The 60,895-nt window shown below is 45.6% G+C and overlaps 2 protein-coding genes across 2 annotated transcripts; both read right to left on the bottom strand.

The window, feature by feature from the left end:
* Positions 1-115: 115 nt before the first annotated feature.
* On the bottom strand, positions 116-1,164 carry LOC146189436 (histone H1.0-B-like). The gene has a single exon (XM_084604253.1). The coding sequence runs from the start codon at positions 1,050-1,052 to the stop codon at positions 450-452; it is 603 nt and encodes a 200-aa protein (XP_084460379.1). The 5' UTR covers positions 1,053-1,164; the 3' UTR covers positions 116-449.
* A 35,410-nt stretch (positions 1,165-36,574) lies between these two features.
* On the bottom strand, positions 36,575-58,142 carry LOC146189437 (E3 ubiquitin-protein ligase RING2-like). Its single transcript, XM_084604254.1, has 5 exons — positions 57,740-58,142; positions 50,841-51,035; positions 48,667-49,134; positions 39,633-39,813; positions 36,575-37,345 (listed from the first exon to the last, which is right to left on the bottom strand). The coding sequence occupies exons 1-5, from the start codon at positions 57,980-57,982 to the stop codon at positions 37,125-37,127; spliced, it is 1,308 nt and encodes a 435-aa protein (XP_084460380.1). The 5' UTR covers positions 57,983-58,142; the 3' UTR covers positions 36,575-37,124.
* Between the last annotated feature and the right edge of the window lie 2,753 nt (positions 58,143-60,895).

The raw sequence follows: 60,895 nt of genomic DNA on the forward strand, positions 1-60,895 counted from the left end.
GCGCGCCACGTAGCCAACTGCTAGTGCTCTAGCGCGGAACATGCACTACTTTCGAAAGCTGGCGGGGGCGCCGACAGCAGTTTCCCCAGACACCAACAAATACAGAATACAGACATGGCGAGGAACACGCTTTTATTATAAAAGAAACATATCTGCGATGCATGAAGATTGTGGCAGTATTTACAAGATAAAATAGCACTCATAATTTATCAAGTTCATGGAGTCTTCATGCATGGTGAAGATGAATATTTACAGATGCGTGTTCTCCGGGTGGCCGGCACCGGTTGTGACATGAGGATGAGTCTTCAATGAACATGAGGGGGTGACGTAGTTGGGAAGCGCCTTACGTGCAAGGCTTCTCGTAGCCGCACTGCGCTTGTGATGAGGGCGATGGATGGGAGGGACGATGAGAGCGCCATAGCCGCCGTTGAGATGAGTGGGCGGTCAGCTTACTTCTTCGCTACCGCCTTCTTGGGGGTAGCCTTCTTTGCGACCTTAGGCTTCTTTGGAGTCTTCACCTTCTTGGGAGACTTTGCCTTCTTCGCAACCTTAGGCTTGGCAGCGGCGGCCTTGGGCTTAGCTGCTTTCGCTGTCTTGGGCTTGGCGGCCTTCTTGGCGGGAGACTTCGCTGCCTTAGGCTTTGCCACCTTCTTCGGTTTTGCTGCTCCGGCCTTCTTGGGTCCACGCTTAGCGGGAGACTTCTTGGGGCCAGCTGCAACTTTGTCAGCGAGCCGGAAGGAACCGGACGCACCAGTCCCCTTGGAACGCTTCAGCAGACCAGACTGCACGGAACGTTTCAGCGCGATCTTGAGGTGAGTGTTGACCACCTTGCTGTCCTTGCCGACGTCGAAGTGGCTCATGATGTACTTGTGGATGGCCTGACGAGAAGAACCGCCACGCTCCTTCAGGGCCTCAATGGACTTCTTCACCATCTCTGTATACTTGGGGTGGTTGACTGGCTTCTTCGCCTTCTTGACACCACCTGCCGCGGACTTGCGACCCTTGGCCTTGGGCGTCGCTGGAGCTGCGGGCTTGACCTCGGCATCAGACATAACGGGAGCTGGAAGAGTATCCGTACCTGAACGGTAGGAGGGCGACAGGCACAGAGCAAGCGGAACGAAACACGTCCGAACACTACGGGAGCGAGAGAACGAATGAAAACTGGTGGGCGGAGCGGCCGCTTTTATAGGCAGCGCGCGGACGTCGCGGAAGACTACAACAATATCTCGTGCTGCCGAGCGCCGCAAATGCCGCCGCTCGAGTTTGAGATTGTGTTTGTTGCACCGAAAAAACAGTTGCTGGCGCTTCGCCCGCTCGTTCCATTGCTGAAAAACTTAAAGAGCCTTGTAGTAGGGCTATCTGACGAAGCTTGTGCAAAGTTTCACCGTGCTGGAACGCCGGAAACTTAGTAAATAAAGAGTTTTTCGACACGCCGGTGGCGGCGAGATTGTGCTAGTTCCTCAGTTCGGACCTCGATATTCGAGTCTAGTAGCGTCGGACCGGCCGAAAAGCATTGCACAATAAAATTCAATGATCCCTCTACAGGTTTTGTTTATTTGCCTTGTGTAATACAGCGAGAACGCAGCGTGAGGAGCGAGAGAAAATTGCCGGGGAAACACAAATTTGCTCCGAACCGCCATGTTGACTGCTTCGCTGGCCGTTGCCGACGTTCGCTTTTTTCGCGTTTTCGGCAAGTTTTCGGTCGTGTTGAGCCGCCACAACTGCAACGAAGCTCGGGGCAGGACCTTTTTAAATTTTGGTAGACATTTTTTGACATTTGAAGCCGGTTTGGACGAACGACAAGCAAAAATCGAGACCGGCCTCCCCGGAGCCATCTCCCAGGTTTGTGACGTAGTCCGTCGCATAGACGGCGATCGCCGTCGCGCGGGCCCGATTTTTCGGGACTTTTTACCCACACATTCGTAGACATTTCACTGAGATGTGATAAGAGAACTCGAGCAGCATCTCTTTTGCACTATATGGCAAAGTTTCGGCGCCTGAAGTGCCAATTCAACCAGGAAAACTTAGCTCGACGACTCGCATCCCATGGATTGCTACGGCGCAAAAATACCTGCGCTGAGTTTTGGCCACTTTTTGGCATTCAAAGTACCGTAGCTTTTAAGGGTGCAGAAAGTCTTGTAAAGCGCGTCCCACGCATATATTATCTCCAGGGGGTCCCCAAGGAGTGATTGCAGCAGAAAATGGTGCTCCCCGAAAGCTGCGCAGTAGTATTTGACAGTGTCGTTTCAGACCATAGTAAACAGCTGAGCGCCTTGAGCGCGCGGTTGGAGCGCGTTATTCTGCAGTCAGCGGACAAGGTTTGCACAGTGTATAAATTCTTTCATCAAGAGAATTCACTCTATATTCTGTAGGATTGTGCTCTAAATGCTGGAAATTTGTGCGTGAAATTTAAGCAGTATATTTAGCGAGGAGTGTCCACATTAGGCTGCTGGCATGTTAATTCTGCGGCTGTACGGTGGAATCAGCCTCAGTGTCCGCGAAATGCGCTTCATGTATAACTGTTTCGTCTGTCAAATGCTAAGACAATACACATTGACTTTTTTTTTTTTTTTTTTTTTTTGCATGTTTACCGGCCAGGCGCGCTCTGCTCCAAAAGTAGAAATATATTAGCTGTTATCGATACTTGGCAAATTTTTCGCAACTAGCCGATTTTTATTTTAGTTACTTACATTGAAACCTTTTCGGCACGCATATTATTATTGTATGTAATGAACACACTGTAATGTAATGTATGTAATGAACACAATGAACACACAGCGTATTTTAGACAATTTTTTTTTTTTAATATGGACGAGCATGAAAGTGGCATAGACGCATTAAATTTCTTTTTGTAAAGGAATTTACGGAAACACTCGTTCTTTTTTCAAGGGAGATACAAATAGCAAAGAAACCTGTTGTATGCTATATTAGTTCAATAACTGCATGGGTTCGCTTTTCAGGCAATTTCTCTTTATTTCTCAATATAATACATATTGCACATGACGCACCAGTAGAAACTCTCTAAGGCGACTGGCCTGGTAAAGGTGATGGAAAAACTATATATCGCAACTGAGTGTATGGCCATATAAAAGAGTCGAGGGAGTTTATATTATATACCTATATGAGCAGTCACGTATTACTACCTACGCTTATATCACCTCCCTCACGAATTCTTTCTACCACGAAAAGGTGCTACCTATAAATTCATTGCCACAATTGAAGCAGCTGTCTTTGTGTCAGATGATTATCTATTCATCGGTTGCACGCTAAGTGCACTGCAATGGAACGTGAATGCTCCTTGTGAATTCTGCACCAATGATTTCACTCCCCTCATCCTATTGTTTTTCTCTTGTGTTTACATCTCGTCCCACCACATAATTCCTGGGTCTGTGACTGGTACCGTAATTTGTGTAACTGCTATAATAATTACCAGCGTCACAGTTAATAAAACCGTGGATTCTGCACTCTCCGATTTATTAGTCCATAAAACGTATCGAACAAGGACTTGAAAAACGAACGCGTACTGCTAACGGCCTGATTCGTTCGTTAAAACGAAGATTTCGCTACATTTGTCCAAACGCATGTAGTATATCAACGCAGCGGTCCTGAAAAAAAAAGAAAAAAAAAGAAAAGAAAAGAAAAAATAACAATAATAAACTATACGTCTGTCACAACACCGACTAGGTTTTTTTTTTTTTTTTTTTTTTTCTCCAATGCTCTTAAATTGACATATGCAAGCAAGTGGCGCTGGCATGCCATAAACACACACACAACGATGCAATGGCCACAGTGAGCATAAATCACAGCTTCGCGAAAACCGACTCGGCGCTGCCCGACGAACAAAATATATAGGAAAGCAGTCAATTTGGAAAAAGCACCCCGGTTGCTCAAAACGCACAGATAGCCTAGCAACGAGCGACCCGATGCGATCAGCTGTTCTCCAAGGCGGGTGAAAAGGGAGATCTCATGTTACACCTTTCGACGTTACATATGAAAGGCACTCGCGGTGCGCCCACCTTCCTCACGTTTCCCGTAACGCAGGACGTGAAAACGACAAGATACCACCTTTCTTTCAGTCTCCATAGCGCAATGGGACACTCGGAGACGAAAATGTGGCCAAAAACAACGAGATTCGCGCCGTAGTAAGGGGAAACCCGGCCAGCGAAATTTTCCCGCCTTTATCAAGGTATCGGAAGCCCGACAGCCGGCAAAAAACGTAGATAAATTATTCCTCAGATTCCCCGATCACATTAGAATGAAACTAATTTGGGTGAGTGTTGAAATAATCACTGAATGTGGCTAGGGAGAAACAGCGACCGGCGCTTGTGCGACGATACAACGCCACGAAACTGGGTGACGGTTCCGACGTAGCCGATGTCGATTTTTGCTCGTCGCTCGCCAGAACCGGCCTTAAACGCGACAAAAGTTACGTCAGAACGTTACGTGATGACATTCCTAAGTACAGTGCAGTTTCTGGGTGTAATATCCATACGTAAGTAGTCTAAAACACGAAAAATCAAGGGCTCGCCCGGCACGGCGAAGCTGTCAACATGGCGGGTCGGAGGAAGTTTTGTGTTTCCTCTGCCGTTTCGTTCCGCGCTTTGCGGTTCGCTCACGTTGCAAACCGCAAAACCGCCGCCCGGAACGTGTAGAAGGATAATTAGATCTCACTTCTAGACACTTGCCAGGCCGCCAGAAGCGCCGAGGCGAGAACTGCGAGGCTTGAACCGTGCGACCACCGCAATATTGCAAGCGGTGGACCGTCGGAGAAACGCGATTTTAAAAACTTTCCGGTCTTGCAGCTCGATGAAACTCGGCACAATGATAGTCCGATTCCCCCACTATGAGCTGCGTTGGTTTCTGATGCTTTGGAGACGTGCGCAGAACGCGCGAGCGACCAGTTTTGTAGAGAAACAAGCACAGACCAGCAACGAAGCGGCGGCATCAGCTGAGATCGGCGGCGCGGGCCTGCGTGGTCTTCTCGGCGGTCCGCGCGGTTTTCGTGCGCTAGCTCGGGAGGAGGAACACGAAGGAGCTGCTCGTGAGATTTTTTTTTTTTTTTTCTCCTCGTCTCCGTTTCTTCTCTCTTCGATTGAAATAAATGATACAATAGACAATGGCATCAATGGCAGGATTTGCATATACTTTGGCTGTTTTGTGTGACTTTGTAATTGGTGGGTACTTCGATTTATTTCGAGCTCTGCTGAACTAACCGAATGTCGAGTACAGTTAAAACAATTTGCGATTTTACACTCCCACTTTCAGAATCCGGGGGCTTATGGTTGATTTTATTTTTCAGTTCTTATCGTAAATCAGAAAATGACCGGTTCTTTACGCGCGGAAGCTGGGATGGAAGAATTGGGCCATATAAATTACACACTCTACGATCGACGTATCGAGGTCAGTTTTTGAATTATAGTTTATTGATATACGCTGCAGAACTCGGACAATGGGCGAATAAAAGCCTCGCTTCCCGATTAGAAATGCGGGATTTTAAACTGACAGCTCAACTTGCTAAATGTAAGTCTGTCTCAGCTACAGATTTGAACACCAACCCAAGGATTCGTCTCTAGCTCTGCGATAAACCTGTGCATATAGTGCCTCACTACTTAGTAATTTTTCTTGTTTGCTGTTAACTAATGTTTTTCTTTTTCGTTTAATATAACAGAAAAGTGTTGAGCTGTTGAATGAAGGGCATGTATTATAATTAAAATCAGCTGTTCAGACAGCTTTTCAGTAAAAAAAAAAAAAAAAGCGCGTTGAACACGGCTCTGATTCTCGGCTGCTCACATTATCGCGTTAAGTAAAAAAAGAAAAAGGTAATTTCGGTTTAACACAAAAGCGTTATTGCAGCGTTATATTTCGGCCGGCCCGAAGAACATTTCCTTACGAGAAGCAAAATTTATCCCAAAGGCACTTTCTCAATAAGGTGCCTAACATATGCAGCCTCTAATATAAACATATATCCATTATTAGCTGATGAGAAGGTTTTCGCAGACGATGTTCACAGGCAAGGCTTCCATGTATACAAAGAAGTGTACCTCATCTTTATTTTTTATTTTTCACTATTTTTTTCAACACACTTCCCCGACAACTTAAAACGAATCTACCTCAAATGAGAAACCAGGATTCTCGAGTCAGCATGACAATTAAGCTCAGTAATTCTGCGCAAGAAAGCACGAGAAATGCGATCATGAACGAAAGCATAATTGGTGTCTTGAAGTTAAATAAAGCTATTAGAACCATTGGTGCATTTCTCATGCTGACAGTCAACCGATAAAAAGCGGAAGCTAGGTCAAAACGAACGTCCCCGCGATCGGAGACGGCACAGTCGACATGAACGAATCTTATGCTTCCTCTGATGTTTTCTCCCGCCCGTCACACTAAGTTCTCGCGACCCCGGATTGAAAAAAACGGTGTTAATGTTTCAAGGGGTTATCACTCTTTATTTCACGGCAACTTATAACGCAATGTAGGCAGCGAGGAGCAAATTATAAAAATCTAAACGCGCGCTCGGCTCTATTTTCGAATTGCCGAACCGCAGAAAAACCACGTTTTCTTCAAATTCGCAGCCTCGTAGCGCAATAAAATTGTGTACAGGGATGCTCCAATGCATCTACTACAAACGTCACGTATTTCACACTCGTGGGACGCTCGAACGTAACGCAAAAGACAGCTCTCGTCACCTCAACAAACACAGCCCTGCGGCACCCGCCCAACCTCACGGGTGAAGCTTGCATTCCGCGGCGTTCTAGGCGGTCCGCGTGCCTGCCGCTTCGGGTGGGCGTGGTGGGGAGAAAATGGGGGCATTCAGTATGGAAACAATTTCATTTTATCAGTTTCAGCTTCTTGTCTCACTGTGGCTGCCTGTGAACATGCACCATGTTTGGAACGTAAACACAGCTTACGGCTACATGTTGTGGTGGACATTCACTGCCATGCACTGTATTTGCTGGGCTTTCATCTATATTAGCTGTGTCATCACATAGCTTGGCGGGTTTGCTGGATTCAAGCAGGTATGAAAATGCCTTGTAGTACATGCTATTGTGTTGATGTTAATTGCACAGGTCAGTGGCAAGTATTACTGAATGCAGCCAAACACAACAGGTTGGCAATGCTTTAAAGTAGGCATATTCCTTCTGTCATTTTTTACCTAGGAGAAGTTGCAAGTGAAGAGAGCCTTTATGCAAAACATTGCTTTGCACAGGGCACTAGTGTCGGCCACTATCAACCATGCATGCTGTCGAATTAAGTTTTTATTTTTTTCTCCACTGGCTCAACGGGCTTGCGCAAATATAGTTCAAGGTCGGTTTACCTCACTTTAGCATTCAGAACGAGAGGCAATTACAGCCAACATATTTCATGCTTGAATTATATAATTATATCAGTATATATACTGCATGGGGCCATATATGGTCCCTCTGCATTTAAGCACGTATCAACGTTCAACCTGCTTCTAAGATCATTTGAAAAGTTTTCTTGTTTTTTTTTTTTTTTTTTTTTTTTTTTTTTTTTCAGGTGGTTGAGCCGGTCCCCGTCGTTATCCTTGTCTTATTCAAACCTTTTTTTCAATTCGTTCCAGAGCTTACTTTACCCAAGCCCCGCAGTTACGAGTAGCAAGATAGACGTCTCTATCTTGCGCAAGCAGCTATTATAAACTTCCACGATAACGGTTGATATGGGCGCGTTAGGCTCGAGCCGCCGTTGTAGATATATACAGTGCACGCGTAATAGAAAGAAATGCTATATGCAAATGCAGCGGAGACGGACCACGCTGGAGTATGACCAGAATGGCAGAACCAAGTGTTGACGTCACGATCCGAACTCTGTGGATTGGTCACATAAAATGGATCGTGAATTGAACGTTTGCAATCAAAACAAAATATCTTCACCACACACAGCCACACTAGCAAGCGTTTTGTGGTCAAGAAAACACTAATTGGTCAAAGACTAGGCGAATATGTGGCGGAGACATGCACAAGTCCGACTTTCCAAATTCCCTATGCAGAAAGAAAACACAGACGTGTTCTGCATTTGTATGTTGACCGGTACCGTATTTTTTTTTTTAGAGCTGCTTTATAAGATTCAGGAAGTACTCTCGCGTTTGCAGGGTTCAAATTTACGCCATTGTGCAAGCTTGAAGTTTGAAACGTCCTAAAGCAACGAACTCTGCGAGCGACGAAAGCTTGCGCCGTACCCGGCTCGATTTCTGCACGCTAATCTCCAAAACCGCTGTAAAACATCGCAAAAGTTGTGCCGAAATGCGAAACGACATCATCAGGCGCTTCTGTACTGTGTGTGCGACGTCAATCCAGCTGAAAACCGCTAAAAACGAAAAAACAGTAACCGCTGACAGCGGCCTGCCAGGCTGCCAATATGGCGGCTCGGAGCAGGAGTGTGTGTTTCCCTGCCGATCTTCTACTGCCTCTCGCACCCGACTCACGTGGTCTTAGTTGAAATAGATGGTTGGAATGTTGCGAGGGATAAATGAACTTTCCTTTGAGATACGTTTTGGGCGTCTAGACGCGACGAGCCGCGAACGCCGAAGCCATAACCGCCGAATAGATGCGATCTGGAGTCTGCCAGCACTCACAAATTCGCACTTTTCGTTGACTTAGCGCCGCCGAATAGATGCGATCTGGAGTCTGCCAGCACTCACAAATTCGCACTTTTCGTTGACTTAGCGCTTTCGTCTGGTCATGAAACTGTTTACAGTGTTTGTCCAAAGTCTCTGCTACGCGATGCATAAGTTGTTTCACCCGCAAACCCAGAAAATGACGCACGGGCATCCGTTTTTCTAGCCCCGGAAACACAGCAAACCGCCGAAGCCGTTTGACGCGGCGCCCGGTACAGAGTGGCGGCGTGGGCTTCTCGGAGATCCGCGTGCTGCCTCCGCGAAGGCGCCGCTGGCCGCTGCCGTTTGGACGAAAGGCTGCTTTTTGCGAACTGAGACGGAAGAGGAGTGATCTACTCTCAGGACTATTGATTTCGAATGCATGTTTGTTTTTATTGTAAATACTTTTGTTGCCAAAATTATTGTTAAAGCTGCTTTCTTTATAATTTATTTTATCGCGGCATTAAATACAATTTTTTACTGACACTTAAGCGCGCCGCTAACTTCATTAGGTGTGCATATGAGGTTGGCAAGACCATGTAGCGTTGTTTGGTGTGATTTTCAACGCAATTTGACACCGGTTTATCAAAACACGATACAGCTACACTCGTCTAGCAAAAAAAAAAAAAAAGAAACAGTGCTTGCATTAGAGATTTGCTACACTGGTGCAGATGATGTAGGTAAAATATGGCCCTAGTGTTTCGCCGAGGTGATACTCGGTTTAGTGGGTTGTCCAGATTACTTGCGGCGTCAGTGTGGTTCACAGCAGATTTTTGCGATCCCTTTCATTCTTCATGCGTTTAATTAAATTCGAACGCGGTTATAATTACGCGGATGGGCCGAAACCGTAGAATATTATTAGGAGTGGATGGTGGAGTGTGGTTTTCCGTACGTCAGTGCCGACGGCTTCTCTCCAGGTCTGGACAGTCCCATGCGAAGTAACGCACATCACTGGCTACGTATCACCTGAGCTCGTCGTGGCAAACCTGAGCATGAGGTCATTTCGCATCGTTTACACCTCGGAATCGTTTACACCTATTACTGCCTGGTGTGTCGCAAAATATTTTGCATCGTGAAAATCAGATTGTTGATGGTCATTTACGGGAGACTTGGAATGCTTGCGCTCATGAACGGGGGGCATCAACTGCTGACCAACGGCTGACCATCGGTTTCTGGTCTGCAGCCGATCTGGCCTGTCAAGGGTTCTCGTCCGAGTGACGGCCGTAGGTGATAAAAATAAAGTGCGGCAATCGATGACGGATCGGACTCTAGTACGACCAGATTTTCAGAACAGTTTTCTGCCGATTGATCTTACTTAAAATGAATCTTACATTGAACGTCTCCAACAACATGAATCTTCGCCATACACAGTCACACTACAAAATTTTCAACGTTCAAGATAACACTAATTGGGCAAAGACAAGGCGAGGAATGGTGGAATTATGTCCGACATGTCGATTCGATATTTCATCGCCGAGAGTATCACAGATGCGTTCTCCATTTGTTCATGTTGCAGGTAAAGCCAGTACCGCATTTTTTTAGAGCGGCTTACTTGGATCCAGGAACTACTCGCGCTTAGAACGTTGATATTTAAGACACTATGTTTGTTTTAACTTCGGAAAGCAGTTTAAACCAAAGAGCGAATAAGAGGTGACAACAGCACAGTGCTGTGCCTGGCTCGATTTCTGCACGCCGCTCGCCGAAACCGCTTTCAAACGTCACAAAACCTGCACCGAAACATGAAACGACATCACCAGTCTCTCCTACGCTGTCTGCGGTACGTGAATCCACCCGCAAATCATTTAAAATGAAAAAGCAGCGAGTGGTGTGTCTCCTGACAGCGGCCTGCAAGGCTGCCAACATGGCTGCTCAAAGCTGCAATTCTGTGCTTTCATGCCCATCTTCTATCGTATCTCGCTCCCGATTTTCGTTATTGTAGTTGTAACCAATCGTTGTAATGTTGCGAGGGATCTTTGGACTTCACGTTTAGACACTTTCTGGAAGGCCAGACGCGGTGAGCCGCGAGCGCCGAAGCCAGAACCGCTGGATTGATGCGATCAGGAAGCTACCAGCGCGCACAAATTCTCACCTTTCGTTCACTTAATGCTTTCGTACCGTCACGAAACTGTGTACGATGTTTGTCCAAAGCCTCTGCTACGTGGTGCATTAATTGTTTCACCTGCAAACTGGGAAAGTGACGCACAGCCGTCCGGTTTTTCTGGCCCCGGAAACACAACAAACCGCCGAAGCCGTTGGACGCGGGCCCTCCGCAACGAGGTGGCGTGGCCTTCTCGGAGGTCCGCGCGCTCCGGGAAGGGATCGCCGCCAGGAATGTACCCGTTTAGTCGAAAAGCTGCTTTTTGCGAACTGAGCCGGAAAGGAAACAAAGAGTAGTTATTTTTTTTATTATAATATTTATCTGGGCGGGTAGGGTGCGCAGATGTAACGTACGTAAATGGCAACTGGCAATAAAATTTATTATGTTATTATTACTGCCTTTCGATGTGCAAATTTATTTACCACCACCGCATCAGTCGCCTGATGTATTTATTGAGATGCTGCTGGACTAATTTCATGGCAACCGAAATGACGGTGATTTCTTTCTACGCTGACAGGCGCCGTCAGCATGATCTAGCTTCAGTAGTAAATAAAATAGACCCGTAATAATCATTCGCTTCCATTAACGCTTTATTTCGCGAGGACCGCTTCATTCCAGAACTCCTTTCCCCCCGAACTATATCGGATTGGAACAAGTTTCCCAATAACTATATTCAGTCTTTGAACATGACTGAATCACATATTCTGAACAGCACATAGTTCCCATGTAATGTCTTTTTTTTTTTTTTATTGCTTGTAATTTGCACTTTCTTTCATAGCGTTTTCCTGCCAGTTTTGTTCACTTCACTATAACTACTGTATAAGTTCTGCATGCTCCATATTTTATCCCAAAGCAACGGATTTTTGCGTGTTTATAAATGATCGCTGTCAACTTATTTTTCTTGTATGCCCCTCCTGCTTGGGCTCAGGCCAGCAGTAATGAGTAAATAAATAATATAAAATAAAATAAATAGTATAAGCATAGGCTTGGCAAAGCCATGCAGTGTAGTTTGATGCGATACTCAGCTCAATCTGACACCGGTGTATCAATGAGATAGGTGCCAGAGCAGTGTTTCGGCGACATGAGGCTGGGTTTGCGCGCTGTATTAGTTTGCGCCGTCAGTGGGTTTCACAGCGGATCTCCTGCGATTGCTTTCCTTCTTTAGGAGTTCACTTCGCTTTCGGGAATTGTGCCTTCTCACATTAGTGCATGTGCAGGATAGCATTTTTTTTTTAGTAGTTTCTGAAAGAGTGGGTGGCTATCCTGAGTGTGTCATAAAATATTTCGCATCGCAGAAATCAGACTGTTCATGCTCATTTACTGGAGACTTGGATTTCTTGCGCTCATGTAGGATGGTAGGTATACACGTGTTAGAAAACTCGCAAATGAGAGAAAGTGTTAAAATGCACACTTGGATATACACAAAAAGAATATATTTGCTTAATTATTCCACTTACAGAGCTGAGAATTACGTCAACAAATTCGCACACATCGCACAACAAATTCGAACACTAGCACTCAAATGCACCAAGAACACAAAATTTACAAAATTCAGGGTAGAACGAGAGTAAGATGGTTACAACAGTATGAAAGAGCGCTGAACAGGGGTTGAACCGGGAGTCTCAGTTAGCAAGATGAGCCAACGTTTCGACGAGGATACTGCTCTTCGTCTGGACTTGGGAAGAGAAACACACAGAGAGAAGCACAGTTGCACCTCGCAAGAAATGCCGAGAACTCCTCGGTCCGCGCTTGGGTCGTCTTTGTAAATCGGACACCCGGCTGCATTCTTACACCGTGGGAGCACGCTACCAGACTCTCAAACAAAAGGGGCGCCCCCACTCTGGTCATTCAGTGGAATTTTATGGTCATAAAACGGAGATGAGTCCCCCACATAGACAGAAACGAAAAGAAGCAAAATAAAACGTCGGCTAACATACCTACACCGATCTTTTTTTTTTTTAATTTCTTTGACAATGTGTTGCTGCTAAAAAGTAGTAGTACTCCGAAAATATCAGCTTTTATTCGTCATGGGATACTCACACGCACGCGACGGGATGAGTTAGGATTAATTTACACACTTTGAAACCGTTTTAATTGCTTGTCTGTTTATTATTCGCTTCGAGATACTGAATAATACCAAAGCAGAAAGAGACCTACAACATGCCTGAAGCTGCAGGCCAGTGGTACGCCTCCCAGGGCGAAATGTAGGTGGGATTTACCTCTCCAAAACATTTTTGTTGCGAATATGGAAAATTGAACTCCGAAAGTTGCAGATGAATCCGCCTGTGCACCATGCTCTGCTCTATATTTCCCACGGTGTGGCTCCCTCTTATCGCCGAATTTACGGCAGTCTGAGAATATAAATGTTCGGATAACGGTAATGGATGTCTCATTGGGCATTTTTGTTTTCATTTTTGTTTCCAATGAGAGTTCGACATGCATTGGGCAAATACGTCCAAACAAAATAATGTGTCGTAGTTTCGCAAGATACATTTTAATTTCTTTCTAAAAAAAAATCGCATATCAAGAGGTGGAAAACGCCGTTTATGCCATATAACTTAAGCTTTTAGAAAGAATATATACCTAATTGTTTTTTGTTTGTCACAGATTTCTTAGGAAAAAATTGTAAACATTGCCCCAGGAGCGACGCGCTGCAAAAAAAGAAAAAGAAGGATCGATTTTTATCCCTGCATTTTGGCACGATGTAATGACGTTGCCACTGAAACTTTTTTTCTACATTATATATAATGCAGAAATATATGTAAAGCTCAATAGTAACCTTTTCTTTTTTTTTTTTTTTTTTTTTTTTTTGCAGCGCGTCGCTTCTGGGGAAACCTTTGAAAATACTTCCCTACGAAAACTACAGCAAGAAAAAAAAAACGCTTTATGTAGCCTTTCTAAGAGCAAAAGTTTGATAGATTGAATGAGTAAAGAATGATGTACTATGACAAACGTTTAATGCGTAAGCAGCTTACTTTACAATTTTTCGAAAAGGCAAAAACGGCGTTTTCCGCCTCTTGAGATAGACTTTTTTTTTTTTTTTTTTTTTTTTTTTTTTTTTTACGAGGAAACTACAGCGTATCTTGCAAAAGCTAAGGTCCATTCCTTTGTTTTTACACATTTGCGCATCAGATATCAACATTTAATTGAAAGCAAAAAAAAAATAATAATTCGACCGCGATTTTCGCTCTGATCTCATTAGTGCAAGTGATAATGCTCCCTTGTATTGATCAATGAATGGGCTTGCCGCGTTGAATGTGGCAGGCGGGAATAGAAATGAAGAAGCCAAAGAAAAGAACAGAACCTACAACGCATCGTACGCGCCATGAAACCCGACGCCCACGGCGATATGCGCGCCCAGCTGTTCCGCAGCGCAGGTCTAGGCGGTGACGCTGCGGAGTTTTTGTAGCGGAGTCTCTCCCCTTGCTGCATTCCAATTAAACCACCGGCAAGAACCGCCAGCTGTTTGCCTCCTTCCACATCAATTGTATACCTGTGAAGTGTATACGGGAGTCATTGTCGCTTCTTGGGGGTTCAAGGTCATCTTTATCATTCTGTCACAGTTGCATCAATGGACAACTACCACCATGTTGGCTTTTTGGCCCGCAGTGGTAATAAATGACTGCTACAGCTTATAATATAATAAGCTAGTTCTGATGTTGGAAATGAATTACTACGAAGCTGCGTATAACGAGCTGCAAAAAGAGATAGTGAAAAGGGTGGGCAGTATAAACCGGTCATATGTTGAAAACTTTACACGGCACAGGCTACAGTAATTAAGGAAACAGTCTATGTAAATACTGAAAGGCGCCTATAGGTGAAAGGAGACCCTTATATCACCTTCTATGCCCCTCCTCACCTCTTTGTTTAGAGGAAAAGAGCAGTGCGCATCAATTGTGGCTAGGCCCTAGGATAGCAAAAGCGATCGGAGTCTCCGCGGCCCTGTCACAAACCTGTTCTGACGGCGGTTTAACATCGGTAAGACACACACACACACACACACACACACACACACACACACACACACACACACACACACACACACACACACACACACACACACACACACACACACACACACACACACACACACACACACACACACACACACACGCACGCACGCACACGCACGCACGCACACGCACGCACGCACACGCACACACACACACACACACACACACACACACACACACACACACACACACACACACACACACACACACACACACACACACACACACACACACACACACACATCGAGATGGACTTCAATAATATATGAATTACCACCACCGCAACGCAGTTCCATCTGATGCAGATAACATATTGGTACGTGGCAAGGCGTGATACGTGGCAAGATATTGTGACATATATCTTAAACGCAGCCAAAGCTTAATAGCGCCTCTGCAATCGCCCCTTGTAATCAGGTTAGGAAGCGCTTACGGTGAATCGGAGCCAATTTGTGCTTCCCCGGCTCCCTGATATCGCCATTCACGTCTGATCTTCACCGTTTGAACTTGAATCGTTGCACGGAGTGCCTCTAAATACCTTTGGAGTTTGATATTTCGTGTGTTTAGTTGTTCAGCACACGCCCGATCTCGAGCGCAGAACCGTGAAAGGAAAGATAAATTCAAACCGACGTCGCCTCGCGCGCCTAGAGAGAGTATTTTCGCCCACTTCCGCGCTTTTCGTCTGCTAAAGAAGTTGGCCCCATTTTTGCCCAATGTTTCTGCTACTAGGCTAAGAAGTCTCGTCGCTCGCGCGACGCACGACCGACGTGCTTACGACGATTTCTTGAAACACAAGAAGCACAAACTTTGGAGCTGCGGTGTCGCCACTTCGGGGCCCGGCAGAGAACGGGATCGCGAGGCGCTCTAGGAGGTCCGCGCGCTGCGCTTCGTGACGTCTGCGCGTGGAATTTTCCTGTGCTCTTCTAGTTGGCGATGCGGAGCTTTTCAGGGAGAGCCTCCCTGTCCCGCGTGTTTCCACCAGAATTTCGGAGGGCATAAAATTTACTAGACGTGTTGATGAACGATGTGCTTGGACGAGTCGACCTCGTGTTTTAAGAGAAGTGTTTGCTGAATTATTTAGCACATACAGTGGAATTCATTTGACTTCTAGGTTGCATATGTGACGGCGGTCGTGTAGGTTCCAGGTCATGGTCGGCAAGCCATTTTGGTATGAGGAATAGCGCCTTTTGCTACCGGTACATGCATGGGTCACCCAATGCAGAATAAAGTATTATTGAAAGCATGCATGAACGAAGACGATTCCGGGATAGATTACGTCATAAATTGTAATGTGCATACATAACGGTAGTGTGGTACTTTCACCTGAGACCGTCGGCTGTCTATATGTTGCATATATGTTCTTAAGCAACAACGAATGTTTACAGGGGGGTAGCCGCTATTGCATTTCAACCTTCAGGAAGGGGACGTCTGCGTCACGGTGGTCTGCTTTCAACGCTGTATGTATCGCCTGGGTTAGATGTCGGCTCTCCTGAGCTCTATCATCCATAACTTCTGGGACCCCATGTCATTGACAGAGATGGATTGCACGGGCAAGTCCGGGGTTCTCGCGGAACTATGACGAACCATATTCCAGCTTCATCTTGCTCGGCTCCATGGCCGGCCTTGAGCGGGGGCAGCGCTCGTACTCGGCTCAGGTAGGGCTGTCCTGGATGATCACGCCATGTTTACATGAGTGCGGGCCAAGTCAGTGTCGGGTTGAACAGTGAACTCTGTTCTAGGCTGCAAAGTGGGTCAAATGAGTTAATCAAGCCCCTGCAGGCGATCTGTCTCTCTCCGACTGGTTCCAGGCTCCAGCACAGTGGCGCTAGCGGCGCGAAGGTGCCACATTCCAGACATGGGTTCTTTCTTTGCAACAGAGATGGCGCCACGAGTCTGTAGGTAGTAGCAGTAGAGGGACTCTAGCAGTAGGCGGCTGCTTTCGCGCGCTCGCTGCCGCTGCACACAGTACATAGTTGCTATGAGCGCGCCAGTGGACTGTTTGTAGGTTTCTTCCAGGTTCCGATCACCATTTCGCCTTTTGTCTGCTCGTTTGCGCACTTATGTCTTTTCACTTCCCGCGCTTTTTCTGGCTCGGTTGCAACTGGTGGCGTCCATTGCCGAGATGAATGCATGACAGCTGTTCTGCAATGGACGCGTGAGATTGCCTCGATAAGCACACGCGCGAGTGGTTGCTTATTCTGGCGTAAGTGGCATATTCTCAGGAACTGAAGTTCGGTCATTCCACGCCAACTGATTCAGGCTATGTGCTCGACCATTTTTGATTTCTTTTAAAAAAGCATGGCATATTGGGTTTACTGTGACAAACATTATCCAAACCTAAAAAGAAAAAAAAAGTTGTTTTCCACCGATGGCCGCCATTCTCAGTTTGCAAGCGGTAGCAAAGCCTAGTCAGAAAAAAAAAAAAATGTAGAAAAAGATTCTTATGACGCATAACTATCAGAATTATTGCCTACATATAAAATGCATTGCATTTTTAATATGCAAGAAATTGAATCAACTAGCTGCCTTATTTTTGTTTATATATAAACCATAGAAGAAGGTAAGAAGAGCTGATCTTTTGAAATATTTTATCAAATTCTATGTTCTCGTTGTAGAAAATTCAGCTATTTCTATAAGCTTTTCAGAAGACAAATTAAGATCGAAGCCTATTAAATATTCCAGAGATTAAACAACGTAAAATTGAGGTACTAGTAAAGTTAAGGTACATCAGCAAAAAATGTTTATATTTGAGAAAATGAGCATTTTGAGCCATGCTTCGCAGTCATATGTGCGTATTGAAGTTGTTCTAGTAGAATACGAAATATACTAATTAATTTGCACTGTACCATTCAATGCCATTTATTTCTGAAAGTTTGTCCAGGGTGAATTTTGAATAATTTTGCATGTTTGAGTTTTTGCAGGCAACCACGGCGTTGCTCCGTGATTGCTCTTCACCGCAACGCACTTTTCGCCGGAAACAGCACTCCTCTGCTTCAATATGATGACGCGTTAGGCCAGGGCACTGCTGCCAGCTTCGAAAACACAGGAATCTGCTAAAGCTAGGGCACGGATGCAAAAATATAAATGAAGCCGCAGCGCGACAGGAGGATTTATCCTATACGGTACCCCGCAAGGCAGCTTGTGATGCAGATCGACTGCTGCAGAGAGGGCGTGTGAGCAGTCGGAGTAAAAACCTGAGCGAAACAGTGCCGGACCTTTCAACAGCAAAACATAAGGAGCATCCACTTAGAGCACTGCACAACGGTGCTGTCTCCTCTTGAAGTCGGCTCCTGCAGCGTTTTAGTTCGAGCTCGGGCCGAAAGCGGCACCTGCATTTGATAGACATTGCTCTTCGCAGTTGGGGGTTGTAAACCATGTCTGCAGCAGTCCCCGATCTACGTCTCGTTACTTGGCGCGCGTTATCCGCATCCTCCTGCCACGCTGCAGCTACATTTTTTTCTTTTTTGTATTGGTGTCCTTTAGCAGAGTCCTGTGTTGTGCCGGATTTGTATTTATCGCATTATGCTTATATACATCTTGATATTTTCTGCTTTCATATTTCCCTTTATATATAACAAATTTTTATTCTTGAATAATCACAGTTTTATAATGGTAACATTATTTTGAAAGGTTATTTTAACGCTTTAAGTGTTACCTTTTTGAATTCTTGCGTACTCTGTATTGTTTCAGAAATTCCGCTACCATGCACAGACTGTGCAAATTTTAAAGGTGGGCTCGAAAGATGTCTTTCTTTTTTACTGTTTCCGCACTCAGAGAGAGAGAAAATTTTTAATGAGCATAATAATCAGTAAGAATTCGCAGGAGCTGGGTGGTCGGTGCCCCTAGTCCAGGGCTCCGCTGGCAGCAGCTGACTTGCGGACTAGCTGGATAATCCAGGCTTGCTGGTCCAGGTTGTCGCTGGTCAGGGCCGCCTCCCACTTGCTCGTGTGTCGGGCATGGCACTAGTAACGTTGGGTCAGGTTTGTCCTGGCATTCCCAAGAGATGTGATAGAGTGTGGGGTTTGCACCGCACCAAGGACAGTAACTCGTGTATTTTGTTGGGCTTATTTTATTTAAAATGTGAACGACATCGAATTCATGCATCAATTAATCTCACAAGTACAAAACAAAATAACATGGTTTGAACGAGGACATCATCGATGTAAGTCCGCATGGTAGGGCTTTCGAAACAAAGATTGAGAAGCACTGACACCAACCAAAAAATTATATTTAATCCAAAGTTTCGGGATCAACCCAGTCCCTCCTACAGGAGTGACTGAAATGCGAGCAAGCAGCAGCAGAGCGGCCTTCGCCTTCTCTGCTTTCCAGGAGTTCTATGGTCATCACCTTTTGAGCCGGATATACTCGTGTTTGACTCAGCATGGCGCTTCTTGAACGGATAATGCTCCAAGGCTTAAATGATCACCTCCTCAAAGGCGATGGTTGGCAGGTTCGCACTGCTTGACGAAGGGCCGGGCTGCGTACCTTCCGAATTAATCGAGAACAAAATTTTATCAGAGGCTGATGAGCCTCGTGGCTATTACGACAAGAGAGGCTGGACAGAATACCCTTTCGAGCTATATAGACCCAGCTTTGCTGTTCGTTGATTCTGCCGCGCACACAAACTCATTCAGAATGGCATCCCTTCTGTTGTACATCTACAGGAGGAGAAGATGCGTCAGCCTCCTTTGCGTCAGTCTCACCTCCGAATGGGTTCACTACTTCTGTGAGGAGAACAACGGAAACGCGGACACCGTCCGCGTTTTCAATTAACAAGAAAAAAAAAAGACTATTTTTTCTTGTTCATTTGTTGTGGCTGTCATCTCGCTCTTTTTGCTTGAAAATTACCTTGAACGTGCCCTCAACGAACTAGAAAATTATTAAGCCGAACTGACTAACACAAAACATATTAATCTACAACCATATGCCCATCAGAATGGAAAACGAGGACAAAAATAACGCAATATCCTTAACTAGCACTAAAGGCCAGTGACTATGGAACGCTGGACAAGAAAATGAAACGCTTCGAGGCACGAGTGCTGTGAACAGCATTTATATTTTTTTTATCAGTTTCCTTATATATAGGAGAGCCCCGCGGTAGTGAATCTTGCCATAGTTACACATGAAAGATGTTTTGTTTTTATTGCAAAAGCAATACTGCTCGTAGTTTGAGCCTTCAGCGTGGCCCGGCGGTGACCACCATTGACCTTTGACCTTTACACGACCACCGTAGACGACCCCAAGCTGGCAGGAGCTGCCAACTTGGGTCTCTCGTTCCACGTGGGACGGTTGTGTCAGAATCAGCCTGCCAGGACCCTGGCATTCACGTTACTCCTAGAGCCCAATAAGGCACGTTCATAAGGATTGGTTAAAGCGGGGCTTTATATTTGGGCTGAGGAAGAAGAAAAAGAGAAGAAGAACGCTCGGTCACCCGCAGCTAATGCTTTCGCTCAATATTTGGTTCAGCAGCGTTGAACCCTTGTAATGTTTTGCATTATTTTTCGGTTTCGCATATCGCCTAGCACTTTAAGAGCGTGTTCAACATCTGCGGACTTGATAGAGAGAATTATTTGTTTTTTTCTTCTCTTTTTTAGCCATGTTCTGTGCAGGTGTAAGAATTGAATCGTGTTTTGCACGACATATAAAGCTTCTCTTGGTGTTTCTCGATCCAGCACGGACTCGATGGCTCCTGGTATACGGTGCCAACAGTCTGCTACAGCGTGTTTACTATTTAACGGACCTTACACTCCTTATCACTCCTGCCTTATAAGGCGTTGCATGCGCAGGAAATCTCTTATCTTGAGCAGACAAGCGGAGGCGAGGGAGATAACACAGGCAATCAGTACAGCAAACATGCCACCTCCAATTGATCTTGAGAACATTGTACTGCGAACTTCCTGTGTATGGAGGGCCACGATCTAACCGCCGTCCTTATCGGCAGCCGTAAGCGGGAGCTGCTGAGCTACCGATCCACGAGATTTGGCATGTCGCTCGGGGGGAAATCGCAGACACAGCTTTCACTCTGAAAGGCGTTATCTGTATTGCACAGCAGCTTTAACTCGATAGCATTAAAGATTCAACAGAAAAATCCCCAGCGTTCACCAGAAAATCCGTGGTCGGCGCTGTGAGTGAAGAATCACCAGCATGGCACACACAGGGGGTAGCCGACAGCTAGCTGATGATGTCCGAGCACTAACTGGACGTAGGACTTCCTAACGTTATGTTTGGCAGGAGCTGTCAACTCGGGCTTCTCCCTTCATATGGGAGGGTGATATCAGAACCAGCCTGCCAGGGCTGTTGTATTCGCGTTATACTCCTAGACCACGCCGACACGTTTACACGGCTTGGTTGAATTGTGGTGCTTTATATATGTGGGCTGGTAGCCTACGCTCTCGCGGCATGCCCTTATCGGCGGAGCTTAAGTGTTCTCCATATGCATATTTTGTAGCGAGAGCTACACTGGCCGTATAGTATCGTACGGTGTAAGAATTCTTGCACCGTGTATAGTATTGCCATTTCTCCTTGTCTGTCCGAAGAAAAAACAAACAAACAGAATAGCTCTTTGGGCCAGTTGGTTCATACTAGCTCATAAAAAGAAGGAGAAGAAGAAGACGAAGGAGAAGAAGAAAAAGAAGAAGAAAAAGAAGAAGAAAAAGACCGATATAACTCGGTAGTTTTATTATCGTTCGGTGCCACCATGCTTGAGTACAGCCACAGGCCTGTTTTTAACGCCATTCAAAGCTTCTTAATAGAAACAAAACGTCTACCTTGCTAATATGCTTTGAAGTTTTAATCTGTACATATAAATCTTACTATTCTCCTACTGCGTGCGTTAGTATTTACTCTTTTTTATTTTGGTTTTTCACATTTACATTTCCTTCTCTATTCCCTAGCATTTATTTTTATTTATTTTTTGCGATGTAGTTATACATCTCAAAATCTGATATCTGTGCACCTCAATTTTTGGCCGATCCCCCTGTGTGGGTATGTGCCATCAAATTAGAGGAGAACAACAACAATAACAACTCGGTAGTTGGTGGAGGCGAACGACAACAGCTGGTAGGACAAAAGGTTCGTTCGAACGTTGTGACGGCGATGTGCCCCGGAGTTCGACGTGGAAACCATACCACTAGAAGTCTTATACACCCAAATGAGAATGGTCAACGAAGAGAGGCAGCGGTGCTCATACGTGAAGTGATTAATAAAGCTGAAACCATGGAGTAAACTACTATGTGCAAAAGCCATGTCTGTACTTTCAAGCCGAACCTAAGCGTAGCTATGCATATTGTTCTCGCTTAACTCCAGGTTTAACCACAAGCTAAACCACAGGTATTTTTTTTTTTTATCTGCGCTGTGCAGCAATACTTCTTGACATTCTTGACAGCCACCTCTCTCTCATCGCATTAAAATTTCTTCGTTGCTGTGTTCCAACGCCGCACCACTGCCACAAGACAATGCACAGGCGTAAAGAAGCCAACCTTTATTCCGTGTATATAATGCGTGACTGCGTAATGCCGATATCCGGCGGCCGACGTCTGCCTGTGGTGGCCGCCTGTGTAAAGCAGGGCTCCCTGAACCCCGCCCCTTTACAGCATTCACCAGCTGAGATCGAGGATGGAAGTTCAGCCTTGAAAATAAACAAACAAATAAATAAATAAATAAATAAATAAATAAATAAATAAATAAATAAATAAATAAATAAATAAATAAATAAATAAATAAATATCGATATTAAAATTTACTCAACTTTTGTTGTCGCACAAGTTTCCTGTTCAAGCTAAGCATAGAATGCTTGCATGTTTATTGTCCATGAAGCTCGGTGAATCACCAAAGATGTAGGAACATTTGCCATAACAATGAAAATGGATCAATAAAGTGCGCAATGTTATAAACACTGAACACATTTACTGATAAAGTATATATTACAAGAGGAAGAGAGAGACAACAAGAACATTATTGTTATGTGAAGACTCGTTATATTTGCAGTATATTGCAGTAATAATTGTTTTGTATCAGCAACATGAGAACACAGAGACAGGATATCCACTTGAATATAATGGAAAAAGTTTGGTTTATGAGGTCCAATGTCCCAAAGCGACTCAGGCTATGAGAGACGCCTCAGTAGAGGGATCCGGAAATTTTGACCGCCTGAGGGCACTAATGTCGCACACCATATGAGCGCGTTGCTTTTCGCCTCCATCGAAAAGCGCCCGCAGAGGCCGGGATATGATCCCGCCTCCTTGGGTTCAGTAGTTGAACGCCTTAACCACGGCGGCACAGTGGCGCGGCCAAGGTAATGAAAAACGCCACCAAACAAACAACATATTTAACATTAAATCGACCATCGGTGACTGGTCAGTAGATGATAAACACCATTTTCTTATTGGTTTTGTCATCTTTCGTTTTTTTATGTGCTACCACACTCTTTAAGTTGATTAAATTTTTGGCTTGGTTTTATGCGGTTTAACATCCCAAAGCGACTCGGGCTTTGATCGAAAGACGCCGTAGTGGAGGGCTCCGGATAATTTCGACCCCATGGAGTTCTTTAACGGTCATGAAATATTTGTGGCGCGTAATATGCAGTGATCCCCTACAGTCAACTAGCATGCAGCAGTGACAGTTCACCAGCAAATGCGCTTATAAGTACGCATGGCTAGCGTGCCGCCGCAAATGTTCTCATTAGACACCGTCCGGCTTGTTCCCTCGCCAACCACCTTCCAGTTGCGGATTCCTCCAGATGCCACCAGTCGCCTTCCACTCCATCTCGCTCCTCCCTCTCCTTCGTCGCCCCTAAAAGCGAAGAAAAGGCCTCCGTTTCTCCGCGTTGCAACCTGGCAGCCATCGTTAGCTGCCCTACGGATGGCGACGCTGACGACAGCGTGAAAAAGGGGACTGGACCACCCGCCGGTACTGCAACCTAGCTGACCAGTGAATGCGATGCCCTCATGTTTGCTGGAGAGCATTTGGTAAGCAATCGCAGATTATGACTAGCAGCTTACCGGTATCGCTCAAGAGGAAAGTATACAACAGTTGCATCTTACCTGTACCCACCTATGGGGCTGAAACGTGGAGGCTAACCAAAAGAGTTCTACTTAAGTTGAGGACAACTCAGAGGGCTATGGAACGAAAAATGGTAGGGGTAACATTAAGAGATAGAAAGCGTGCAGAGTGGGTCAGAGAAATAACTCAAGTTACTGACATTCTAGTGGAAATTAAGAAGAAGAAATGGGCATGGGCAGGACATGTAGTGCGAAGAGAGGATAACCGATGGTCGCTTAGGGTAACAAACTGGATTCCAAGGGAAGGAAAGCGTAGCAGGGGGCGGCAAAGTTAGGTGGTCGGATGAGGTTAACAAGTTCGCAGGGGTCAAGTGGATTCAGCTAGCACAGAACCGGGTTAATTGGAGAAATATGGGAGAAGCCTTCGCCCTGGAGTGGGTATAGTCAGGCTGCTGCTGCTGATGATGATGTTTGCTGTGTGCCAGTCCAATCATATGTATCCTACAGACCCTGCTTAGTGCTCAAGAAGAGCCGCTGTTTCTGCCGTTCACAGCAACAAGTGCGGTGCGTGGCGGCTGCTCGCGGCCCGTACATCATGCATGCGCGACCACCCAACGCCGAGCCGTCGCGGTACGCCTGGCTTGGGACCGGTCGAGTGAGCGCCGTATCCCGTACTCCGCCATGCTCGAACGCGCACATACAAGCTGAGGGATACGCGTGGTAATGGGTTCGTCGCGCGGTCCAGAGCGACAGCAGCGTTGTTCAGGTGCATGCGTGACGCCGCAGTTTTTCCTAAGAACCACCGTCGTGGCTGTCTTGCACAAGGAACCATGGGCTGGCTCACCGGTGACAGTGAACTCATCAGTGCAGGCGTAAATAAGGAGTAATAGCAGGCAGCCACTCCGCCTAGTTTAGTCTATGCGTGACTGCAAGGCATCATGCTTGTACTGCTGCTTCGTTTAGCATACGTTTGACACAGCGTGCCCTGCAGAAATGATGGCTCCGTCTGTCTCATAAGCGCGTGCTAAACACATACATATGTGGTAACCTTCACTGGCTTTATTAATTTCATGCTTCACAGCGTCCACGGTGTTCACATAACTTCCTCAGCTGCTCTGTGTCCAGGAGATTGGAGCCGGGATACAGGCTCTTCCTGTATCTTGGTGATAAGGCAGATGCCTTTCGGCTGCAGCGCATGGGTGTAGTTATAGCTGAGAGTGATGAAGGAAAAAAAAAGAAGAAAATCCACTTAAGTTATTTAGTAAATGTTTCACAAAAGGACAACGTAGGTACTCCACCACGAATTGTTTGAAGCTAGTTTCTAAAAAACAACAATATTTAATTATGAAATAAAGCTATTGAAGAAACTGCCTCAAGTATACGGGCTGCACAGCCTCCATCAATCCATAATTATATCTAACATCCCTGTCATAGGGATTCAGGATCATGCTCACAATAACAGGCAATTGTGCTCCTACACGCGTCTCCCGCCCTGTGCATAACTGTGCTCCTATGTCACTCCGCCAATTAGGGGGACAAGATGCACATAGGACAACAATTACGTATTGTAGTGGGCATATGCCCCTGAATGGGTCAGTGTTAGCTAGAAGTTACATCTGCCTTGTTATTTCTCACGCATCAATCAAATCCATGTGCGTACACATATATCCGCATCTGCGTGCCATATGTGCCAGCATGCCAGCTTATGTGACTCGTGAGCAGAGGTGGGTAACCTAATGAGGTTGGTCACCCCTGTATCAGGGTTCCCGAAACTTTACATGCTTCTTTCTTTAGTCTCCTTTGGAAGCTGTAGGGTGGACCTTTTTCTGAAGTCCCAGTCTTTTTTCCAGTAGGGCACCCCTCTTGCGGCCGCAGGCAAAGTACATTTGATGGGATAGGTTACAGAGAAATTGTGCGGAAATTTTTTCACAATAGGGAGTTTTAGAGCGGGGGACCCAACCGGTTAGGGGGATAGGGTAAGTGCGGGCGACAATGCGCACGCACGGAAGGCTGGGGTGAACAGGCGAGAGGTCCGATAATCACTCTGAGCATGCCCACTCGCGCCCCGCTATTATAGGGTCCCCCTATTATAAATATCTCGGCTGGAGCTGAGTGCAGGGCTGGTCTCGCCTAGCCTGGGCTGATACCCGTGAGTCACTTGTGAACACACCAAGATACACTCCTCCCTCCCCCTGTTAACCCATCACAACAGGAAGCTGGTTAATGTGGTCCTGTCTTCTCGCTTGAGGCGAGCTAGGGGAAGCGGGGACAATGCAAGCATGCATTCCAGAAGTGTAGAATATGATGGCACTGCACACAGTTATTGTGCAGTAGATCCTCCCATGGATGAAGTGAAGGACGTCGTTTCGTGGAAAAGCAGGTGCAGCGAGCTCCCCCCCCCCCCCCCCCCCCCCCCCCGCATTTTTTTTTCGAGTGGCATCCCGGAGAAGATGACCATTGAAGAGGCTTAGCGCATGCGCAGTAGGGCTAACTGAAAAAGGTCCGTTGCGCAGCACGTCAGCAAGCGTCCATTGTTGACCTCTTGCTGCAGGTGACAAAATGGCTGGTTTGATTTGTGGATATCCTGATGATGTTGGGCTGAAACTTCATGCGGTTGCCCACCTCTGCTCAGGAATACCGGCGGCAGCTTGCTGCAAGTTCAGTAAAGTGGAGAGCTGGACCAGTTGGTACATATTGGTAAGGATTAAAACCAGCGGAAAGACGCAGACAAAGAGAGAAGCACAAAACACAACGCTGGACTAACAACTGAGTTTGTTGCTAAAAAACTGACATTCATATATATCCTTCAGCGAAGATGAAGAACTGAACAAGGGTAAATGGGGTACGCCTCAGTTCGCAGATATGAGCCAACGTTTCGACAAGTGGACTTGTCTTCGTCTGGGCTTCACCAGCAAAGAAGCAACACATGCGCACGTGGCAAGAGAAATAATCAAAAAGACAATCACGGGGAAAATTACCTTAACAACACTCTATCGATGTGCGCTTTAAAGAGCTTAGAAACTGAAATTCTTTAGCGTACAAAGTAACAGAAGTTTCGCTAACACAAGTCTCATCATTCGTCGGAAAGTTCGTCGGAAAGTAGGGATCTTCATGCTCACGAAGTCGGGCATTTAAGCACCGATCTGTCTGTTCAACGTACATATTCCCGCATGATAATGGAAAACTAAAGCACACACTCCGGTACATCGGACGAAATTAGTCAATTTCAACTTAAAAACAATTTGTGTAAACCATTTTTCGAACACTTTTTCCTTCAGAAAATACCAGTGCTATCTTCGTGGCGTTGGAAATTTACGATTATATCAATTAATTATATCAATTATCAAATAATTATATCAAAGGTTAGAATCTTCTCTACCCTCCACAGATATTTTGAGATTTGGTGCCGTTGTAGTTGCCCGACTATACTGCTCAGAAACTAGACCTTGTGGCCTGGGAACTTCTGACTGCTCCTGTGCATTGCACCCACCCTCAGCACCTTCAAAATGCGTGTAATGCAGAGCGACAGGACGTACTGAGCCGAAATCAATATGCAGTTTCCCAGGTATGGCTGTTAGGGAGCCAAAGATTGGCTTCAAAGAAAAGCAGCGAATCGACCAAAGGATGTGTACGGATAGTGTATATGAATTCAAGACGCGCACTGGCCCTGCTCACAACGCCGGAGGACTCGCGGCACTTGTCCTTCTCCTCTTGTGGCGTGCAGGGCGGCCGAACTTATACTCTCTCCCAACTTGTTCGAAACGAAGAGCAGTGCACGAAAGTAGTTCTAGCATGCAGGATTTATTCGGAAGAATGAAATTCTGAGCTAGTTGGTGCATTGCAAAAAAAAAAAAAAAAAAAAAAGGAAAATCAGCGCCGCAACATGAGACAGAGGAAGAGAATCAGCGCTTGTCCGTTATTCTCTTCCTCTGTTTGTCTCAAGTCGCGGCTCTGTTTTTTTGATTTAGGATTTATTCGACAGCATAGAGGCCGCATTACAGTGAAGAGCCAGGGCGGTCTCACACGAACTTGACACCCCGTCATCTGTCAAGGTTGGTACGCGGAAAAGCCATGCTGCGACCCGTCACTGCCCACGCTTTGCAGGCCACAAAGCGAATAGAGGGAAATGTCCGTACTCCTTGTCTAAAGAAGAGAATGAAGGTACCGCAAGGTGGCTACCACGGTAATATGAGATACTCTAATCAGTTAATGGATCCATGTGGTGATGTACTTGCGTGGTAATGCGTGCCATGCGCCGTGGCGGCTCACAACGTGGTTCGTATGCTGGTTGGTTTGATTTATGGGGCTTCACGTCCCAAAGCGACTCAGGTTATGGGAGACGCCGTAGTGGAGGACTCCGGAAATTTCGGCCACCTGGGCTTCTTTAACGTGCACTGGCATCGCACAGCACAGGTTCGTATGCTGTTGTACTGTAAGAGTTTATAGTAATCAGATGTCTTCCAAGCTTTTCTGTGGCCAGGCGAACGCCAATTTGAGAACCTTATTCTACTGCTCTCGTCAATCGCGTGACTAAAATCAACAAATAGTAATTTAAGCGAACGATGTTAGCGCTCATGTTGGTAATTGTTAAACTTAGAGGGCGCAGTCTCCTTACGGCACTACTATACCACCGTGTACTATACTACAAGTTAGATATAACTATCATTGAATGCATGCGCATTCAAGCTTATATCTCGCGTTGAATGTTTGAAAGAGACTACTTCCTCGAAACGCGCATGCGCTAAGGTTCGAACCCTACCGAATGTGGTGCAGTAACGAAACGCATGTAAATTTACATACAAGCCAACTGAGGGGGCAAAAATCTTTCATAACAATACTTTACGCCCCGCCGGGGTGGCATAGTGGTTACGGCGCTCAACTACTGCTCCCAAGGACGCGGGATCGAATACCGGCCTCGGCGGCCGCTTTTCGATGGAGGCGAAAAGCAAGGCGCCCGTGTGCTGTGCGATGTCAGTGCACGTTAAAGAACCCCAGGTGGTCGAAATTTCCAGAGTCCTCCACTACGGCGTCTCTCATAGCCTGAGTCGCTTTGGGACGTTAAACCCCACAAACCAAACCAAACCAAACAATACTTTACATAGCATTCACTGCGGGTGGCACTGGTAATAATTGATTTTGGTCGCTATACGCTCTGCAGCGGAGGAAGATGCTCTGAATGTTCAAGGCATGTATGGAAGAGACGAACGCTTGCTTGTCACCCATCCTAGCTGTGCCCACTTCTTCACCCTGTTTCAAAAATGAAAGTCCCATTCTTCCATAGGACACCTGCTCCTTCTCGCAAGTCGGGGATGTGCCGCCTGCGTCAAAGAAGGCCCCCCTAAATGTGCAGCGCTTTGAATAGGGCTTCTTCTCCTAACCCACAAAAAGAGGGTGGGGATGAGGGAAGGGCAGCGCTTTCAACAAAGAAAAAAAGCTCTTCCCCAGCTATTTTTTTTCCCTTCCTATTTGTCGACGAGACCTTTTCTCACAGGAACGGGCCGAAGTTTCCAGGGTGCAGCTGCGTGTTCGCGGAGTAATGAATCCCTTTGCGGCTCCCGCTTCTCATCTCCCTCCCCAAGCCCCGATTTCATTCCTTCCTTTTACCGAACAAAAGCCGTGCGCAACAAGAAGACACAACAAGCTGGGCGCGCTGAGAGTACTTTGGGTCGAAAGAAAAGACAGAGCTAGAAGAAGAAACCCTGAGCTCGCCTTACATTCTTTCCTGTTTTGATATCCGCGCGTGATGTTTAGAAATCATTCTACAACGGCGACCAGACTGTATATAATCCCCCCCCCCCCCCTCCCATCGGAGCGCGCCCTTAACAATGCGGAATTCTTACACATGTATAAAACTCGTCATGCCCTGTTTCACAGCATCGTCCACCGTGGGCCCGTCCGGTTAGCGGGAAACTCTTACGACCCTTGCGTGGTAGTCCCCGTTCATCCCAGATATGGGTGCGCTTGCGTGAAGTTACGAGAAAAAATAAAGTGCAGCTTCGCAAGAGCAAAGCTACATACGTTGTCATACGTTGGGTGTTGAAAAACTAATACCTTTTATTATTATTTCTATCCGACGCTGTTGATTCAAGATTTACGAAATTCACAAATATTACAACTGCATATCTGAGATCTCGGTCGCCGCTTTTAATACCGGTGAACAACGGCATACGTGCCCGTTTTTGTATCGTATACTGCAGCTTTTAAATCGTCAGCGTCAGAGAGAGAGAGAGATAGAGAGAGAGAGAAATAACGTATCGGCGTTACTAGAAAATCTCGGTTGAGTGAGAGGGGTACTATAGTCATGAAGCTACACGCAATGATGTCGCTTAAAGAAAAAAGAAAGAAAAAAAATATACATAGGTGGTCAGCTGGTCATGTGACGTGACCGAGGGTGGAGGCGGACACGACGCCATCTGCGCTTGGTTCTGTGCAGACATAATCAAGGTTGGAGTGGAGCAGAACGTACGGCAGAACCAATGTTGCCCGTGTCTATCCAAATTCAATAAATGAACCGGACCTCTGTCAGATTAGAAAAATTATGCAGTTTCTACTGCCTGATCTGCTTTTACGTCCAAGTTTATGTCCAGGTATTTCATTATTACATCCCGCATATTCCTGAGCCTCCAAGTCTTTCTCTATGCGCGGTTCCGTTATACTGACTAACACCCAAAGAGGAAGGTATTACTGCAGGCTTGGGCATTTAATGATTTAACCAGGCAATGAAGGCTAAAATATGCAATTCTGTAAAATGAGAAGAAAAAGAGAACGAGAACCACCGCTACCCATCCGTCTGCTAGGCTGGCTTGACCGCACGACAGCCGGTACACCGAACTTGGGCTTTTTCGCATGGCGGGACACGCATTGAAAACAAGCACGCGACAGCCCTAGGCCACGTTCAAGCGGTTTCACAGCGCCTCAGATGCTCAAGGCTGCGATCCGACCGCGCTCCGCGCGCAAAAAATGACCTTGGGGCGCCATTCGGAGAAAGCCTCCTTGCAGATGCATGGCACTAGGTTCGATATATCGAACTTTCAGCTCAATGGGAGTTCGATATACGCGACCACAACTCCTATACTTTGGAATGTGATTGTCAAGGCGATTTTCTCAGAGTTCGATATAAGTAAGAACTGGATATATCTGGGCTCGATATATCGGCAAGATCGACTATATCGTCCTCACGCTGAGAAATTACGCTCTCAGCTGAGGATCGGAAGGCTAGTGGTTTGCTCACCGGTGGAGACTTTTTCTTTTTTTCTTTTTTTTTTTTTTTGTCAATTCGTGCGGTCATGTCCGTAGAAATGCTTTCGCCTTTAAAAAAAATGGGGAAGGGTTGGTGCGACCGTTCTTCTTGCTACCGTTGTTGCGCTGATCCTCTGTGGCTGTCTTTTGGCAGGTGGGGAGGGGGGAGGGGGGGGATTATCAAATTTTGTATGACTTCCCTATCTAATTGCGATCGCGTTAGCGTGCGTCAGAACGGAAGCGAAGTTTGTCATCAGTGACAGCAAAACTGTCATAGAAAATATTAGTAAGGGAACTGTCATAGAAAATATTAGCAAGGGAAGTATTTCGCCCTTAGCGTACAGAATCCTACGCGAGAGTGTTGTATAGAAAAATGAAGTTATTGAGTAAAACAGCGCTGTTTTACTCAATTCTTAAGCATGTACCAACCAGCCAGTATTTGCCCTCATCTGAAATTAAGTTAATTTGGGCTCCGGCGCACGAAGCCGTCCCCGGCAACGAAGCGCGGCACACGAGCTGAGATCTCTATCGCCGAGCCGCTACAGGGCCCCTACAGTACAAATATGGGGAGATCACGCAACACTATAGATTAGATCGTAGACCCGAAATTAACAGATAAGCAGTCGCGTGGAAGCGACTGAAAACATAAGTATCAGCACCTGGTCATGGCAAACCACATGTTCCTCGAAACCAGGAGCGATCGATAAATGCAATCTTTGTAGGGCGATCAGGGACCTTCGATCACATAATATGGGAATGCTCATACTCTCTCGGGGCGAACGCACAATATAAGCAGTAGAGACACCTGGGAGACCCTGCTGCGCAGCTCGGACCCTGAGCTCCAGCTCTTGCTTGTCCAACTGGCTGAAGAGGCTGCAGGGACCTAAGGCCTCCTAGCCTGCATTTGAGGTGGCGGCACCCGCCCTATGAACTGCATGTCGGGGGGGTGGGCAAATCGCCTTATCCGTTGGATATTGAAGTTTATTCTATCTGTCTATCTGCGGCTGTCGCGCGTGGCGAGCAGCGTAGAAACCCATTGGGGTTTCTATCTCGCCGCAACGCGAGAAGCAGCTGTGTAAAAATTCAATAGTTTTTCGTAAAACTTTAGCAGCTGTATGCAATGAATCCTTGCATCCCTCACATACCCAGCACGTTCCAGCTAAAATGTACAAAAAGAAAAAAGAAAAAAAAAAGAAAATAGCATTATTCTGAATTGAGCAGAATTGTGAATCTTAGAATTTATATAAAAAAAGTACAACCGAGAATTTTTGGGGATTAACGCCGCTGGCGGTTATCTGCGAACCCGGGATAACATCTGAGCAGAGAGCATCGCATAGCATAGAAGTGAGAGCATCGCATCTGAGTTTACCGCTGCCGCTTACCGCGGCCGTCTACCGCCTACCGCTACCGCGCGCCGCCAGCACAGCACGCGCTGATTAGTCCCTGCGTGCGGAGTCCACCGGAATTTGACAGGAACGTGGCGCCACCTGTTGACCCTGAGGTGTCTGCGCATGCGCACTGACGCTCGCGCGGTAGCGCTAAACTGTAGCTAAACAAAATGTATTAAGGCGATTATCACGTAGCACTTCAATTACCCAGTAGCCACTGTTATCGCGTCTCATTCGGGTGCACGAAGCGCGCTGTACCGTGCTACTTTTTAAACTTCGCGGGCTTGACAACTTTTTCTATTTGCACCTGAGTGAAGAGCAAGATTTAAAAAATGTTTAGTCAATGACAACTAATTATTCATATACGCGGAAGTAAAAAAAGGAAGGCATGCCAAGGTACTTGACTTGAAACATTCACTTGAGTTCAGGTTGGGTTTTAGGGTTTAACGTTTTAAAGCGACTCGGGCTATGCGAGACGTCTAAGACTACACAGGCGCCTTGCTTTTCGCCTCCATCGAAAAGCGGCCGCCATGGCTGGGATTCCATTCCGCGCCCTTGGGCACAGCATTCGAGCGCCCTAACCCTTGCGCCACCATGGCGGGGCTCACTTGAGTTCAGCACAGAAGAATGTTTAGAATTCTCGCTGGGATACCCTGGCAGAGGCATTTCCAATAATTCAGCTTACGATTCACAGCACCAGACCTAGCTCCCACTACAGTGAACCAACACATTTGTAGTCAGAGCTTAGGGAATATCTGGCTGGAAAGGTTGTTCATGCCCTGCAAAGCACCTCTGATAAGTCATCCTTTCTCCTCCAACCCACAGAAAACAAAGTTGCCAGCCTGCGTTAACAGCAAATGATAGGGCTCATGAAAAATGGAAGCCATCGCCGTTTCCCATCGTCTCTCATAGCCTGAGCCGCTTTGGGACAAACACCATAAACCAGACCAGACCAAACCAATCCAGCCTCTTCCCATGTTGCGACAGCTTCTGTAATGCAGTTTTGATGTACTGTCAGCATCAATGAAATGCCAACAAGACAATAAGAACAGAAAAACATGATTTTTAGAAAAGTGAAAATGAAGACTAGAGCAGCTGCCTTTCACTTTGCTGATGCAAAGACTGCTGCATACACACCTACTGTATTTATTCTCCACTAGGCAAAAATTTTGCATCCTTGTGTTTGGGTCGCAGTTATTCTGTTAACAATACAGGTCGTGGTTCAGGATGGGCGAAAGCAGAATGAAGCAAGCAGCTTAGAGCTGTTCTGAAGGAAGATGGTATTAAAGTTCCATGCAGCATGAAAGTGCCAGTGGTATATGACATAAATGAGGCAGAGTTAAAGTGCTGCACATTCTCTCTATTGTTTTTCATTTAACGTTTCCTCTCTTCAGTTTTTCATACTTCAAGCAACACAGGTGTGAATAGTGCAGTGATGCATAATCTTTTTTTTCTTGCTACACTGCATGCACTTTAATGGGGACAGATAAAATGCAAGCTTGCTGTCAACACAAACCGTGATGTTTTCCAAGCACTTAAACAAGGTTCCTATTTATGTTGGAGCAACCGTTAAAGCAAAATGTACTGAAAAAGTATGCATATATAGTTTGGGCAATACTACCATGCAAACTCTGTTTGATTTGAACTCTCGATATGACCCTGTATTGTTCTAGAAACTTTATTTCTAGAATATTATTTCAGGCTCTGTTTATGAAAATAATGCTTAGAAATGATTACTTTGCAAAGTAAGATGAAACGTGGTTAGAACCTCCAATGTGCACAATCAGGTACACCACGGTGCTTCATCAACACAAGCAAGTAAATGTGAATAGCAGTCTTCAGCCACAAGCGGTAACATGACAGCCTTTTTTTCCTTTCTGAAACAATGCTGCAGAATTCAAAACAGTCCAAGCTATGATGCTCGAGCTGAGAAAAATGGCTCCATTAACTAGACTTTGTTTCTGTGTACAAGTTTCCTAAGTATTATGGGGCCCATTTTTTTTTTTTGTTTTCCCAAAGGAAAAAAAATGAATCTATTTTCATTGCATTTGACTTACTTTCAGTTTCTGGATTTGGAAAAAATGAAAACGCTCAGTTGTTCCTACAAATTGATTTTAAAATATGAACACCGCTTTTTGCTTCTTCACAACTTTTAAACGTCCTTTCTTGAGGAGACAGCTGGTCAGTTAAAAATAAAAAAAAGTTTATGCTAGGTTGAATAATGAGGGACTTCGGCAATTTCTGTTATACTGTGCTTCAAGCACAAAATCATTAAAAGGAAGCCAAATCACAGATGTAGCACACCATTCAATGTATAAACTGGGCCTTTCTAGCAATGTGTAGCAGGATTTGCACCTTGGCCCAGAGACTCCCAGCTCAGTTGCAATACACTAACCATCACAGGGTCACTGAAGCTTTGTCCAACTCTCCAGCTGAACAGTGTACCATGTGGTCGTGCTCATCAGACTAAGTTTCACTAACAAAGCTACTAAACGATTGTTATGCATCATGCACAGAAGAGAACAGTGTAGAATAAAATATGCAAGTTGTGCAATATTGAGTCAACGACTCAAACGAGATGAAGCACATTCTTTGCAAGCTGTTTTTACTTTCCACTTACCAATTTAAGAGTCTTACTCTTCTAAAAAGCAGTGATTTCTGCCCTGCCTCGTAAGCAGACATAAAGCACCTAAGTGAGTACTAGGTAGAAGTTGGACTTTTCGGTTATATGCTGAAAAAAATTTAACAAGCTTATTTTTCATGTTTAGTCCAGAAGAGAACTTTTTTTTTTTCTGGCAAACAATATTTTTGAAAAATGACTTACTTGTAGTGAACAAACGGTACTTAGCCAGCTGGTATTTGGAGCTGGGGTTTCCCAGTTTGAAGAAGCGTTTAAGTTACCGGAGCAACACCGCTAATCAAGCTTATTCAATCAGTTTATCTTCAGCTCGTGTAACTCATACTCAATTACAAGTTGTCTATGCACTGAATAACAAAGCTTCAATGGTTTAAACTGCTAACAATGAAGCAAGTTACAAAGACTAAAGGGATGCATATTGGACCAAGGTGCCTTAAAAGGAAGAGAGCTCCAGTTCTTTCTTGAGAAAAGTGTACGCAGTCTTACGAGCCCCATAATTGGAAAAGATACGTTCCGATGAGTCTTCAATGATTTAATGCAGCACCATCTTTCATCACGAGTTTCAACTCTGCCATGTAAAATAGTCTCGTGATGTCAAACAACCCACCTATCAGTAAATGCCTCACCATGTCACCCGGACCCGAAAGGGGACACTCTGTTGTGTTTTTCTGCTCTTCTGGGATGAAAGTTTGAGGGTGTTCAGTGATTTACAGTTCTGCATTCTTCCCTCCTGTGTTGTGTGCGAGGGGTGTTGCCGCATCCTGTGCGTGGCGCAGCGCGGCGCTGGGAGCAGAGCCAGAGTAAGACGATGCTTCCCCACCAACCACTCTGCTGTTTACCTCGTGATCTGGTGCCTGAAAGCCCAAGGTCGAGACATGCGGGGGACCGCGCCCGGCGCCGCAGGGAAAGAGAGAGATTCGCCTGCAGATCATGTTCTCCCTGAACTGACAGAAAGCAGACGTGTGTGTGCGGTGCATCCCCTCAGCTAAGCGCCGAGGGAGAGAGACTCGCCTGCGGGTCTGACTGTTGGACACTTTGCTTCGTGAACTGAAAGAAGGAAGTCGTGCGTGTGTTTTTTTCCCTTGTTTAACCTCCCCATATAATGTAAAGTTCAATACAGTTTGTCGTTTGTTCTCACGAAAGTTTCACCGTGCAGTCATTGACTGTTATCACACATTCAACACCCTCTTCCAGTATCGCAACCTTGGCAACACCCTTGGCAAAATATAGCGTAAAAAAATTATTCTCAGCACAAAGTGGCATATTCTTTTTAGTTCGGTCATCCTAATACCTTGCACACTGTTACTGGAGACAATAAGAACCTTAAAAACTTTGCATCTCATCCCATTTTCTTGGCAGAGAAAACTAGGTCAAATGGGTATGAATGCCATCCCTTTGACTAAAAGAGAGAATTGGAAAAAGAAAAATCCGTCGAATGAATAAATCCATCCTTGCAAACCTGCACCAATGAAATGGAACAACTACCAACAACAAAAACGTTTCATGCACATACTTACAGACAGGAAAAGCGTGTTGTGCTTCTTTTCACCCATATCCGCACTGACGAAGAAATTAGTCGCACCAACTATTGCAGACACTACCAATGCATATTTTAATCGCTACTTGAGTTCTTCCAGCATGCATATTCCAAAGTTTGGCACAAGGCGTGCTCCCAGCTGTTTCCTATCCAGGTCATCTACACACTTCATGTTCACAATGCTAGCTCTCCTTCAATGACTGACCTCATGAAGCAAAGCTACCACACCCTAGTCTCCTATGTTCCTCCTTGATCTTGGAATTATTTACAGGTATGCTTTTCAACCTGCACAGACACCACCATCGCATACGGACACACCCTGTACATCATACCCTTCACATCTGTGTCAATTTTGACGGTGAATGAGGCTTCACTGATGCCAGCACGTTCACAGAGCACACGCAGAGTCCACAGCTGGTTTATCAACAAGCTGCACGACAATGTTGCTGCAAAGCCTATACAGTACACCATTGTTACGTCTTCTTCAGAGTCACCAGTTGACTGCAATGACACAGCGAAGTCACAGCTTGGCAACGACACGCGCACGCATCACAAGTGTCGAAATCCTTCGCACCAATGATGCAGGTGAGTGAAGAAGGATTTAGGCCTTCCGATGAGCGTAGTACATCTCTAGCGGCTTGTTCACCTTCCAGTACTTTTCATTCACCTGGTCGAGCGTCATGTTGCCCGCCAGCGGGGTGAACTGGCCCGGCGTGACGGCGATGTAGATTGTGAACGGCGCCACGCTGCGTGGTGCCGAAGCGTCCTGTTCGAACTTGTCCAGAGCCAGCCGCATAGCCAGGTACTTGGACAGGTGGTCCACTGCACAGGTCCACACAGAGTATAAATGGACAAGGAAGCATCAGAGAACAGAAAAAAACGCTAACAATGGCCAAGGTAAGGTCTTCAGCTTGTTTGATGCAGAGAGGTAAATGTGCCAAATTAGTCATTCCTTTCTTTGAAACTACTATTTCCTACGTTGTCATCCCATGGTAATCGCAGCCACCCTTACTGGAAGACACTACCAGCCACTGATGTTGGACAGATTATTTTGTAGCAAAAGCTGCAATGGCCATGAACAAGGAGTTTCGCGTGGTGGGAAGCACAGAGCCGTTGCCTAGCAACCGCCGCAACTAGTGGCCGCCGCACACTTGTCGCGCTGTCTGGCTATCAAGAAGCAGTCAGAAGAAGATGTCTCATCTTTAATGCGACAACAACATAGCTACATATAGTGAGTAGCACATCTTAATTCTCCTTCTCTAGCGTGAGGATGATAATAGTGATGACGACAGGCTGGTAAGCGACGCATTTCAGGCGAGCGTGTACTCGTCATTGGACAGGTTCGGATTGACTTGGACAGGGTAGGATTGCATTGTATTTCACTGGAATGAACAGTACTTAATTGGACTGGATTGGATTAGATTAGATTAGATTGGATTGGAGAGGAGTTGGCAGCCCAGCGCCAGGAACATATGCTTTCACTACGTATAGTACAATCTCGTTACAAGAGACATGGCTACAAGAGACATTTGGTTATAAGAGACACATGAAAATGGTTTGGCTGGTTTTCCTATGTTTGCCACGTTAACAACATTGCATACAAGAGACATGGTTACAACAGACACTCGGTTACTAAAGACAACTTTTGCAGGTCCCTAAAGTAACTTCGCCATTTAGAAGAGACAATTAACGCAGCTGACTCGTACGAACTCGTGCATGTAGCAGTTTAGATTTCCTTCTTTAAATTCTGTTCCATATCAGTGTCCTGTTTAGCTGCAATATGTCTGGAAACAAAAAGCAGTGCCTCCTTTTGACTGGGAAGTCAAAATGTGCCTGTTCTTTCAGTCACACAGGAATGTGACGACAGTGGTTGAAACAATGGAGACATTTTGACTTCCCAGTTAAAAGGAGGCACTCTTTCTTGGTTCCTGACATAGCGCAACAAAACAGGACACTGATATGGAACAGAATTTAGTTAAGGGAATCTAAACTGCCGCATATACGAGTTGGTAACAATTTTTGGTTACAAGAGACCTAGGTTACAAGAGACATTTTTTTCGGGTCCCTTGAGTGTCTCTTGTAACGAGGTTTTACTTATCCTGGCCTAGCTGAGCTAAGCCACGGCCATTTCTTTTGTATTGCTTTCTATACCCTCCATTGACAAACATGGGCTAAATGTTTGTTAAAGCCTCCTCAGTACCTTTAAGCTGGAGAAAAAGGAGCCTTAGCTCACACTCTAGAAGCAGAATGCCAAGTGTGTTCAATATGCAGATCTATCTGCTACCTGTCATAGCTCTGCCAAAGTGAAATACCTGCGCAACACCTTTCAATATTCACTGGTACCCTGCCTGTTAGAGAAAAGTGGCATAGGCTTTTTTTCTTTTTTTTTCTTTTTTTTGTCATTGCTATAGTACCTGCTCGTCCACTTTACTTTTACAGCCTCTAGCAACAGCTAGCATGAACGATTACACATAGGTTGAATGGCACATGGTAACCAGAAGAGGAAATGTTATTAAAGCTTATATGTCCCAACTGGCGGCTTCGTGTAACGCAAGACCTTGCTTCTGCTGCCGCCGATCGTTGGCAAGCTTTTGACATCGGTTTAAATGAGTTCCACACAGATTCCCGCCAAATAGAAAGGTTGAATTTCATGCTGCGATATAAAATGTTCTAAATGCTGGCCAGCAGCCCATATTGAAAGTGAGCTGAATGAAGTTCACAGAGATCTTGCATTATTTTCATGAACCAAGTAATCTCAATCTTTTTTTACCACAAGTATTGAGCAATCGTCGTGTTGCCAAGAAAATTGTATTTAAGGTAAACATTTTCCCCTGCTACTCAATCTGGCATCATGACAGCAATAATGGAAAAAAAAAAAAAAAAAGCCCTATGATCCTTGAATTACCCTGTCTTCAGTTATTTTCAACAAAACAAACCATATAGTGACATCATCACAGCCTGTATACGGAAGCAGCCTTGTATATATTAGTCAGCGGTGATCGATTAATATGGTCCGACCTGACTTATCAAGGTTGCTCTTAAAGACGGGCACTGCAACGCCATCACCTGCAAAAGATGGTGGAGGGTGCGCCACGCATGATTCACTCACCGGTAGCATTTGCGGTAGTCTTGATGTAGCGAACCTGCGCGTTCGAGTCCTCTAGCATCATCTGCGGCTGTGGCTTGAAGACGAGCTCGATCTCGCTGTTGAGAGCAGCGTCGGCATCCTCGGCATCAGTCTCCTCCGTCTCGCCCCCGGCGGACTCCGTGTCGTTGGAACACGTCGTAGCCTGAGGGGGCACAACTCTCTCAAGGCTCGCACTTCATGAAGCACACTGCTAGTAGAGCACACGAGAATCCTCAATCAATACACCCCTATAGATCAGAGCACTTGCCCCCCATGTCAGACTAAATAAAAACTGCAGTAATCAAGACTGCGCCATAGTCTTGGGCACCAAGAAGTTGGCTTCTAGGAGGAGAAACACCGAAGTTAATTTGCATTGCATACCACAACATAAACAACTGATATTGTCACACACGATGATTACTTGTTTCCAACATTATTGCTATTGTGTTGGTCGAATATTTAGAAGAATCCCCCAAGGTGGAGTAGATTTGTAATTACTCCCTTATTACAAATCTACTCCACCTTGGGGGATTCTCCTAAATATTCGACCAACACCATTCGCACTTCGAGTTATAGATCAATTCGCTCTCGCCCTACCGTCTGCTCTGCTGACCGTCCTGGTTAGCTCAGTCGGTAGAGCGACTGCCCCGGAAAGGCGGTGGTGCCGGGTTCGATTCCCGGATCAGGACGAATTTTTCTTTAACTACGAAGTTTCTGAGAAAGCTGTATAGCTTTCCTTTGTAGCCGTATGGCTGCGCTTGGGTGGATGCAATGAGTAATTACTCCCTTATTACATTGCTATTATGATCGCTTCCTTTTGTGCTTGTATAAAGTGTGATGTGATTGAAATCACCTCAATGTACCCAAATCCTGGAATAGCCTAGAAAGAAGCTAGCAGTATGTTTGGAAAATAAGAAAAAAAAAAGAAAAAAAAAAAGAAAGAGTGAAAGAAAACAGACTTGGTAGATACTGCAAACATAATTTTTTCCTTTTTTAAGGCGAAAGCATTTAATGGCTCCTACTGTCGTGGACAAAGTCTGTCCCGCTTTTGCGGCGGCTGTTGAGTGGCATTCCTTGGCAGTTCAATTGTGGGATTGCAGATGGCAGGAACGCTAGACAAGATTAGACTTCTGGAGGAAAGGCACAGTATATGTCACTCTCTCTCCGACAGGTGTGCGTTTGGATGATACGCCATCGCCCCCGTCGCGTGGCGTTTCTGGCGCGCGTTCAAGCGTGGGATTGCAGATGGCAGGAACATTAGACAAGATCAGACTTCTCAGGCTTTTGCCTTTCACTACTTTAGTCTCTAAAGTCCCTTGCAAGTTTTTTTTCAGCTCCGCGCCAGACACTTGTTCCCGTCAGATACGTGCACAATGGTTCATGATTTGTGGGGTTTAATGTCCCAAAAAGAGTCAGGCTATGAGGGATGCTGTAGTGGAGGGCTCTTGAAATTTCGACCCCCTGGGGCTCTTCAATGCGCATTGACATCGCAGAGCACACGGGTGCCTTGCTTTTTGCCGCTATCGAAAAGCAGCCGCTGCGGTCGGAAGCCAATCCCGCATCCTTGGGCACACTAGTCGAGCGCCCTAACCGCTGCATTGTGTGCGGCAGTATTTTACTGTTAAGCACGCATATGGTAGACATTGACCCCCTCGGGTACAAAATGACTCAAAATTGTCAAGGGCGGCCGTACAAGACTGCAGAAGAAATGGTTGAGTGCACTTTTGGGGGTGAAACGAGAATACAGTCCTCGACGAATCGTCAAACGCACACACAAGCTTCGAGAGGTCTTCACTACGTGCCACACCCTCAGATTGTTGCATTTGTCAACTACGCAGTAGGTACGATCACATAATCGCTATTCATTCTCATGTGGCCTTCCAATTTCTATGTTTGAGAAATTCTTCCTGTGGGAGATTTCCACCCTACTGTAGTCTGTCATCCGCTGTATCGCTTGCGTAAACCTGAACCTTTTCCTTGTGGAAGTGTGTGTACTATTACACAATATTATTTTAACTTAATTGCAAACTGGGGCTGGCGTGAAGCAGCATACCCCATCTGTATGCAACAGGAGAATGAGTGCCCGAATTAAAGGTAATACAATCAATCCCAGCGTGTCAGCGCATCACATATATGTGCACGTAAGATGGCCCAGCAATATAAAAGCTTTTTTCTCCAACGAGTGAAATGAGTGGTGACAGTACATGCCATGTCATACTTCTACAATATTTCTGAGCATCTTCCAAACCAAATCTGCTTTTCCACTGCGCAGAAAACAAAATTCCGGAGCTTACACCTCGCTTCACACTGAAAGCTGGAGTCTGCGGCCATGCTCAGAAAAAACAGGAAGGCTCCACGGTCATTCAAGGAAAACAAAATAATAAGGAACATGTGGCTCCCCACTCTAGAGGATAACAGAATAACTACTGAGGCCCAATGTGATGTGTACTTGCGGGCATTGTTGCGCTCTCCACAGCTGCACGATTTTAAGACTGAAGCCTTTAATGCCTCATCGTTGTCGACAGAAGGTTGGTAGCAGAGGTGTCATGCTTTTGAGAGCGAGAGTTAAAAATAAATAAATAAACCTTGCTACCATTGGAAACTGAGCCTCCATCACTTGGATCCCCAGCCGAGCGCTTTACCACCTGCGCCATGCCCCGGATCATGAAACGCGTTTCATAATTCCCCCTGTCTACCGTGAGGATGATAGCGGGATTCCGAGAGTGATAGATACTGCGCCTTTCCTTTCTGATAAACGAATTATAGAACGCCGGTGAACTTTGAGGCGTTCAATGAAATGCTGGTTGTGTTCGACAAGGGGCGCACGATGTACAGTCACCGTCATGAGAGGTCGTGACCTCACCAAGCGATTCATGCATATACGAAGCTGACACCGCCGGGCGTCTGATCCAGGTGTCCGTGCGGCGCTTTTCGTTTGCCACTTCGTCGAACGCCACACCACCAGAAGCAGACCCAGGTGTCTAGGAGGGGTTAGTACAGCAGGCTTCAGTGGCGTTTGAAATTGATTTACAGGACAGAAAAGGCGCAGTATCTGTTACAATTCTCTGCGGACACACATACCCCACCATAAAGGAAGGGAGGAAGGTGGGAGTGAAATAAGTGAGGGAGATAGAGGTGCCATAGCGGAGGGCTACAATCCACCGCCCTATAATGGCTTTCGCCTTATCACACTTTAGTGGTCCAAAGTGCCCTCTAAAGTTTTTTAAACGACACGTAAGCTGTTCACAACTTGCTGAGCTACACTGCTGAAGGCAAACACACTTTTTGAAATTGTAATAACCGATACGGCTATTGTGAAAAGACAGTTATAAATTTCTAATTGCAACTAAAAACCTTACTAATGACTAATAAGTTAATTACTAGAACTGTGGTAACTTACTAGTCGATATGACCTGTCTGGTTTCCAATGTTCACAAACACTGGTATTACTATGCGAAAATATCCTACACTACAAAAACCCAATTTTTAAACATTTGTGACAGGCTTCGCAGAAACACCTGGCAGATGCAGGCACTGAGAGGAGAGCATTCTGCTGATATAATTTTCTAAGAGAAAAAGAAACTATAGGCATATAAAATGTAGTGTGCTCTTCCATGAGCTCCGACTGACCGGCAGCAAATGATGCACGAAGCTATCCTCAGCATTGGTTTTTCAAAGGGCCCTTGCCTAAATTTGGACATTTCAAACTGCACTGCACAGACTGGGTAGTTGCAATTGGCTCCGGAAAACACTGGTGCGTTACCAAAGATGGCAAGCAGTCAAACGCACAGCCCATGCGTGAGCCTCTCGCCAGAGCTAACCTTACCCACTCTGCTGGCATTTTAAGCAAGTAGGATGTACGCCTCTGATGTTCTTCAACCCACACTCCGAGAGGAGGGGGAGATGAAATAATCCCCAAGTACCAAGCTTATAAAAAAAAAAAATATCGAAGGGGCATTTCTGTAAAAAAAAAAAAAAAAAAAAAACGAACAGTGAATCGCTTACCATAAAAACCTACATATATAAAAATGCTTCTTTCATAGATTTTAGCGCGCCAAATCTCTGCCTTGCATTATATGCAGGAGTGAATAATTTCCAGTCAAACTTCGCACATATGGTCATTATTATTATTAGGGCCTTTCAGCCCCTAGCACTTTCAGCCTAGGAGTAAAGTGCCAGACTAGCAACCAAGAGCACTTGAAGGTTGATCCTCATTCCACCTTCGCACTCTCATATGAGCAACCAGAGTTGGCAGCTCCTCCTACCTTTCTGACATGTGGTGAAGTTGCACAAACCATCAAAGAATCAGTGCCCATCCATGCCAGCTGCCAGGTGCCACCTGCCAGCGCAATGACAGTGATTTTTTGCCTACAACACCGACACTGGATTTTCTGAGTAACAGAATCTTTAACCCAGTTGCATTAAAACACTGTTGGACTGGATGACTCAGGAAGAGCCTGCAACTACTAGCCACGCCCTAGCCGTATTACTGACACTTGACCACTGTTCCCGAGGGGCTTGGTGGCCATTTCTTCAAGACACGTACGATATTGAACATGTTTTGAGGTACTAAAGATTTTCTATGTGAGGATGTCACTGGCGAGGGACAGTCAGTTGTCCTACCATAAGTAATATGACGGACAGCAAGCCGAACAAGACCGACCAGTTCCAGAACAAAATTTCAAGGGCTTTATTTAGCGTCCTTGGACAGAAGAGTTTGCATCCAAGCATCTTTGAGAGTGAGCTTCGAGGAAGAAGCACAACTGCTCCGAGAAATATGCGTCGCATAAGCCGGCAACGAACCTGTCACATCATATTACCAACTTGCAGAGTGCAACATAACGTGTGCCAACACCTTTGCCAGGTTGTTGGAAATGTGTGTGAAAGTGAGATGACTCTAGAGTTCATTAGCAAAGTGCACAAAGTGCTCCGAGAAGGGCTGCACATGTGCATCATAGGAGGCTAATGAGGCTTCATCAAGTGAAAAAATGTTCAGAAGCAGATCACCATCCGTGCCTGCGTCCATGCAGTAAAGAAGCGTGCATACTTGCACGTCTTGAGAAGCTGTTTGTAGCCCGGAGAGAGCAGCATAATCTTCAATGCGAAGTTCCCCCGAGATCAATCTTACAGTGTTCGAAAAGCTGAACGTGTCCAGTGGCTGACCACTGTATTCATGAACACGCCTTCACTCGAATTTCTACTTCAATCAGCGGGATGGCCTGTTTTTTGTTTCAGAAAGCAACCTCCACTTGAATCGCTCCTTCAGTGGTGGAGAAAAGTTTTCTCGAGAATTTCGAGTTGGCGACGACTGTACCTTGGCCGCTCCACTTGATAAAATTGCGGACATCGCATCTTTCGCAGTGTGGACTTCGTTCTACTGGTATACCGAACTTTTCACGAAAGCAGATATGACAAGGATGCACTGAACCTTTCTCTAAAGCATTGGCTGAGAGCGACAACAACCCGGGACTTCTGGCACGTTATCGTTTTACAGGTGCGGCCACGGCTAGCATCTTGCTATTCCTGCCACTCACGCCGAGCATGGATAACCGTGATCAGCCGCAGACACCAGAGCTATAGTTGATGACTGCATTATGCTTCTGTGGTGCGGGCACATTTAAAGTCATACCGGATAAGTGAACAACTTTTCGGAGCCAACCGAGTGCAGAGTTAAGGCGCGATTTGACCGTCAATGGTGAGCACGCCCGAGGCCGGACTCTAGAGCCAAGCGGCGGCACTGCACTCATTCTGTGGCTCCCCTGCACGATGGCTTCCGCAGATTGTGACGAAGTTGTGGGGGAACAACGTGTTGCATGCAGTAAGCTGGGGGGCACCGGAGGCACGGTAGGACTGCACGGATATCCGTGCTGCGCCCCGCAGATCAATGGCTTGCCCGTTGCCTGGGGGTACATAGCAAGTCTTCGGACGCGCGGCGCTGTCGAGAAAGCGCGTTGGTGTGCTCCTTTTATGGAGGGATATTCACGGCCAACAAAGGGCATGGCTTTTCAAGCATGTTTTCAATTAGGGCTTTCAACTTGCTTGGAAATCGCAGGCGGAATTTGCTTCTGGAGAGTTGAATTCAGTGTGCACGAGTTGCAATGCACTCACACGTTTTCACCGTTTGCCCTCGAGCCCTATGAAGGCCAGAGCCATGCTCGAAAGAGTTGGCGGCTTTTAATTTTTTTTTTCCTGCAATATATTTTTATGTCTGCCGAAGTCTGGCAAGAAGAAAAAAAAAAAAAAAGACCAGAAGTATTCATACTATTCCTCGAGGCCTACGTCATGTTCTGTGAAAACTCTATGTCACCAGCAGCGGCTGTTGCGAGATGCAAAAGCATTTTCGACCATTTTCATCCAGCCCGCAAAACAAGTTCCATTACGCTGTCAACGTCGAGGTTGCTAGCCAAAGTTGTTTAGAAGACTCGACATGAAAAACTGAGCGTGTTACACACTTCAGCACAAGTTTGCCTTAATCTAGTCCCCATTCACCATTCGCGCTGCTTCTAGTGGAGGACGTATCCTCAAGGAGAGCTTGTCGCAGGAAGCGCTGAGGGGCATTCATAAATTCGAATCGGCACTGGAGTGGAGGAGCGGCTGTTTCCTCTACTCCACAGAGTGGAGGTGCAGTATCAAGTTGAGGTGCATTTGTGAATATGGGTGTGAAGAACTAGGCTTTGTCACAGAGCCGATGTGGCATTTGCTTCCCGGGTTGACATCACGTTGCTGCCGGTGTCGAATGGCTACTTGCAGACAGAATGCCTCATGAAGTATCGCTTCCGAAACCATGTTGCATGGGCATTCTCCTGAAGAATCCTGCATGAAAACACGACTGACAGCAGACTCTGCAAGACCGACCCGGTCCAGAGCAGAACTCAAAGTGTTCTATTTACAACAATGTACCCCTCTGTTTAAAAGCCAGAGAGCGCCACTAACGAGCTGGAAGGTGGTGGCCACTACAGACGGTGCACCGGATGACAACTGCTAAAGCCTGAAATCCAAGAGCACTTCCTGCATGTGCTGCGAGCGCGATGCATGCTATTTGGCGGCTCATGCGCACGAGCTGTGAGTGGCACATCAATTGTAAGCTGCTATTATGTTCCCGGCATGATATTCTCAGAACAAGCACGCTGGCATAGGAACGAAGCACAACCAGTATCAAGCACATAGGGGTGTTTGCCCCTTTTCGACCCCTAGCATGGGGTGGTGTCTGACGCCAGAAAATGCACTGCCAAAATAAGAGAGTAACCTATGCTCCGCCTTAAGGGTATGATGCAATAGTGGCTAGTGGTGGCCTCTGGGGTGCTTCCGCATTAAGAAACCGACACAGACGTACAGTTTTAACTAGAATGTGGAGGGGGCATCGTCTATCTCGACGACGACATATTGGGTCTTGAGAGTTCCGGTGTTTGGTGCATGCCGGTGCACGAAATTTTCTCCAACATGTTTTTGACTAGTGCTTGAAAGCTCCCTCTCAAACCAGGGTATGGCGATGGATTTTTGCCACAAGCCCAGTAAACTGTCGCATAATAAATAATTTTCAGCAAAGTTCCCTCATGCACATTATATGCGAATGAATTTTTTTTCTTTTAGTTTTTGATACCCGAAATTACACCTCATCAAATATTAAGATTGTTATGGTAACTGGAATGACTGCAGCTAAGATATAAACGAGATCCTTTGAAGACGATTTTACGGGAACAAGTCTTCCGAACTGTCCTGTGACCACTAAACTGAAACAAAATTTGATAACAAAATTTGATCAAAAAATGTTCTATGGCTTTTGCTCCGCTCCCATGCATGCGGTAATACTTCCGCGTAATGGCAAGGATGGTTCACCATCTTTTAGAAGAGTGGAAGGCCCATGATAAGTGATGCATGTATCATGATAATGACCTGTGAAGCTGAAGCCAGACCAAGGGCAATTTAACATGCAGCAGATTTACATAACAGTGATGTGCCAAAACTGGACTGCAATACCTTGCAATGCCACTGCTCCCTCAATATAAATGCAGTCACATTGTTTCTCTTTTCGTATCAGATATTTTCTGTGTCATTTAATGCTGCCTTCTACCAAGCTTTCCAGTAAATTTCTGTTTGGTGCTCAACTTAAAAATCTAGTTATAGTGCCACACTTTGGACTTGAGGTAATAAGCCATGTGGAAACGATCATCCAGGTATAATCGTGCAGGTGAAAAATTTTGTAGGTGTTTTAAAGGGATGCTTTATAGCAAAAGAGACCACAGCCAACGCTGGTGAGCAGTAAAATGAGTCAACTAAACACTAACACTATCTGAACACCAAGCATTCAGAAACACTGTATGCACAGACATTCTGATCAAGATGGTGAGTACTTGCCCAGGTGCTTGTCATCCTGTGGCCCCTTTCTTAACTGCTTTCTTAACTGCAATGCTTGCCAACTTGCGAATAATACTCTTTTGAAATTAGGAAAAGCTCTATTGATGGGGAATGTATATATCACAGCTTTATTCATGTAAAGAATTGTTACAAGTCGAGACAAAAAAGAAACACTCAGTGCCCATCAAGGGGGCATAAATGGCAGTGCTCGAATAAAGTGAAAGAGTGCTAGCGTGCCTTTGAGCAGCGCGGACTCAACACTGTTCACCACCCAGCCATGCCAACTTTCAACTGGCACTTCTTTTAGTTTCCCACATTGATGGGAGTTGGCCTCACAAGCACGCCAAGGCACTTTGCCCCAGCATGAAATGACAAAGGTTTAGTGCTGCAAAAAGCAACTTGCTTAGAACCATACTTTTTTTTTTTTTAGTTTGATTCTTCAGTACCACACGCATCTTCAAGCTCTGCCACTGGCTTTATCAGGCTAAACATGGTCAACCGAATTCAGTGCGCTTGAACTGTGACTGCCGACCGCCCCCAGGGAAACCATTGCACCCTGGTACGAGTATCACAGAAAGCCTCCAGTGACTGTTCACGGATGGCGCTAGTAGCCCCCTTAGCGCCCAAGCAGTGTGGTATTGATAGCAACAGTGCCCAGTACCTGCTGCGTCTTGGGCCTCTTGCGTGGCTGCGAGGAGCCAACGCTGCTGGTACTGCTCTGCGTGGTGGCGTCGCTGCAGCTTCCGGGCGTAGGCGTTTGCCGCAAAGGCGCTTGCTGCTGCTGCTGTTGTTGTTGTTGCTGCTGCTGTTGCTGCTGCTGCTGCTGTTGTTCTTGTTGCTGCTGTTGTTGTTGTTGTTGTTGCTGCTGCTGCTGCTGTGGTTGTGGTTGCTGCTGCTGCTGCTGCACTGTACTACTGGCTGTCGGTGCGGCCGCTGCAGAGAAGGAGGTAGGCATGGTTGGTGTGGCAGCAGTCGCCACCTGGGGGCCACTGTTGGCAGCGCCGCTGCCCGCGGATGGCACAGATACACAAGCGGTGGCAGTCGCCACAGCGGCAGGGGTAGCGGGTCCGCTGCTGCCATTGTTCTCGTCTGTGCCATGTTTGCGCACGCGCTGGTTCCGGTTCAGGGCCTGCACATATGGGTGCGAGCAGCAAAGTGATATTAAGTGTGCATTTAAACAAGAAGGAAGCAAGCAGCCACTGAAACCAAAGAAGGCATAAATGAAGGTTTCTATACACAGGGTGTTATATGTAATTCAAACCAAGATTTTTTTTTTTTCTTTAAGAGGAGGGGAACCTTAGCTGTGCGAAACCAGCGAATTATGATCACATGGTCCTCCTATCAGTACTTTATGTTCTGCCTAATTAGCTAAGATTAATTATGGAATTCTAAGGCCATATAGGATTCGAAAGATCGCAGAGCGAGGTAAGAAACAACCAATTCAATTCTTTCTACTAATGCACCATTTCCTGCTTAGTCCTTTTTCCAACGTTTAAAGAAAGCTAGTGAAATATGAAAAAAATATATATAACGTGACTAATCTCATACACCACCATATTTCAGCTGCAGATCATGAAGCGTGCTTTCCTTATTTCGGCAGAATGTGCTAACATAACTTCAAGGCAATACTGACAGCAGCGTTGGCTGTTCACACTATGATGAGCGCGCATGCTTTATTTATTAAAATTGCCTTTGGCAGTACTACAATAGATAAGTGTAGGAGCATGATCACTTTTTTTTTTTAATTCGCAAGCTCCCTTAAACAATGGAAAACAATTTATTACCATGCAGATAATAAATGAGCAGAATAACTGATTGCTTGTTTCTTAACCCCATTACTACATACAATGAAATGCACTTTACCTCAGCGAATGATAAAAATCTTGAAAAATTAGTATTCCATAATCAACTGAGCAGAAATTAAATTGTCTGCAGATGATGGGAAACAAAATGTCATTGATTTCACTCAGCTGTGCTGCAGTGCTTCTTTTTAAAAATGATTGGTCCAACTTGTGTGAAACATGAGTATTTTTTAAATTGTGTCGCTGATAATTTTATGGTTGTGGCTTTGAGGAATCACGACGTCACACATGGTGAACCAGGTGCTAGCTATGATCACGTGAGTTGGCCATCAGCTTGAATTTGAGAGCAATGAAGAAACGGATGAGAAACCGGCTAATGTTAGAGCTCTCTTACAAGCAACGACATACTGCCAGTGGGATCCAAAACAATGACCTTTGAATTCTGTGCATGGCACTCTACCGACTAAGCTATGGCAACAGTGCTCGCTGCAGAACTTATGTAACATACAAACGCTGCCAAAGAAAATGCAATGGACGATACATACAAACAAGACAAAACAGAACATACACTAGTTATACCTTAAGGTAAAAAAAATACAATTGGTGCACTCTCACAATATCCAACAAGCACCTAGTATGAGTATGAATTTCTCGCGATCGGCTGCGAGTGCACGCGTTCGCCTGTCCAGGTAGAATTGGCTTAAAGAAGCCGAGCTCCACAGACAAGGAGACCGATCTTGCCATCACTCTCAGAAGACCATCCCTGCACAGCTACTTCTACAAGCACGGCTGCAGCAAACGTCTGTAAGCTACACCTCCATTGCTCTGCACCCTGCTGACACTGCCCCACTGCCACAGCAAGCACTGGACTGCATGACCTTCCATGCAATAGCAACGCTGCCAGCGAGTGCAGGAAAAAAAAAATTATGCGTACGCCCAGTCTCTTTGCCTGCATGCTGTCTCTACACGTGAATGCAGTCTCTCTCTACACATGAATACGGCCTCTCTCTACATGTGAATGCAGTCTCCCTACCTGCATGCGCATGCCCTCCTCGATGCTGTGTGCCAGTGCTTGCGAGTGCTGCCGGTTCAGCTTGGCCAGCACCCGCTCCTGGTGGGCCTCGTACTCGTCCCGGCTCGGGTAGATCTTGGCAATGAGCATGTCAAAGTTGGGGTCCGCTCGCAGGGAACGCTTGGACACCAGCTTCTTGCGGCATGTCGGGCACTCCTGCACTCGCACATACACATACAGCAAAGAGGGCAACTCGAGCTATTTCTCTAACATGGCGGCTCAGTCGAGCTCACAGGCTATTACACGCAATTCGATGATCGCTAAATTGTACGCTTGTGATCAGTATTACCCATATCTATGATAACATGAATTTCACATTGACAGATTCTATTCTTTGTTGCTTCTTCATGCAACCCATGCGTGGAATCTTTTGCTTCAAGGGCGTGCTGGCTAGACATTTACCAATGCCAGCTTTGCGTCCACTTATGGTGACACAGCCTAAACACTGAACTTCCGCACATGCAAGATGCAATGTCCTATAATGTGCAAGCTAGAAAATGTACCGGGACCTCAATAGTCACACAGTGAACCGCGTAAATCCAAACGAACGTATAAAACCACTTTCAGAGTGTACACTAGAGGTATGCACGGGCCGAAATTTTGAACCCGAGCCCAGCCCGACGCTACATACCCGAGCCCGGCCCGACCCAGGTAAGGACTGAGCCTGGGCTGGCCCAGCCCGGTGCTTAAGTTTAAGGCCCGAGCCAGGCCCGGCCCGTCATGCTATAATTGCAGCTGAAGCAATGAAAAAGAAAATAATTTCAGGATGTTAGGTTTATCCATGATCTCAAAATGCTGAGCTCTCACGTTTGAAATGACAAATTTGCCGAATATACAGGGGCACAGGATGTACATATAATTAACTTATTGCGCAAAAACATCCAGTTATCTGTTGAATTTAGGCATTTTGGACACTTTTGGATCTTGCATCGTTACTGAGGCTGCTGAAGTTTAAGGCGTTGCTATACGGTCCGTTACTACTCTGTACACGGACGTAAGCGAGGGAACCCGGCGCAAGCTTCTATTGATACCCGAAACATAAGCTCACAGAGTTCTCCTTCCTTAATTAAGATTTGAATGGACAAATTAGCGAGTGATTATTCTCATGATGTGCGCTGCAGACATTTTAGCGATACAGATTTTGCCTATAGAGTTGGCGCCATAAGTTCGGCGAGCGGCTGAAGAAACCGCACGCACATTTTAATTTGCGTTTATCACTTGTGAACCTAACGATACCATTGCTGGAAGGATGGAAAAAAATGCTGGCTTCGTCGTGGAGAAATACCCTCCCAAAGAAAGAAGAGATCATGCGAAGGCCAGAAGGTCTCAAATCATTCTAAATGAACGCGTTGACATGGAAGTTTCACTGAAGTGAACTAGAAGATTCTGCCGCCTCGGGCAGCGGTATGCATGGTGAGTTGTCCCAGGCAGCATCTCCAGTATTGTAGTAATTTCAAATGACAGAGTCCATGAATAAACAAAATATAGAGCATTGCATGCATGTTGTGATGTGCTGATCAAGATATGCGTTAAAAAAAAAAAGACCTAGTATGCGTGGGAAAAAAATATCCGCTCTAACCAAGAGTGCCAATGGCAGTAGCCAGAGTGCAATAATTCGCCGAGTGGAGCAGACGTCTTCACATTTGCTAAAAATTTAATCCATTTCATTCCCGCAGTCAAACTTGTCTGCTCTATTAAGTTCAAGGGAGCAGGCGAACGGTGGCGCTTCCGCAGGCGCTATGCGAAGGTGCTCAACATCTCTCAGGCTCCTGACAATCCTCTGCTCTTGCTCAGGAATCCCATTACCTGTGCACTGACTGCTTGTGTGGTAGCTTCAGGTGTTTTTTTCATAACAGCAGAAATGCTGCAGCCAGTGCGCGTTGTCGTAGCAGTAAAGCTCGCCAACTTCGATAACTCTGATTCGGTGAAGGGCTTTTTTGCCGAATGACTAGGTCTCATACCTGAAAATAAGCTTTTACAGAGCCAGATCAGGGTATATATTAAATAAACGAATGCAATGCTAACTCTCAACTGAACTGTCTAGGAAAGCATCCTACAGCAGTCGTTCAACGTGTGTTATCCCACTTACTTCGTCATATGGGTGCTTCCGAGAGGTGGCGCCATAGTATGTCCTCGTGCCCAATACCTTGGCCCGGCCTGAGCCCGTACACAGTTCTGGCGTACACCTCCGTGCTTTTGGTAACTCTAGTGCGGCTACACTGAATGTTTACATGGTCGCTTTGCAAGCACACGTGGTTTAAGGTACCCAAAGTGCATCGGTCTGTTAAACCCTTAACCATTTTGTACGAGCAGAGCTTGCCTGTCGCAAAGGTCATACGTAGGCAGTGTACTTTCCAGTTTTAACCAAAAAACACCGATAAACATCTGCTGGTAAAAGAAAACAAAAAAACTATCGTTTAAAGTTGAACAACGCCGGTTTTGTGCATGTCCATGCTTGCCTAGGTCACCCATTATCAAAGAAAACCATTTTCTTCCCTTCAGAGCAGAGAAACGGGTCTGGTCCGCAGGCACTCAGGAAACAGTCCGGACAGGGAGAGGTGGGTGCGGGTCCAAAGGCACTCAGGAAATAGTAAAGGGGCAGGGGGCGAGAGAGAGAGATGTTCTAGCTGGGCTCATCTGAAAGTTCTCTAAGTTCTGTAAGTCAGCTTCTCCCCAAGCCTTGTTTTCCAATCAAAAGAACCCAGATGACACTTCGCATTCTTTGTAAAACTAGTCTGGCTTTTGTCCTCGTCGCTTGGGGTGAGCTTTTCTGTTATTTGACATAGGGGTACCAACAGGTGAAGAGAGCCTTGTTTCATCCAGCAGAAATTTTTAAAGTAAGTTTTCTTTGCATAGGGCCCCGCATCATGGGCACAAATGCCCGCCTTCTCCCACTTCCTGCCTAGAGCCTGCCGGAATCCATCTTGAAGTCAACTGGTTTACTCACAAGGGGAACTTACCTGCTATCCTTTCTGTGCCCTTTTTTTATTCTATAGCCTTGTGAGGCTTTAGAAATTTTTTTAGCAGGCAATTCTCGCATTTGAATTTGTATCATGCAACTAGCCGAAAAACATCCACCGAATTTTTGAAAAATAAACACCATAAAGAACATGGCCTAGTCATATGCCACTCGACAGAGACACCACTGAACCATTAACTGCTTCTTTTCTACTACTTGAACTCTTTCTTTAAAGATATGGCAACATGAATAATAAAAATGGTGTCTGGTGTATGCATTAACAGCCTGTTGTCACAGGAAAGAAGCTTTGCTTTGTCGACACCAAAGATGTTCATTAAGACACCAAGAACTACACTGCTTGAGAAAGCGAAGACTGTGATGACACTGATACAAATCCTTCCGATAAGATCGAAATCAACAACACAGGTCAGTGGAAAAGCTGCCTGCCTGCGCTTCTCCATATAATTATGCTAACCTGACACAGTCCCGGTTAAATTATTTTTGAGTGCTGGATACTACCTTTCCACTGCAACGACAATAAGAAGTCAAAAAAAAAAAAAAAAGACAGTAGCTAGAAATTTTTTGACATTAAACAGTGAAGGGGTAAATGATTTCAGATGAAGAGGAATCAATCGAAAAGGTGTGTAATTCACACCTTGAAGGCAGAGTCCTAACGTGGACATATAGAAAACTACAAAAACTGCAGCTTTAGTCACTGGCAGAAATGTTTGCCTCTCTCTCAGGAAAAGAGGCAACTGAGGATGGGAAGCATTTTTTTTTTTTTTTTTGTGCACAAAAAACTCAGCTTAGCTTTCCGACCTATGCCAGCTTGAATGGCCAATTTTCCAGACAGTCTTTGACAAAAATTTAGAGTCCAGGGGATCTGCTCCTGAGCTTTACCGTGTGGCTCGTAATATGCATTCACAGTGCCCCAAATCTCCTGACAGTAGAAGATTTTTCGTCCTAGCCTTACCAATGCCAAAACCTCCATGAATGCTAAAGGAGCTCCTCTACACTGCTTAGGAGAAGACCTCCTGGGAAGTTTTGACAAATACTGCACACCCAAGGCAATGCACACTGGCTGCCCCATATAAGAATCCCTATGTTGTGCGTGGTTCACAAATAACAAATATGAATACAAATAAAATATGTGCTGACCAAAATCAGAGCACTGACCTTAGAGGCTATGCCACATCGCCATTCCTTTCTGAATGGCAAAAGCGAGTTCTTTTCAGTGTGGACATCTTAAGTTTGAATGCAGCGATAGGAAAATTTTTAAATTCAATTTCCTCAGCTACAAGCATGTACTTCACTGCCGGACAGAGAGTAACATACCGAGAAAGAGCTATGGAATCAATTTACACAGAGATCAATAATTCGACAGAACAGTCATCAGTGCCCCTTTATAAAGCCTTCCTGTCCCATATCCCGCTAGTGCAAGCATGCTCCATGATGAAACTGCTGTTCCCTCTGTATACAAAGGAGGCTGGTCCGATAGATGAAATTTCACCACCAGGGCCTGTTCTAGAAAAACAAGAAAGTGCTAAAGGTAGCCAGCATTCAAAGCAACGGGGATGAAAGCCTAATCCCGCACAAGCTGGTGACGAAGACAGGTGAGCTCTCTGGATGCCATGCCAACCAACCTCCAGCAGAACCAACCTCATTAATGTCAACCACTGAGGTTTTCTTACATATTAATCACCCTTCAGACTATTTCCAGGCCAATGTTGCAGTTTAATTTCTCATGATGCCAACCCTACATTCTCTTTAGTGATTTCTTTTTTATACCTAGCCAATTAATTGAGAACTATCATTACTACACACAAAGTTACAGCGTAGGATATTTGAGATATTTGCACAGTTTAGACAAACAAATAGACCCGTAGTCCTCCCCTTTGAGTTTGGATTATTGAGCTCACTGTATTGCTTCAACGAAGCACATGCATTAAATTATTCCTGTCCATTTTATACAAAACTATGCAGTGTGACCAAATTTAAATTTCATATCTAGCGCTGCCCAAGTTATGAAGAGATCATTTTGTTTTTATGAAAAACAAAGAGCCTGAATGGGCTAAAGGACTAGCACCAATTATTTTAATGACATCTTTAATTAGTATGATTTTTTTGACCAGTAAATTTAAAGCGACCGCAATGAAGTGCATTCATTTTGCCACAGGGTGTTTTAAGATACAGCTGCCAAAAAAGAAAAGATACTCGAGGCAACTAGCAAAGGTTGAACAAATGTAAGCGGCTACTAGTGAAGCCACAACGAAGGCAGTATTACATAAAAATTATTTTTTTTGCTCCATTTTTTTCCACTTGCCTTCAATAGCAGAGCTAACAAATGGCACTGCTTGTGAGCTGCCGTCACAGGCTACACCTACGTAAGCAATGAGAGTGAAAGGTGCTATATTTACTTGCATAATGAGTGAACATTTCATTTGACCCCATTTGTCAGGCACATTAAACAGCAAGCCAGGAAAAGAATTGCTAAATAATGCAGTGGCAAAGCAAGTATGAATAATAAATAGAACTAAGCATAGGCATTGCTAATTAGATTACAGAAGCGTAAAAAAAAGCCTTTTCTGTAATCTAATTAAGCGCACCCCTACGCTAAGATACACGGCCAACCTTTTTTAAAGCTTTGTAAATGAATGAAAAGGCCCGGAATTGCTAGCTGCAAGAAGTGTGACAATAAGCAGCTTCATAAAAATGGCTAATGGAGACGACGAAAGGTATAGAAAAATGTGGGTACAGAATATGAAGCAGATGAAACGCTTTCTGCAAGAAACTCAAAGAATTAATGCAACACCAAGGTCATCGTCTCCGTCAAATGCAGCCAAACTGCATATATGCCAGCTGAATCACTATATATTTATTTATTTCAAGTGCAGCTCTGGTCTCCTCAACGCTGCGTGCATTAATGTGGCTCCTACTGCAATTTACTAACGACGGTACAGCCTGCGTTTCCAGCGTTCGTGTCTACATCAAGTTCAGTCATGAGAGCAGTTGTCGCCAACGCCAAATTCCGACTATAACATCCAATCGGGCTATCTCGTGGAGATACGAACTGGGTCCGTGTTCCGAGTTGGCGTCGTTATCTAAAGTGTCGCTATCTCCCCGACCTCGCGTCATCTGATTGGTGGGAACGCCGGAACCAGTGACATCCGGTTCCGGTGTTTTCACCAATCAGAAGACTCGAGATCGTGGACATTGCGATACTTTCGATAACGATGCAAACTCGGAATAAACTCTGATAAGATCAATGCGCGTTGGAGGAACGTGCTTGTGTTCTGCGTCTGTATGCTGTTATCAAATCCCGAATGTCAACATGGTATCTTCAGCACGTGTCTTTTAACAGCTGACAAACTTTGTGGGAACAGAAACGTGCCCAAGGCCACTTAAAGAGAGACAAGCAAAAACCGAACTTTATCGGCATATGCCCAAAGCACGTCACGCTCCGAAAGAAGCGCGACAAAAGAAACTACAATCGTCGCTCCGCTAAGTGCAATGATAGCTCACACCCCTCGCAAATGCACGGTCACAATACACCGAACACGCGCGGTGGGTACGACTGGCTGTAAGCTTGCTTGCGGTAGGTGAACGTCAGAGCTTTCCCCAAGGGTTTCAGCCACGACCGGCCCTTGGTTCAGCGCAAGGAGGGCCCGTAAGAAGCAGACACATGTAGTGCGCGTCTGTTTGAGCCGTCAGCCGGTTAAGCAGAGCCGGTGCGGCAATTGTACCCTGCAGCTGAGCTGTGCAGACGGCTGGTCCACGGTCGATTGTTTACAGCAAACCACGCGCGCTCCGCGACAGAAGAGGCGCTAGGACGCCAGGAGCTCTCCCACCAAGGCGCAGGGCGTGCAACGCCGGCGTCGAATGAGAGGCTCTCTCTCCTCACCTTGTTACCGCTGCGTAGCGCCGTGATGATGCACTCCTGGCAGAATCGGTGCAGGCACTCCTTGGTGGTCATGGTGTTCTTGAGCATGTCCAGGCAGATGGGGCACATGAGCTCACTGTGAAGGCTGCGCGGTGACACCGCGATCTCGGTGTTGTCTGTGATCACCTCCTGCGGCGTCCGGTGGAGCTCGTACAGGCTCAACTCCCAGGTCCGATTCGTCGTTTGGGTGTCCGATGACGACATCTTGAATGTGCTGCTAGCTTACCTCCCGTCCGCGCGACTGCCAAAATATTTTGTTCGCGACTGCAACACCCCACAAGTGCAACCGTCGCCGTCGCTTCTGCCTCACTGCCGCCGCTTTTTTTTTTTTCTTTTTGTGCACGCGGATTGCCCGGATTGTAGACTGCTCCGCTTGCCGCGTGGGGAGGCTGCGCTTGACTGAGGTGACGATGATGATAGAGGCGGCTACAACAAACATTACACCATAGAGCTAATACAAATCTCACTGGTTACACCAATTCACTTGGTGACCATTTGGGCTAGTTGGTGTGAATCTAACATATTTAACCAGCAAAAAACAAAGGAACAGATTTACACGAGAGTAGAGGGAATTTATTGTATTGCACACACATACGTATGTACTTGTATATATAGCGTGTTGCACAATTAGAGGCGCGATGTAGAATGCTTCTCCCAGCTAAACCACGGCATCCTCGCAGTTCATATTTTGCACAGAAATCATATTTTGTTGCTAGTATTTTTTAATACCAAATATGTTTGGGGTACTTGCCTGATTCGATCAAAAGAAGTCAGATGTTCCCATCTTATGCGGCGACAACGATGCCAAACGAACCACTACCCCAGCGATGGTACTGGTGGCGCCATCTCATGCTGCTTACAACAACTTAAAACTTCTGCCGAAACACCAACGCCAAGCGCAAGCTTAGTGCCCTGCTAGACTTCATGTCGGAGTCTGACGCCCTCAACCTCACCTAACCCACCCCCTTCCCCTCTAGGCCTCAGGTCATCCTCATGAATAAAGGTTTATGAATGAATGAACGAATGAATGAATGAATGAATGAATGAATGAATGAATGAATGAATGTTCGCCCCCTCTTTTTCCTGCTACAGAGTTGTTGTAAGCAGCATGAGGTGGCGCCACCAGTACCATCGCTAGGGCAGCGGCTCGTCTGGCGTCGTTGCCGCCGCATAAGATGGGAACATCTGACTTCTTTTGATCGAATTAAGCAAGCACTCCAAACAAATTTGGTATTAAAAAATACTAGCGACAAAATGCCATTTCTGTGCAAAATTTGAACTGCGAGGATTTCACAGTTTAGCTGGGAGAAGCATTCTACAACGCGCCTCTAATTGTGCAACACGCTCACACACACGCACTGTACTACATACATGGGAGGACAACGAAAGCTGCGATACTAGCAACAATCACATATTAATAGAATTACTCGAGGCAGTACTAAACTAACCACTAAAGTTTACTCGAAAATATGCGCGGCTAAGAAACCAAATTACATATGCGTATCAAACGCTTTTAAGAGGACAAGTAATGTGTCGATTAATACAATATTGCTAGGATGCTGGCAATCGCAGGAATAATAATAATAATAATAATAATAATAATAATAATAATAATAATAATAATAATAATAATAATAATAATTGGTTCACAGGAAGGGAAAGGCACAGTATCTGTCACACTTGTGTCTGTGGACACCTGAACTGCGCCATAAAAAGGGAAGGGAGGAAGGTGGGAGTCAAGCAAAACTTCACTTATGTCGCTTCCTACCCAGATGCGCACACTGTATGCACTTGCACCTAATGTGATAGCCCTCCACAAGCTCCCATCCTTCCTGACTGCTCTTTCCTTTTCCGAGAATGTGAAAACTGCCTTCCTGACTTTGCAATATTTCAGTAATCGAAAAAGGAAAGAGCTAGAAAGTAGCGTTTAGTATGCATGTGTTATCTGTTTCCTTGGCCAATAGCTTCTTCCAGTAAACTTCAAATATTGAAGCATTGGCCTGTGTACTTCTTTTCTTGTGTTTGTGTGCTGGTTACATATGTTCGATTTACACCAATTACACTCAGAGGCTTGAGGAAGGCGGTGCATTGAAAACATTTGAATGAAACTCCATGCACACGGCAGCCAGAATTTCAGAGACATATTGCACAACACACCGGGTGCCTTTTGCGAAAAAAATTTGCTGACGATTATGTTACTTTCTAATGCGAAATTTGAGCGCAGCTCATCAGCTGTTTCACATTGACAAATATTTGGAGCAAGACATATGTATGCACAATTACAGATTATTTTATTTTTCACGCATATATATTCCTTCAAGAAACACCCCACTAACAGTTCTTGTCATGAAGAAAGCTTTGTGGTTGGAGAAATGTAGAGAGCAATTATATGTTGCGGGAGGCAGCGCGTGGGCCCATAGGAATTAGTTTGCGCGCGGCGAAGAGACTATAATGCCACAAACTGCAGATAAGAAAGAGTTACCTTCGCAAATATCTTAAACTGACTTGAAAACGCTATAGCCTAAGTTAGCGAGCGTCTCATCGAATTTCTAGCAGTATGTATTAAAGGATAATGAGGGTGGGCTAGATCCTGGCCAGAGCTTCCTCGAAAGCCAAGGGACGATCGGCTATATAGAGATCCGGACTATCAAAACTACGTCAAAATATGCTTTCTCTGTGAATGAGCGCCTACACTACAGGGTAGCATGTGCAATAACCGAGAATTCACATACTCACAGAGAACAGCATCATATTTTGATGTAGTTTGCACAGTATCTGTCATACAAATGTTTCTGTGGACACCTGAATCGCGCCGTTAGGGAAGGAATGTGGGGGAATGAGGAGCTGGCTACGAGGGACGACGACCACGCGAAACCCAGGAACGGGCGTAAAGAGCTGCGCTCTAAAAGTAAAGCTGTGCGACGTTAGTGTACGTTATGCTGTTGTGGTGGCTGTAGGAAGAAGGAAAAGAAAATGCATGGGCCTGCTACTTCCGCTGCCTCGTGCAGACAGAAGAGAAAATAGAGAAGAAAAAGAAGAGAGAAAGACTGCGCTGCAACAACAGCCGTAGTCCACCACGCAATGACAGCCTGCAACAGATAAAAATTTGATGGCTGC

Source organism: Amblyomma maculatum, chromosome 5 (assembly GCF_055883805.1).
Source record: "Amblyomma maculatum isolate TAMU_Amacu chromosome 5, ASM5588380v1, whole genome shotgun sequence".
NCBI lineage: Eukaryota > Metazoa > Arthropoda > Arachnida > Ixodida > Ixodidae > Amblyomma > Amblyomma maculatum.

What these genes read in the sequence shown, in the direction of transcription:
- LOC146189436 (XM_084604253.1), bottom strand. Translation starts at nt 1,052, where the DNA reads ATGTCTGATGCCGAGGTCAAGCCCGCAGCTCCAGCGACGCCCAAGGCC.
- LOC146189437 (XM_084604254.1), bottom strand. Translation starts at nt 57,982, where the DNA reads ATGTCGTCATCGGACACCCAAACGACGAATCGGACCTGGGAGTTGAGC. An exon ending in AGGAGGGCATGCGCATGCAG is followed by an intron (nt 49,135 to 50,840) that starts GTAGGGAGACTG and finishes CCATATGTGCAG; the next exon opens with GCCCTGAACCGGAACCAGCG. An exon ending in AGAGGCCCAAGACGCAGCAG is followed by an intron (nt 39,814 to 48,666) that starts GTACTGGGCACT and finishes GTGCCCCCTCAG; the next exon opens with GCTACGACGTGTTCCAACGA.